The following is a 72,089-nucleotide window of genomic DNA, read 5'->3' as shown; positions in this document are numbered from 1 at the left end:
AGGCTTGTACCAAAGTCGACCCGAGTGGGGCAAACTTTCGGTCTCGGACCCATCTTCCAGGGCTTCTTCAGGTGGGAGTCTCCTCTACGGCATGGACTTCTTGGGCTTGGGATGTGTTGCCCCTGTTGTAGGTATTGCTTTTGTATGCGGGTTTACTTTGTATTGTTTTTGCGAGGTCATCCTCGATCTTTATTCCCACATCATAAACTCTTTTGAAAGTGTCAAGTCCCAGGTACCTAAGGTGCTGTCTGTAGGCCGGGTCCAAGTTGTCAATGAATTTTTGGACCAATTCTGTTTCGGGAGGCCTATTGATTAGCTGGGCCGCTTGATCCCTCCATCTAGCAAAGTAGATTGTGAAACCCTCATTTTTCTTTTGGAAGAGAACTTCCAGCTCGCGCATGGTGACTTGAAAATCCATGTTCGACGAGTATTGCTTGATGAAGACATTGACAAAGTCTTCCCAAGTGGGGAAGAGCTTAGGGTCCTGGTGATAGTACCATTTGAGCGGCACAGGTTCCAAGGACAAAGGAAAGGCAGGTAAATACATGGACTTGTCCACGCCTTTCAAGTTCATGGCATTCACAAAGCTCAATAGATGATCATGGGGATTATCCGTGACTTTAAACTTTGGTAAGTCAGATGAACTAAACTTTTCTGGTAGTTTGCCAGGAAAAGGTTCAGGATCGAGGGAGAAGTACTTGCTCCCCATGGTTTGCTGTAGGACCATTTTTCCAATCCTCTTCTCGTTATCGAGGTTGTTTTTGGCTTGCGCAGCCGCTAAGGCTTCGTTTTCCATTTTCAGTTGGCCCATGAGTTGGGTCATTTGAGCCATCTGCTCTTGCAATTCTTCGATGGACATGTTTGAGGGTGCGAATCGAGGTTGGGGAAGCGAAGATCCTTGAAATGAGGGGATGACGGACGGAGCTTGGAGTCACTAAACATGGTGTTGGCGATGTATCTTCGAGGCGCACTAACCGTTGATTTCCTGATCGGCACCAAGTGGCAGGACCAGTCCTATGCATAAGATAAGCTAAAGTTTAGGTCCCAAAGTTTCAAGTATTACTTAGTCTAGACTTCGACTCTCTCTATTGGTTTTTTCACTCTTTCTTTTGTTGGTACACTTTTTAGTTCATTCTTTTGGTCATTCTTTGGATTTTCGAAACACTTGCCCGTGTAACATTCATAATTATTAGCATGTTCGGTTTTTAGTGCCGAGCATTGTCGTCGTAGGAGGCCTAACAACGACGCAAAGAGTTATTTATTTTTTACGAGTCGCTTTTGAAATCGAGTGCTTTTCTTACGCCCTCGTAGCAATTCTTTTTACGAACGTTTTTTTTGTGCTACGTATTTTCCTTTTGCGTGGGCACCGAGGCTGTTGCGCCTGACCAGAAGGCCAAGCAGCAACTTCAGCGCCCAGCGTAGGGCGTGAAAAATTCTGGCGCCCAGCCAGGGGCGTTGAAAATGCGTCCCTGGCTGGTTCTCGTTTTCTGTTTGCGGCTTCGATTTTGCGTGCTTGCCTAATAACGTCCTTTACGCGTTGTGCAGCGTTTGTGGGATTCGTTACAGGCCATCCCGAGCGTCGCTTATTTTTGTGGCGATCGTTCGGGTTTGCGGAACACGTGTTTCGGTATAACTCTTTGGCAAATTGGTTTATGAATGTTTGGGCAGTTTTTAAGGTTGTTGGTTTTTCTAGGATATTTTGTCACACATAATCATATATTTCGCTACACATAACTAACATTCCATCATGAGGCAATAATAACATGTCATGTAGTTTATGATAGGCTTCTAAGGGTAGTTATTTGCGTCTGGCTTGGTACCGCTTCTATCGTAGATCCAACACATGCCCCGGTCGAGGTAGTGTCTTCAGCAGACGAATTTCGCTCAAGAGGCCAACCCGCAAGTTCAAGCCAAGGGGGCATGCAGGCGAGAGGGACCTAATGGGCGAGCGATTGGGTTTGGGACGGGTGTACTACTAGCGAAAGTGTCGAGTGGACAACATTCGAAGCGTATGCACCCCCCGGTTGGCGATGGGTATCCTTAGTCCCAACTCCCAAGATGAAACACCAAGGGAGCCAAGATTCGTTATGCGGTTCTGTCCGTTCACGTTAATATGCTGATTTTCAGGTCGTCCCAACTTGATTGGGAAATAAACGCGGGGTAGGATCGTTTCACCCTTCGGCTATTTTGATTACCTACAAGCACGAGAATTTCCTTCACTATCCCCAGTGGGGTCGCCACTGTGAGGGGGTCGAAAAAGCATGAGGCTAATGCGTGACCTCGTCCCTTGTGGGTGTGACGCTTCTTTTTGTCAAATCAAGTGTAATTGGATTTCCTGTGAGTTTACACCCAATTGACTAGTAATATAGGAGTCGCCATTCAGTTTTTAACGACAATGAGAAAAACTGACAAAACCCGGTTATCGTGACATAAAGGGAGTGCAATTATGTTTGACCACGACGGCCGTAGGTTCCCTTGTGATCCCTGGTGGTGGGGATCGCTCAACGTACACCCATAGGGTAGAGATTGAGGGTTCGGGGGACTGTAACTACCGAGAGGAGTACTCGCTCTTCGATAACTCCAGAGGCAGGATATCCTTACTAGCTCAGCATAAATAATTGAAGGGACATGCGTTAACTATTAAACTAATCTGAGTTGATTTTAATAATATGCAACATATAGTACTAGATCGAACGCGATTATGTGATTTAGATTGTTTTAAGGGACCTAGCATGATAATCCAATTTCCCAAAAATATCATATTTATTAAGCGTGATCGAACAATCAGATTTTAGTTAGTTTAACAGTTCATAAAAGGGCGAGGAAAGTAATTAAACCATGGAAAAGGGACACATTACGACGCACCCTTTGTTAGGTTATGATACATATGACATTACATAGATCATGCGGAAACAACCATTAACCCAGGACAACATATTATTTACACATAATCATATAGCATAATTTAGATGCATACTCTTTGTTGCGTGCCCTCCCTAGCTGCGCCCGAACCGAACAAGAACAAGTCTTTAGGACTCCAAGTGTCGTCCCTCCGTAGATAGTCCACAGCACGTCCGGATTCGCCTTAAGATTGACCAACTAGAATCGCCCTTAAGGTACTAGAAAATTTCGGCACTTTATGAGCAAGATGTGTGTTTTAATTTTCTCTCAAAAAAACTCACTTTTGAATACTTTGAAACTTATGTATAAATTATGACCCCTAGGCCTTTATTTATAGAGTTATGGAAAAGGAATCGTAATCCTAGTAGGATACGAATTAATTGAAATTAGAATCCTACATGAATTCTATTTAATTAATTTATCCAATTAGGAATAGTAATTTAATCATACACTGACTCTTGCAGATTCAGGAATCACGCATGAGCACAAACTCACACACACACGGCAGCCACAAGGGCTGCCCATGCGCGTGTGAGCAGCAGCCCACGCAGCACGGCCCACGCATCCGTGGCCCTTGGCGCGCGCTGGGCTTGTGGCGTGCGTGCTTGCTGGGCGATGGCCCGGCTTCGTGCTGGGCCTTCGTCCGGCAGGCCTCGTCCGATGCTTATTCGTACGATACGCTTCCGATTAAATTTCCATTTCCGGAATCTATTTCCGATAAGAACAATATTTAATATTTCCGATTCCGGAATTAATTTCCGTTTCGAACAAATATTTAATATTTCCGTTTCCGGAATTATTTTCCGATTCCGGTAATATTTCCGATTCTGACAATATTTCCGTTTCCGGCAATATTTCCGATTCTGGTAATATTTCCATTTCCAATAATATTTTCCGATACGTACCATGTTTCCGTTTCCGGCAACATCTACGACTTGGATAATTTTCATATTTCCGATACGATCCATATTTCCGTTTCCGGTAATATCATCGTTTCCGGAGTATTCATTTCTTGCCTGTGACGATCTTAGCTCCCACTGAAACCAAGATCCGTCGGTTCCGAATATTCATAGATGGAGTATTTAATGCCATTAAATACTTGATCCGTTTACGTACTATTTGTGTGACCCTACGGGTTCAGTCAAGAGTAAGCTGTGGATTAATATCATTAATTCCACTTGAACTGAAGCGGCCTCTAGCTAGGCATTCAGCTCACTTGATCTCACTGAATTATTAACTTGTTAATTAATACTGAACCGCATTTATTAGACTTAACATAGAATGCATTCTTGGACCAAGGGCATTATTTCCTTCAATCTCCCACTTGTCCTTAGGGACAAGTGTGCATTTCCTAATTCCTTTGTCGCTCGATGCTTGCTCTTGAACATAAGGTAAGAGTTGTCATCCTTATTATGTCCAGAGGTGTTCCTCGGTTTCAGAGTTCAACTGATCAAATATAACAGATAATCATAGCCTATGATTCATCCGAGCACGGCCATGCATTTCACAGTTTCTAGCTCTCCGAGTGGCCTTGTACAACTTTTAAGCATCTCATCCCGATTTATGGGAGGACAATCCCAATCTTGCGATCTTGAGATTAGACTTCGTTTGATAGGTGATTACCTGAGCGTTGCCTTTATAGCCTCCTTTTACGGTGCGACGGTTGGTCAACGTCAAAGCAACCAGTTCTCAAACAAGTAATCTCAAATCACTCAGGTATTGAGGATTTAGTGTCTAATAATTTAATGAAATTTACTTATGACAGACTTTCATCTCTTACAGTAAAGTTTCATAGGTCTTGTCCGATACTAGTCTTCCCAAAGTAAGTATCTATGCAAATGATTATGACATTGCCATGTCCACATAGTTCAAGAAACAGAACTACTAGTCATCTTGCACTCTAATCGTCTAACGTTTTCTATGCGTCCAATTTTATAGAAAACTCCAATTAGGGACCATTTTCAACCTTTGACATTCAAGTTCACTTGATAGACATTTCTTAGTCACAGGACTGGTCCTGACAGTCTATCTTGAATATATCGTCAAATTGAAGGGACTCATCATTTAATAAACCACAAATTAAATGGAAAAATGAATTTCTTTCATTTATTGTGAATGATTAACCAATAATGTTTTACAAAGATTTAAACTCTAAAACTTTAAAACATTAAACAGAGACATCAAAGCCATTCTCCAATATGCTTGATTCCCATAGCTGCAGTGTGCGAGTTGTGCTTCGCTTGCGGCAGAGGTTTAGTTAATGGATCTGATATGTTGTCATCAGTTCCAATTTTGCTTATCTCGACTTCTTTTCTTTCAACGAACTCTCGTAGAAGGTGAAATCTACGAAGTACATGCTTGACTCTCTGGTGGTGTCTAGGCTCTTTTGCCTGTGCAATAGCTCCGTTATTATCACAATACAGGGCTATTGGTCCTTTAATGGAGGGGACTACACCAAGTTCTCCTATGAACTTCCTTAGCCATATAGCTTCCTTTGCTGCTTCATGTGCAGCAATGTACTCCGCTTCAGTTGTAGAATCCGCAATGGTGCTTTGCTTAGCACTTTTCCAGCTTACTGCTCCTCCGTTGAGGCAGAAGACAAACCCAGACTGTGATCTGAAATCATCTTTGTCGGTTTGGAAACTTGCGTCCGTATAGCCTTTAACAATTAATTCATCATCTCCACCATAGACCAGGAAGTCATCTTTGTGCCTCTTCAGGTACTTCAGAATATTCTTGGCAGCAGTCCAATGCGCCTCTCCTGGGTCTGACTGGTATCTGCTCGTAGCACTGAGTGCGTACGCAACATCCGGGCGTGTACATATCATAGCATACATTATTGAACCAATCAATGATGCATATGGAATCCCATTCATTCGTCTACGCTCATCAAGTGTTTTTGGGCACTGAGTCTTGCTTAGAGTCATTCCATGAGACATGGGTAGGTAGCCTCGCTTGGAGTCCGCCATCTTGAACCTATCAAGCACCTTATTGATATAAGTGCTTTGACTAAGTCCAATCATCTTTTTAGATCTATCTCTGTAAATCTTGATGCCCAATATGTACTGTGCTTCTCCTAGATCCTTCATCGAAAAACATTTCCCAAGCCAAATCTTGACAGAGTTCAACATAGGAATGTCATTTCCGATAAGCAATATGTCGTCGACATATAATACTAGGAAAGCAATTTTGCTCCCACTGACCTTCTTGTATACACAAGATTCGTCTGCGTTCTTGATGAAACCAAAGTCACTGACTGCTTCATCAAAACGTATATTCCAGCTCCTGGATGCCTGCTTCAATCCGTAGATTGACTTCTTTAGCTTGCATACCTTTTTAGCATTCTTTGGATCCTCAAAACCTTCAGGCTGTGTCATAAACACAGTTTCTGTTAAAACGCCGTTTAAGAAAGCAGTTTTGACATCCATCTGCCATATTTCGTAATCGTAATATGCAGCGATTGCTAACATTATTCGAATAGACTTTAGCATTGCAACTGGTGAAAAGGTTTCATCGTAATCCACACCGTGGACTTGCCTGTAACCTTTTGCAACCAATCTAGCTTTGAAAACTTCAAGTTTCCCATCCTTGTCCTTTTTCAGTTTGAAAACCCATTTGCTTCCAATGGCTTGGTAGCCATCTGGCAAATCGACCAAATCCCATACTTGGTTTTCAGACATGGAGTCTAATTCAGATTGCATGGCTTCTTGCCACTGCTTGGAGCTAGGGCTCGTCATAGCTTGCTTGTAAGTCGCAGGTTCATCACTTTCAAGTAATAGAACGTCATAGCTCTCGTTCGTCAAAATACCTAAGTACCTTTCCGGTTGAGATCTATATCTTTGCGATCTACGCGGGGTAACATTTCTAGATTGACCATGATTCTCACCAGATTCTTCTAAAGATCTCTGAGTTTCATCCTGAATGTCATCTTGAGCATTCTCTAGAGTTTGTTGTTCGACTCGAATTTCTTCGAGGTCTACTTTTCTCCCACTTGTCATTTTGGAAATGTGATCCTTCTCCAAAAAGACACCATCTCGAGCAACAAACACTTTGTTCTCAGATGTATTGTAGAAGTAATACCCCTTTGTTTCCTTTGGATAGCCCACAAGGATACATTTGTCAGATTTTGGATGAAGTTTGTCTGAAATTAATCGTTTGACGTATACTTCACATCCCCAAATCTTAAGAAAAGACACATTTGGAGGCTTTCCAAACCATAATTCGTATGGAGTCTTTTCGACAGCTTTAGACGGAGCTCTATTTATAGTGAGTGCAGCTGTATTTAGTGCATGTCCCCAAAATTCTAATGGAAGTTCGGCCTGACCCATCATTGACCTGACCATGTCTAGCAAGGTTCTGTTCCTCCGTTCTGACACACCGTTCCATTGTGGTGTTCCAGGAGGAGTCAATTCTGATAGAATTCCACATTCTTTCAGATGGTCATCAAATTCATAGCTCAGATATTCACCGCCTCTATCAGACCGCAGTGCCTTAATCTTCTTGCCTAATTGATTCTCTACTTCACTCTGAAATTCCTTGAATTTGTCAAAGGATTCAGACTTATGTTTCATTAGGTAGACATAACCATACCTACTGAAGTCATCAGTGAAAGTGATAAAGTAGCTGAAACCACCTCTAGCATTTGTACTCATTGGTCCACATACATCTGTATGGATTAAACCCAATAGTTCATTTGCTCTTTCTCCAACTTTAGAGAAAGGTTGCTTTGTCATTTTGCCAAGTAAACATGATTCGCATTTACCATAATCCTCTAAGTCAAATGGTTCTAGAATTCCTTCCCTTTGAAGTCTTTCTAAGCGTTTCAAGTTTATATGGCCTAATCGACAATGCCACAGATAGGTGAGATCTGAATCATCCTTTTTGGCCTTTTTGGTATTTATGTTATATACTTGTTTGTCGTGATCTAATAAATAAAGTCCATTGACTAATCTAGCAGATCCATAAAACATCTCTTTAAAATAAAACGAACAACTATTGTCTTTTATTATAAAGGAAAATCCCTTAGCATCTAAGCAAGAAACTGAAATGATGTTTTTAGTAAGACTTGGAACATGGAAACATTCTTCCAGTTCCAAAACTAGCCCGGAGGGCAACGACAAATAGTAAGTTCCTACAGCTAATGCAGCAATCCGTGCTCCATTTCCCACTCGTAGGTCGACTTCACCCTTGCTTAACTTTCTACTTCTTCTTAGTCCCTGTGGATTGGAACATAAGTGTGAGCCACAACCTGTATCTAATACCCAAGAAGTTGAATTAGCAAGTATACAGTCTATAACGAAAATACCTGAAGATGGAACGACTGTTCCGTTCTTCTGATCTTCCTTTAGCTTCAAGCAATCTCTCTTCCAATGCCCCTTCTTCTTGCAGTAGAAGCATTCGGATTCAGAAGTGGGTTGACTGACCTTCCTCTTTGCAGATTTGGCGCCAGTTTGCTTAGTTGGGCTGGCCTTGTTGCCACCTTTCTTAGCATTCCTCTTCTTTCCAGATTTCTTGAACTTGCCCCCACGCACCATAAGCACATCTTGCTTATCACTTTTGAGCGTCTTTTCAGCGGTCTTCAGCATACCGTGAAGCTCAGTGAGCGTTTTGTCCAGACTATTCATACTGTAGTTCAGTTTGAACTGATCATACCCGCTATGAAGAGAATGGAGGATGGTGTCTATAGCCATTTCCTGAGAAAATTGCTGATCCAGCCGACTCATATTCTCAATGAGTCCAATCATTTTGAGAACATGTGGACTTACGGGCTCGCCTTTCTTAAGCTTGGTCTCAAGAATTTGCCTATGAGTCTCGAATCTTTCGACTCGAGCCAGATCTTGGAACATGTTCTTCAACTCACTGATGATTGTGAAAGCATCTGAGTTGATGAACGTTTTCTGCAGATCCGCACTCATGGTGGCGAGCATTGGACATTTCACATCCTTGTTGGCATCAATCCAACGATTGAGGGCAGCCTGAGTGACCCCGTCGCCAGGAGCTTCGGGCATCGCCTCATCTAGGACATACTCATTTTCTTCCTGCATAAGAACTATTTGCAAGTTCCTTTGCCAGTCAAGGAAGTTTTTCCCGTTCAACTTCTCCTTTTCGAGAATTGATCGAATGTTGAATGAATTGTTGTTTGCCATATTAAAAACTACAATTGAAAAGAATAAACAAATAAATAACCATTCACAGTTTCTCTTAATAAACTTAAATTCTAGCATACATGCATAATTCAATGTTTATTAAGCATTTTATTCAAGTTATGTGTTCCGGCAGGTGTGAATAAAATGATTCCAAGATCCTAAAATCATTGAAGAACTAAGCACAGTTTGTCGACTTAATCCTAGAACATCTTAGGTAAGCAAAAGCCTTTTGCTAATAGTCTAGAAACTATTCTTGGTTGATAGGTACGTCTAAGAACTTATTAGGTAAACCTATCGAATTTGCCACGACATAAAAGGACTCCTTACTTATATCGTTGAGTTTCACCAAAACTAACATGTACTCACAATTATTTGTGTACCTTGCCCCTTTAGGACCAATAAGTAACACCTCGCTGAGCGAAAACTATTACTAGATTGATGTAAAGGATATCCAAGCAAGTGTATATTTTGGCATGGCACCTTTTAACTCAATTTTTAAGTTTGGAACTTAAGGCTCTTACTATGTTGGTTAGATTTTAAGTGAACTAAAATCCTTAATCATGCAACATAATCAAGCTTTTGATCTCATGCATTTTAAGACATATTTAAAGCAATAAATAACTTAAAACATGCATAAGATATTTGTGATCTAGTATGGCCCGACTTCATCTTGAAGCTTTGACTTCAAAGTCCGTCTTGAAAATCTCCGTGGGAGGCACCATTTTCTTCAAATAGGATAAGCTATAACTAATTACAACTATTTGATGGTTCGCAGACCATATTTGAATTGAAAAATAACTTTGGTACTTTAGACCAATTACATTCAAATTAATGGTACGCAGACCATATTTTCTATCCTATTTGGGCCATACTAGTCACTTCATAACCTGCAAAACAGTACATATACAATATATACCATTCACCCATTCATTATCATGAATGGCCCACATAGCTGGTTAGTAAAACACATTATGCATCACGTAAACATTTGCAGCAATTAATCAAGGGCACCAATAATCTACCAATTATTCAGTCCTTATTAATTCTAATCGAGTTGTTTTAACCTTAAGGATTTGTAGACCTAATCAAGAGTTTATGACTAAAAAGCGCTCCCACTCAAACCAATAAATTCATATGCTTTACTAATTTTAAACATAAAATTGTATTTCTAGTCTAACCGGAAACATACAAATTTAATTAAAATTTAAAGCTCATATAAATTTATAATTGAATCCAAAAATTTAATTTAATTTCAGTCGTATTTAAATTAATTCATGATTTTAATTTTAGTAAAATAATTAGAATAAATTCCATTTATTATAATTATAATATTCAAAATTAAAATCCAAGAAATTAATTCAAATTATTAATTTTAAAATTAATTAAAATTACGTGAACTGAAATTTTCAAATTAAACATTCAAAACGATCTAATCGTAACGCAAACACCCTACGCGTTGCACGCCCATGGGCCGCACGCACACAGCCATTGCTGGCCATGTGCGCGCAGCCCATGCGCTCGTCGCATAGCTGCTGCTGTCCTATCGCAAGCCTCCGCACAGCGCCCCATCGCACGCGAGCTATCGCTCGCAGTGCGCGCGCGCGAGATCGCTCGCTGGGCGCGCTGGCTCGCTCGCTGTGCGCGCGAGCCATCGCTCCCTGGGGCGCGACATCGCTCGCTGGGCGAGCGACATCGCGCGCTGCGCGCGCGAGCCATCGCTCGCTGGGGCGCGACATCGCTCGCTGGGTGAGCGACATCGCGCGCTGCGCGCGCGAGCAGTGCTGGGCGCAGCGCTCGTGGCACGCGAGCTTGCGCTCGCTGCGCGCGAGGCTGCGCGCACTTGTGCGAGGCAGCGCGCGTTGTGGCGCAGCTCGTTTGCTGCCCACACGCCACTGCCTTGGCTCGCCCTTCGCCCATGCCCATTCGTTCATTGCTCGTGGCACACGACACAAGGCAGGGCTGCTGCCTTGTGCTCGTGCACTACGCCCTTGCTCATTGCATTCGTGCCGCACGGGCGACGAGCTCCCTTGCTCGTCGTCGCATGCCCGCATTATACAACACCCCTTAAGGGTAACACCAAGCGTCCATTGCTTCGTGCGTGCAAGTTATTTGAACGAATCGCATAAAAATTTAAAATTTATATTTAAAATTAATGACAAATTAATAAATCTTATTAATTTCATAATTTTAGGGCGAAAAATCGAAAATTTATTATCCAATTGATTTCCGATTGATATGGATTCAAGTCTAGGTCATAAAAATTTAAAATTTATCGTAAATTTACAATTTTTATGGTGGTTTTTAATCATAGGTTTCTAATTAAATTATAATTAATTATGAAAATCAAATTAATTCTAAATTATTCTAATTTTCAACAAATTAATCATAATTACAAATTAGATTGCATAATTAACAAGACTAGGCATTCAAACTTGTTAAACATATGCAGTAGGTCAATCAAAAATTCAAGATTTATCAACAGGAATCGCAAATATTTAATTTAACATCTTAAATTTACGAAATTTTGCATTCGAAAAACTAAAACCTTCGAAAAGTCATAGTTAGGCTTCGAATTTGAGAATTCTGGGTTCGGCAGAAAAATACTATTTTTGTCAAAATTTTAGAATGCCTTTTACATGCGGAATTGACACAAAAATCATCAATTCGGATGAGTAATGAAGAAACTGCCGAAAAACTGCGTACATATAATTAAATAAACGCAATTTGCAATTAATTAACAATTACGAAAATTAATCACCCCTTTTAATTCTTGCAAATTTGTAATATTTAACCATGTTCATGCAATTTAGATTATGAAAATAATAAGGGGCTCGTGATACCACTGTTAGGTTATGATACATATGACATTACATAGATCATGCGGAAACAACCATTAACCCAGGACAACATATTATTTACACATAATCATATAGCATAATTTAGATGCATACTCTTTGTTGCGTGCCCTCCCTAGCTGCGCCCGAACCGAACAAGAACAAGTCTTTAGGACTCCAAGTGTCGTCCCTCCGTAGATAGTCCACAGCACGTCCGGATTCGCCTTAAGATTGACCAACTAGAATCGCCCTTAAGGTACTAGAAAATTTCGGCACTTTATGAGCAAGATGTGTGTTTTAATTTTCTCTCAAAAAAACTCACTTTTGAATACTTTGAAACTTATGTATAAATTATGACCCCTAGGCCTTTATTTATAGAGTTATGGAAAAGGAATCGTAATCCTAGTAGGATACGAATTAATTGAAATTAGAATCCTACATGAATTCTATTTAATTAATTTATCCAATTAGGAATAGTAATTTAATCATACACTGACTCTTGCAGATTCAGGAATCACGCATGAGCACAAACTCACACACACACGGCAGCCACAAGGGCTGCCCATGCGCGTGCGAGCAGCAGCCCACGCAGCACGGCCCACGCATCCGTGGCCCTTGGCGCGCGCTGGGCTTGTGGCGTGCGTGCTTGCTGGGCGATGGCCCGGCTTCGTGCTGGGCCTTCGTCCGGCAGGCCTCGTCCGATGCTAATTCGTACGATACGCTTCCGATTAAATTTCCATTTCCGGAATCTATTTCCGATAAGAACAATATTTAATATTTCCGATTCCGGAATTAATTTCCGTTTCGAACAAATATTTAATATTTCCGTTTCCGGAATTATTTTCCGATTCCGGTAATATTTCCGATTCTGACAATATTTCCGTTTCCGGCAATATTTCCGATTCTGGTAATATTTCCATTTCCAATAATATTTTCCGATACGTACCATGTTTCCGTTTCCGGCAACATCTACGACTTGGATAATTTTCATATTTCCGATACGATCCATATTTCCGTTTCCGGTAATATCATCGTTTCCGGAGTATTCATTTCTTGCCTGTGACGATCTTAGCTCCCACTGAAACCAAGATCCGTCGGTTCCGAATATTCATAGATGGAGTATTTAATGCCATTAAATACTTGATCCGTTTACGTACTATTTGTGTGACCCTACGGGTTCAGTCAAGAGTAAGCTGTGGATTAATATCATTAATTCCACTTGAACTGAAGCGGCCTCTAGCTAGGCATTCAGCTCACTTGATCTCACTGAATTATTAACTTGTTAATTAATACTGAACCGCATTTATTAGACTTAACATAGAATGCATACTTGGACCAAGGGCATTATTTCCTTCACCCTTGAGAGGTGTGTCACGGTTCTCAGAAAACTAACCACTTTGACTTTTCTATTTCTCCTTTTATTTAACGAATCTCAAGTTATGGGAAAGGATACGTTCTGTTCGATTTATGGATCGATTGCGACAGAACGCGTGATCAGTTTTGCAGTGTGAGGCTTAGGCTTAGGCTTAGGGGTTTAGAGTCAATACTCAGAATAATAATTGTGTGTTGTTGTCCTTTCACGTCGAACTTAAGGCCCTATTTATAGAAAAGAGTTCGTGGAAAGATAGAATTGCAGAACTCTAATCCACGAGGAATTAGGAAAAAACACGTACCAGGTATTTTCAGCGCCCAGGCCTGGGCGCCGAAGATTTCGGCGCCCAGAGCCAGGCTTTGAAAATAGGATCTGGGCTGTTTTTTCAGTCAGATTCGGATTCCTAGAATCCGGAGTATTTGAGATTTAATTGAGTCTTTTAGTGCGTATTAACCTTGTGACGGGATGCGTCTGGGCCCGTTACGAACTCTAGGCTCGTTAGGATTTTAATTAATACGTGACTCTTACTTTCGAATCATATTAGGAATAGGATTCTTTCGCAATTTCTATCTCATTTAGGATTTATGTTGGAGTGCAACACCTAATTCTGACAGGTTTCTATCTTTTATGACTTGCCACTTTTAACAACTACCCATTACGGCAGTTACTATTTTTAGCAAGTTTTCATAAATAGCGGGTTTTCTATAAATAGCAGGTTTCGGGTGAAATGAAAAGGGGTAATGAGATTCGTTATTTTATAGGAGATGCGTTGTCAAGTGGAGATTTACGTTTTCATCATCGAACCTTCCCTTTCGGGAATGGGGACAAAAGTAGGTGTCTACAGGAACTTACATATAAATGAAGCATTATATATGCAAATTGAAGTCCGAAGAAGGCTACATGAGCAGCTTGAGGTACATGATCATGTCTACTTCCAATTCAAACAGAGTGGCCTTCTTTAGTTTGCTATACCTCAAATGAACCAGTTCAGTTCGAATTCTCTACTTTAGTTTGATGCATGCCTTCTGGTGGTAGAATTATATAACCAGATATATCCTTGCACCTACTCTTTCCCCCATTCCACTTTTGAAGATCTTTAACTTAAACCTGCCTTTTGGTTAACTAATTTAAAGTCATTCTTCAAGCATCACCTATAAATCCAATAGTTAGTGCCCCTCATTTCTTGATTGAAATACTTAGATTTCTTGCCTTAGTTAACTAGTTGATTAAGTGTATATATTTCATTACCTTTCGCCCTTCCTTCCTTTCTGTCTATAGTGGTTGGTTAGATGCTATTAACTCTTAAGGCTTAAATTATTTGATAATTCATGTTGAGAATACATTTACCTTTAAATATAATGCCATTTTATGTAATCTCAATCGACCACAATATTAGGTCTGATCTGTCATTGTTGTAGTTCTGTTTGTACAATGTCTATTGATGGATGCTTTGATGGTGTTGTCTTGTTGATGTGGTTGCATGGCTGTTAGCTAGTACATACCTGCTGCAATGTTGCTTCTGTTTGCTGTGTTTGTGCAGTAGTGCATCAGCTAGTTTGGTGTTGCAGTCAGTTGCTGCGAAATCGGAATGCTTCTTGCTGTGTTTTTAGTCGTTTCTAAGTGCGTATTAGATAGTTGGATAGGGGATGCCCTTTGAATCATACAATTATCATTAAATGAAATTAGTGTATGCAAGCATGTCGTTTAAATGAAAGTGTAACTTATTAATTACATTAGTTTTAATGATTCTAGTCATTTTTACAAGAATATCCGTTTTTTTATTTTTACTTCGTTCTGTTTTGACCTCTGGTAGTGGAAATTCTTCATGAAAAATTCTTCTCTAATTTGTGCAACCTTGTTCAAATATCTTTTGTAATCATCTTTTAGTTCATGACTAAATAAGCAAAAGGTATTCTAAGAAGCAGAATGTATCCTATAAAAAGAATATCACCAAGATCCATATATCATGTCTCTGCCCACCAAGATTCCAGGGGATCACTTACTTCTGTCTGGTTATTGGTTTGTTTTATCCGTTCATGAAGTTGTGAATATGCTATTATCTGGAAAACTTCCTAATCAATATGCATTGTCCATTTCCCTTTTCTTTTCCTGTCTTTGTTCTAACTACCCTGGCAGCATTGTTCTCATAAGTTAGCACATAAATTATGGTTTCTAAATGAGGCACTATATATTTAAGAGTTTCCAGAGTTGTGGTAGCATTCGACAGTTTGCAGATGAAATCAGTAAATATAATTTGAGATCTTGCTTTATCTAATTCATCCTCTGCAACAACTCTACTAGATTCACTACTACAATCCGTGTTTTTTCGACGCATTTTATCTCATTTAGCGACGCCTTAAGGCGTCGAGAATATTTTTCTCGACGCCTCCTGAAATTGTCGACAAAATGTTAGTCGAGATTTCTCGACGCCTTTTGGCATCGAAAATAACGACGCCTACCATGTCATTAAAGGCGCAATTCCCTGTCGACTCTTACGACGCGTTTTGGCGTCAGTGTTAAAAGGTAACGCTTTTAGGCGTCGCCAGCTCTTACATTTTGCTGCTCAGTTTTTTTTGCGGGGACCTGTCTTTGACAATGAAAAGCGTCAAGAGTATTAACTTCTCCTTTCTTTGCAACGAGGGGTCTATTTTTGTTATACCTAAACAAGAATTTTAAATAATAAGTAATGCAAGGTACTTTAAGTAGATAAAGGAAGCTTTAAAAAAGATAAATCATTTATTTATACAATATTGTTACAATCTACATAACCTGTATCAAATAATGTAGTACATAACTTGCATCGCTTGGTTTAATAGTGTATATTAACCACTATTGTCAGCTAAGATTACTAAGATAATTAATTGTAAATCCACATTAATTAGCTATATTATTAACATAAAAACATCTAACTAAGCTTGCATCTTCTAGCCTTCACTCTGTTAGCAAATTTGGAACCGTCAAATATCCTCCGTAGCGCTTAAACAACCTTGAAAAAAAAGGCAGGTTAAAATGAGCGAACATATATAGTATGCAATAGAATTGTTAACATGAGCCATTAAAAAAAAGACTCATTCTGCAAAAAATAGATAGCACAAATCAAGGCAATTCATGCAAAGAATGAAATACAATTCATGCAGCATGAATTGACTAGAACAAATAAGCTACTATTCCAGAGATGTCAAATGACAATAATCAATATATAGGGAAACCTTGGCATAAATGTCCAAGGTATTGAATCCACCAATCTGTTAGAATGGGTAAGGAACTTTATCACTTACTTTATCAAAGAAGATCGGAACGATCAATGTAGACTGACCGAATTCGTGTGCACTATGTGGAGCATATGGTTGCATAGAAACGAATGTATTTTTAGAGGCCAAGGGGCAGACCCCCTAGCTGTTTTGTCGTGTGTCAAAAGCTGGAGAAACAGATGGGCTGCAAGCTTACCAAGGAGAGACATTAATACAATAGTGGAGCCGATGACTGCGGCTTCAATCTCAAGGGAAGCTGACTCATGGACCAGGGGAGAGAAGAATGATGGAGAAGATACAACCTTGCTGGTAGATGGAGCATGGAAGAAGAGCAATACTAGAGACTGCACCTCGTGGATAGCTGCGGTGGGATGGGTATACACACAACAAAGGAACATTATAGCAGAGCATGGCACTAGAATTTTTGCATTGAACCCAGACCAAACAGAAGCATACGCTGTTCTGAAAGCCGTGGAAAACATGCCCTCAGGTATTGACAACTTGACCATACATACAGATTCACTGAACTTGGTCAAAGCCTTCCAAGATGAGCAGCAAGGAAACAAGGATTACAGAGGCATTGTGAAAGATATAAAAAAAGCCACCATGGGCTTGAACTTTTGTAAAATTATTAAAGTATCTAGAATAGCTGTTATTAAAGCCCATAACCTAGAAATTAAAGCTAGAAAAGGCCTGTAGTCTTCTTTGTAATTCGTTGTCAAAAAAAAAAAAAAAAAAACCTTTTGAACTCTAATCAGTCAGATGCATGCTTATTGTTCAATATCACATTTTTCGAGCCTTCTTTCCATTACTCCAAATTTCTTTTCCAGTATATAATAAGGTGCTCTATACACCAAAATAAGCATTAAAAGACTATAAAAATTCAATCTTCGAGATAAAGAGACCAAAAGAATTAGAAAAGCACTTTTAGTGGCTTAATATACATTCTAAATTCCTAATACATACCCTTGGGTTCAAACAGAAAGCAGAATATCAGATTAAATGAGCAGCAATGTGAGGTAGACTCCAACAACAATTCAAACACGTCACAAAGAATAACATCAAGCATGTCATAAAGGCCAAGAATCAAGATAACATCAAGATTGATGTCTTCACACTGAAATTATTTTCCTCTCCTAAAAGTTAGAACGGAGTGCTAGATATCAACTTTTTCCCTTACCAGTGGGTTTACATAGAAATGAGAAAACCAAAAAGTTCTAAAGACTAATTAATCCCCATTAACAAATTACACATACCCATCGATTTACTTTCTTTTCATGTACATTTATAAAAGATCTTCAAACACATTCAAGTCTTTTTTTTGATCCATCTTTAGAATCAACATAGCATCAAGCATGTTATAATGTTTGTTTGTGATTTGATTTAAGACATTCAATAGCTAGGAAGAACTAAATATCATATGATTTTTAATCCCTTTTTTTTATTTTTAAATAGCCAAGAAGAACTCTTAACATGTTAAATTAACCAAATCAAAACACATTAATTACAAATTTTATAAAATCATACACTAACCCCATGTAGAATCATAGCTTCGGTTGAAAGAATGTTACAATTCTGCTCTGTAACACACCACCCTGCCTTACAAGCCATGACTAGTGTAATTTTCAAGACATGAACACAGTGGGCCTAATAGTAAAGACTAAATAGGCATAATAAACATGATATTTAATGGATACTGGTCAGGCACTACTTAAACTTACATTACAGGTGTTCCAAACATCTAACCACTAAGACAACACATTCCAACTTAACACATAAAAGCAGAATATACCTTGAGAGCACCAAAAACTCAGTTGCGATAGGTGTCCTTATAAGGCTAGCATCAAGAAAGGCACGAAAAGGCATCCTAGTCTCAGGTGGTTTAGCAGAGTAGTCCACAGTTGTTGCCCGATAAACAAAACCATCAAAGATTGAGATGGTTTTACTTCAGAAGAAACACAAGTTTCTTTAACTACCTAAAAGTTGTTTTATGTTTCTAGTCAATCTCAGGCGGCGTCTTCAAGAACCTACTTGCAAGGAAAAATCCAATGCAGTATGCTACAAAACCAATTTAAAACACGATATATAAGCATCTGAGTAACAATGCAAGGCATTTACACGAAAATGATACGGAGTATATCACGAAGCCTAGTGAAAAAGAATATTTTCTAGCCGCATAAGGCCTACTTCAAGTCCTTAATTCTGATTGCCCAATACTTATCTTGCCACATAAAAGATAAACATAGAGCTGCTAGGTAAAAGTCAGAAGGAAACAAGCTCATTTTCAATTAAATTTGCAGATAATAAAAGAAAGGAACTGTAAAAAAGCTTTTGATGTATAATTTTCAAACAACATTCGGATATATGCACGAAATTTGAAACTCAAATGAAACTCTAAAATTAGAAAACTCATTTGCAAACCAAGCTAAGCATATTCTTGGTATAAAATTCAATACCAATGAATTCACCTAACAAATAATACTTCTTATAAAAAGTAGATCCAGTCAACTAACCCAAGAGAGCTGCGGTCAAATTCTCAAACTTAGAAACACTCAGAAAATTTACAAACAGAACCCATTTGGCACTCTCTAGACCTGATTACACCAAATCTATAGCTATACTTCCCTTTTTGGTCGGTTTAGTTACAAAATTTTTGGTTTGTTATGTTATAATTAGCTAAGCTCTAATTGCAAAAACATCTAATAGTGTACCGTATGTTTCCTAGGCAAGGAAAAAACTTATAGCTCACCCAACTTACAAATAATCGAGCAGTAACAAATATTATAGTCTAAGATGCAAGAACAGAAAAAAGATAACTAGAATCAAATTCTCTGGGATGTCAGATAATTATAGAGATATGTTATAACCGTGCATTCGCAGGTGGGCAACATTGCAAATGGATGTGTGGAATGAAGTATCTATATGAAAGAGCACTTCTGTGAACAGGACTGATGTATCTGAAATAGTAAAAACACACTAGGAAGAACAAGAGAGTATGTATTAGCATATGAAAGAGAACTTCACTAAAACAGGACAAATTACTGAACATGACATACGAAGATTCACCACAACATTTGTAGTTTACTCTTATCTTAGCTCTATTTATTCTAGTTCCATGTGCCTCTTAATGTTTAGCTCTTATACTAACATTTAGGAAACATTTAAATGAGCCTAAATTCCAGGATTTGCATCACCGTATTCAAGAACCAGTGGTCCAGAGTCTCTATGAAGTTGTTTTACAACTAGGTAATGAAAAGACAGAGATTAGAAATAAAGTTAGAGAATTTCGATCTGGAAACTACATGAATAAATTTCCAAGTAAAGCTACTAGCACGAGGTTATAAAAGACTGGGAAAAATCAATTTGTTGTGTTCCAAAACTGATAAAAACTCTTTCATATGCCTCCTTACTTCAGTATCATTAAACAAAAATTCTTATTTAAAAATTTGTACAACCTAATTTTAAGCAAACACTTAGTTTATCTGCCAACATGAAAGCTTGTGCGGAAATACTAGCATCGTTTATTAACCCACTTACCTTCACTCTGCGAGCTTAAAAAGTCCCTTTCTCTTCAATTAGACAAAAGTTTAGTACATTACATGTAGACATTGAAGCTAGGAGAATTTAGGAGCAGCTAAGCACTAGAATAACTATTTCTTATATTACCAAGGATTGAAGGATAGTAAAAGTTGTTATTCAATAAGCAAAGAGAGAGGACGTGAATGAATCCAGAGCTAACATTCCTAATTGCTTGACTACAGTCAACCATATGCATATGGTTATTGATTAATATTTTGACTTCTATTTGGATATTTGCCTTATTCAGTTCTAGTGACTCATCACGACGATAAAAATTGTGACGCCAGAAAAAAGTCAGTGCCTTGGAACAGTGCAAAGCAACATCAAATAAATTCAGTTTCGTCTTAAAAGATAAATAACAATAAAATATAGCCAAGGGTCTGTAATGTTCTAATAGATAATAACATCACCAATATTGCACAACAGTAAATTACACTGATAACATATCAATAGTAACTCATAATACTACTTTTCAGAAACTGATCAAGAACATGTATAATATATATAAAAACATGAATCAAACATCAAATTTTCTACCTGATCTTACATCACGAATTGTCCATTCTTAGGTTCTTGCTAGTGCTTTTTATTAAACTCAAAAACTTTGATCAAGAAACAAATACAAACTAGCCTTACAATAGATATGGGCTAAATTTGGCTTGTACAAGGCTAGAAAGAAAAATGATTCTTGTACTTGTAGTCATTTAAAGCTACAACAGCAGACAAACGACATAGATGCAATGGATCCAGAGGCAATCAACTCAATTATAGCTAGAATTATGCATATTTAGTACATCCTATTCTGTTAACCATCTTAAGCTTATCAGGTCCCTTAAATCCAAAACACTATAGCTTTCAGTTAGGACAGAATATCAAGCTGAAAAGAACAAATATTTCAACAGCACTCAAAAACAAACAAAAATTAGCACGAATTAGAGATAGAATCGCAAATTTCTAATCAACATAGACAAATCTAAACCCAATTTAAAGTGAACTCGGTATTACTCAGATCTGAACTAATTATATGAAAAGAACAGAAATCAAACAATATGATTCAACTGCAAAGAAATACCTAAAAACCCTAAATTAGCACGAATTAGGGATATATTCGCAAATTTCTAATCCACATAGACAAATCTAAACCCAATTTAAAGTGAACTCGGTATTAATCATATCTAAACTAATTATATGAAAAGAACAAAAATCAAACAATATGATTCAACTGCAAAGAAATACCTAAAAACCATATAAATTCAGATTTCGAAAAACAGAACGAAAATTGCAAAAAGAATAATAAACAAAAAAATTAAGTTACCTTTCACAAGACCTTAAACCCATTGATATGAAGAACAAGGTTTACATGTCATAGAAAAACAATGAAAAGGGGTGGAACAATTAGAGGAATTTTTTTTCGCTTCGAACGCTTTCTCTCTCTTTCCATGGTGTAGCGCACGATAAGGTACTCTGCTATCGTACACCCACCATTGAAAATGGCGAGGAAGAAGAAGAATCAGAAACAAGAAGTTCGTGAGATCAATGAGGAGGCCTCTGCGCTTCTTCATACTGCCTCTTTGCGCCCAATGAACCATCATCAGTTGAGAAACACCATACCCAGCAATGGAGATGAAGTCCGACTACCGCCGGTAATCAGGACGCCATTCCCGTCGCATCCTTCTGCTGGACCACCTTCACCACACACTCGGGAAGCTATTGCGGCGTACCATGTTGCCATCAACTACTCTCCTTCGTGCCAATCGGAAACCAGGGGTGTTCACTCCGAGATTGTGGGAGGTATGGAAGAAGGACAGGGGGTGGGAGATTGGGTGGCTCTGCTCTGGAAAGGGTGAAGGAAATGGTGAGAAACGTTAATGTTGTACTGGGTTTGACAAATGGTACGGAAAACCTCGCAAGCAAAGGGGATCTTGAATCCTCTGAAACAGAGCATGGTGGTACCTCTGGAGAACTTGGAGAAGACGGCACTAGACCTCCATTAGAACAGCAGCATACCAGGGTTGACCCAAAATCACCTTGGGTGAACTTATTTCGAGGATCCCAACTCACTGGCAAAGGTAACTCCCTCTCCTTTATTGCTCCCAAAATTTTGGAAGGTACTCCTGTTGCTATGCTTGACAAGGTTGATATGAGTAAAATGGCTGCTATTTGGGATTGTGCTTTGATCATGTATGTTGTTGGTGATAAACCCTCAATTGGGGCAGTAATTAGGTATATTGATAAGGAATGGGGTCATGTTGGTAAACCTAATGTGTTTCTACATGATGAGGGCTATTTTGTGGTTAAATTCTGCTCAAAAAGGGATAGAGATGAGGTACTGGTTGCTGGACCTCACACTTTCTTTGGTAGGCCTATGATCACTAAGCCATGGTCATAAGATTTTAATTTCCAAGAGGAAATTCTCAGGGTAATTCCTGTGTGGGTGAAGTTCCCTAACTTACCTCTGTGTTGTTGGGGCATGGATTCTCTCAGTAGGATTGGGAGCCTTGTTGGGGTTCCTTTATTTGCTGATGAGTGTACCTCTAAGCAATTGAGGATTTCTTTTGCTAGGCTCTTAATTGAAGTTGATGTTACTAAAAGTGTCACCAAGGTTGTTCAAATACAGGACTCTTGTGGTAGAACTTTCAATCAGAAAGTGGAGTATGAATGGCTCCCACCTTTTTGTAAGGAATGTCAAATAATTGGGCATGATTGTTCAGTTAAAAAGGGTCAAACAAGATATCAACCTGCTACTCATGTTCAACCATTGCAGAAAAAGGTGACTAAGGTCTGGAAACCAAAGAAGGTGGTGAATGCTGCTGTTTCTGTACCTGAACCTGCTGTTTCTGAAGAAATCAATCCAAGTTTGATTGCTACTACCCCTTTGAACCAGGCACAAGTGGGTGAGGTTCAAGATGATGGATGGAGAGTAGTATCCAGGAGAAGGAGAGAGTCTAAACACTATGATCACCCTTTGGGATTGGCTCAGGTTCCAAAAGTGGTTGATGTAGTGGAGGGATTTTCTATAGAGGATGAGGGTGAGGATGCAGAGGTTGAGGAAGGAGATAGGTATCCACCATGATTGTTTGCACTTGGAATGTTAGGGGTCTGAATGATCCTAATAAAGTGGTGGAGGTTAGGAGATTGCTGGAAACCAATAAGATCAGTGTTATTGCTCTGTTAGAAACTAGAGTGAGGGAAAATAAAGCTAGCAAGATTCAGAATAAGCTAGGTAGTTGCTGGAAGTGTGAAATGAACTATTCCTATTCTCCTAAGGGTAGAATCTGGATTGGGTGGAGGCATAGTGAGGTTACCTTTACTATGGGCTTAAAAACTGACCAAGTTATTCATGGTGATTTAGCTGCAAAGGATGGGAATTTTACTGCTCAGTTCACTGCTGTGTATGGCTTGCATACAATTGATCATAGGAGACCACTTTGGACCACCTTGACTCAAATTGGATCAAGGGTGATATACCCTTGGTTTGTCATGGGTGACTTCAATTCAGTGCTGCATGCAGGTGATAGAATCCATGGTAGCCAAGTTTCTGATACAGAAACAAGAGATTTTGATGCTTGTATTGATGCAACAGGGCTGATAGAGCTCAAGAGTTGTGGAAATTTCTTCTCCTGGAGCAATAAAGGGCAAGGTGATTTGAGAATACATTCCAGAATTGATTGGGCCTTTGGGTGTGGAAACTGGCATACTAGTTATCCAGATGTATGTGTGGACTATCTGAACCCAGGCTTATCAGACCACTCCCCTCTTCTGCTGGATTGTAAAGTGGTGAGACAGAGGGGAAGTAGACCATTTAAGTTCTTCAATTACATGGCTGAGCACCCTAAGTTCCATCAGATTGTGCAAGAAGGGTGGGGATCTGTTGTAAATGGAACTGCTATGTTTCAAGTGTGGCACAAATTGAAAGTCATCAAGCAGGGTCTGAAAACTTTGCATAGGAAAGAATTTGCTAGGCTGGAGGAGAGAATTGATGGTATTAGGAGGGAGCTGGATGACACTCAATCTCAGTTAGCTGCTTCCCCTAGTGATATTGACCTTCAACTGACTGAAAAAGAGTGCACTGGTAAGCTTAAAAAGTTTCTGAGTATTCATGAAGGAGCTCTCAAACAGAAATCACGAATCCAGTGGTTGAAAACTGGTGATTCAAATACAAAGTTCTTCTTCACAGCAGTAAAGGAGAGATATGCCAGGAACAGTATTAATGTTATTTATGATGCTAATGGGAGGAAGCTTACCACTGCTGCAGAGATTAAAGATGAGATCAAAGCTTTCTATCATGGTCTTCTTGGTTCTGCTGCAGACACTTTGGAGGGTATTGATGTTACAGTTGTGAGACAAGGTAAACAACTTTCTGCAGCTTCAGCTCAATCTTTAGTTCTTCCTGTTTCAACTGTTGAGATTGATATGGCACTGAAAGGGATTGACAACAATAAAGCTCCTGGTTTAGATGGGTTTAACAGTTTCTTTTTCAAAGAAGCTTGGAGCATCATTAAAGATGACATTTATGTGGCTGTTCAGGATTTCTTCTCCACAGGGAAACTTCTGAAACAAACAAACAACACTGCTGTTACTCTAATCCCAAAAATTCACAATGCTACCAGTATTAAAGACTTCAGGCCTATAGCATGTTGCTCCATTGTTTACAAGTTGATTTCAAAAATCTTAACTCACAGAATGCAGTCAATAATTGGTGAAGTGGTGAATGATTCTCAGGCTGGCTTTATTCCTGGTAGGAATATTGCTGATAATATCCTACTGGCTTCTGAGCTGGTGAAATGTTATTCAAGGAAATACATCTCCCCTAGGTGTATGATAAAAGTTGATCTCAAGAAGGCTTATAACTCTTTGGAATGGCCCTTCCTGAAGTCAATGATGCATGAATTAGGATTCCCTGACATGTTTATTAGGTGGGTTATGGAATGTTTGGGAACTGTCTCCTACTCTATTCTTGTCAATGGATTTCCTACCCTTCCTATTCCTGCAAAAAAGGGACTGAGGCAAGGGGATCCAATGTCACCCTATCTCTTTGCACTGGGTATGGAGTATTTGTCAAGATGTTTGGCTGCCATGAGTTCACAAAAGGAGTTTAACTATCATCCAAGATGTAAGAAATTGAAGATTACCCACATGATGTTTGCTGATGACCTTCTCATGTTTTCCAGGGCAGATTTGCCTTCTATCACTACTCTATTTGGAGCTTTTACCAAGTTTTCAAAGGCTTCTGGTCTCAGTGCTAATCTCCATAAGAGTGAAGTCTATACAGCTGGTGTTTCTGATGTTGTTTCTAGCCAGATTGCTACCACAATTGGCATTCAGAAAGGTGTTTTCCCCTTTAAATATTTAGGGGTACCCTTGACAACTAGGAAGTTGAGCTTCTCTGATTGTAAACCTCTTATAGAGAGAACAACTGCTAGAATTAAGAGTTGGTCTGCAAGATTCTTGTCCTATGCAGGCAGATTACAGCTGGTCAAGTCAGTTCTGTTTGGAATGCAGCTCTACTGGTGTCAAATTTTTGTAATGCCCAAGAAAGTTATGAAGACAATCCAAAGCATTTGCAGGTGCTTTTTGTGGACAGGGTCAGATATTGGCTCAAAAAAGGCCCCAATTTCTTGGGATCACTTGTGCCTTCCCAAGAGTTATGGTGGGTGGAATCTAAAGGACTTAACAATATGGAATAAAGCTGCTGTTCTCAAACACTGTTGGGCTTTATCTATGAAACAAGACAGACTGTGGGTGAAATGGATCCACACTTACTATGTGAAGCAGATGGATTTTTGGACCATGCCCATCCCATCTGGGCTAACTTGGTCATTAAGGAAGATCTGGCAGTATAGAGCAGGAGGAGTGACTCAATTTGTCCATAATGACAATTTCAAAATCAGTAAAATGTATAAGCATCTTCAGAGTGGAGCCAGTCATGTGCATTGGAAAAGAATCACTTGTAACAGCAAGGCTAGTCCTAAAGGGACCTTCATTACTTGGTTGGCTTTACAAAACAGGCTTCCTACCAAAGACAGATTGATCAGTTGGGACATAGACATTAGTGGTGAATGTGAATTTTGTCTGGTACATGAAGAGAAACTGACACATTTGTTCTTTGAGTGTCAATATTCAAAGGAGATTTGGAGTAGAGTTCTTACTCAAATGGGGATGCAGAGAACAATTCAGACCAGGGATGATGAAGTTAGATGGGCAGCTGTACAGAGCAGGAGCACCAAAGAAAGAGCCAAACTGTGTAGTATTGCCTTCATTGAGACAGTCTATGCTGTGTGGATTCAGAGGAATTCTAGTGTGTTTAAGGATCACTATGATCCTATAGAGTCAGTTGTAAGTAGAATTCTGTTTTGTGTGGCTTGTAGAGTTTAGCTTGTGCCTGTTGGCTTTGTGTTTAGTTGCTGTGTTCCCAGGTTGTTGGGAACTTAGTGTTGTTTTTTGTGACTAGGTGTTATCCTTACTTTGGTAATATAATCAACTTTATTTGCCAAAAAAAAAAAAACAATGAAAAGGTGAGAAAGAGAAATACAATCCCAAGAGAACACAAATGAAGGAGATACGTGAAGGAGAGCTTAACATTCCAATGAGAGCAGGGTAGATCTGAGATTCTTTTAGTAAGAGTTGAGAGGCGGTGAGGGGCTGAGGGCTATTCAACGAGGCGGTTTTTATTTTCCAAATAACTGAAGTTGGGGCTAACATGTAGCTAATTAGCCAGCTATCACGTGGGTTTTACGTGTACTTTCGACGCCTAAAGTGGTCGAGAGTGTTGTGGACGATAAAAGGCGTCGTGAAATAGCGGAAATTAATTTTTCCCCCAACGCTCATACCCAAGCGTCGAGCACCTTGAGTCCAGAAACCTAGGCTTTTGTAGTAGTGATTCAGCTTCTTCCTTCTCCTTACCAAGCCTGGAGATACTGGTTTCTTCCACTGCAAGAGCATTTTCCAACACTATTTTTAGCTGCATCAGCTTCAACATACAAATGTAGCTTTACCATTTTACTATTTGTATCTTATTGTGGAGGAACTTGTATTAATATCTATTTTTAGAGTTATTCATAATGTGTATTGTACTCGTATTAGTTTGGCTTCTATGCCCTATTCAAGTCTACTAGAAAAGAATACTTTGTTCTTTAACTCATTATTGTACTCCTTTAGTATTATTTTCTCATTGAGTTATTGTTGAGGTTCTTGTTTTTTATTTAGATAGTTCAATATAAAGATGAATGTAACTAGGATTATAGCTACAAGCAATTAGGAAAATAGAAAAAGGCTAGATTTGATAACAAAAAATGATATTCTCGACTCTCTTTTATATGGTCGATGGTTGTAATGGTTTGAGTATAATGGGCCACGACTCAATTTGTATTTATACTTACCCTTGTATAATTTAACGACGTATATTAAGTTCTATTACTTGTTGCAAGGCTAAAATGCAAGGGACCAAAACAATGTCATTGTTTGATTTAAATAGATATAACCAACACTGTATAGGAAAACCTTTAAGGGGCAATCTAAATTTCATTAATGTTTGAAAATACTTTTAAAGGCTTTCTAAATGTCACTAATGAAAAAAGAACATTTAGGGGCAATCTAAATTTCACTAATGCTAAAAAAAAAGTTTTAGGGGTAACCATTATTTCATTAATGCTAAAAGTAAATTTTTAGACTTAAATTTCAGTGATGCTAAAAAAGTTTTAGAGGAAACTATTATTTCATTAATGCTAAAAAGTACTTTTTAGGAGCAACTTAAGTTTCACTGATGTTAAAAAAAAGTTTTAGAGGCAACTATTATTTCATTAATGCTAAAAAGTACCTTTTTGGGGGCCACTTGAGTTTCATTGATGCTAAAAAAAGTTTTAGAGGCAACCATTATTTCATTAATACTAAAAAATACTTTGTAGGTGCAACTTAAATTTCATTGATGCTAAAAAAGAATAAAAAATCAGAGGAATGCTAAAAAGTACTCCTACCTTTTAGGGCGACTTGAGTTTCACTAATGCTAAAAAAAAGTTTTAGAGGCAAACATTATTTCATTAATGCTAAAAAATACTTTTTAGGGGCAACTTAAATTTCACTGATGCTAAAAAAGATTTTATAGGCAACTATTATTTCATTAATTCTAAAAAGTCTTTTTTTAGGGGCAACGTAAATTTTATTGATGCTAAAAACGAGTTCAGAGGCAACCATTATTTCATTAATGCCAAAAAGTATTTTTTTAGAGGCAACTTAAATTATATCGCTGTTAAAAAAAGGTTTTAGAGGCAACCATTATTTTATTAATGCTAAAACGTACTTTTAGGGGCAACCTAAAATTCACCGATGTTAAAGATATATTTTAGAGGCTACCATCATTAACTAATTCTAAAAAACACTTTTAGAGGCATAAAAAATTTATTGCCCCAAGGAGTTGCCTCTATATGTAAATTTTCTTGTAGTGCGACACGTAGTTTAATCAAGGTGAGTTGATTGATTAAAGAATGAAAAAAAGTGGGATAAGTGTGGATTAGATAATTGAAATAAAACATTAACAAAAGGTCTTGCGCGCACAAGGTGTACAATAAATTTATTGTACACCAAGATAACTTTAACCCTTTTTTTTTATAACTTTAACCTAATTTTGATTAACTTTTATATTAGTAAAAAAAAAGTTGATAGATAAACATTTTAATGGGTTAAATGATTAATGTTATATATTATTAGTGATTTTGAAGAAATAAGTTTTACTAAAATGAAAAAATTTATCACTAAAAAATAGATAAATTTTACATATATAAGCTTAACTTTTAAGCGTTTTGAGTTAACTTTTACTCTGGTGTACAATATTTATTGTACACCCATTGTAAATAAGAATTTGTGAAACCACAAATTCTTATTTACAAAGGGTATACAATAAATATCGTACACCGGAGTAAAAGTTAACACAAAATGTTTAAAAGTTAAGCTTATATATATAAAAGTTATCTATTTTTTAGTGATAAATTTTTTCATTTCAGTAAAAATATATTTCTTCAAAACCACTAATAATGTATAAAATTAATCATTTAATCAACTTTTTTTTACTAATATAAAAATTAATCAAAACTAGATTAAAGTTACGAAAATATGGGTAAAAGTTATCTTCGCGCAAGAGATAAATGTCCAAAAATAGAAAAACCAATTATGCAAGCTGTGGGGTTCGAACCCACGCGTACTTATGTACAGAAGATCTTAAGTCTTCCCCCTTAACCACTCGGGCAAACTTGCTGAAGTGTTGAGAGAATGAAATTAACATTACTTATTATAATTTTAATGCGTTTAACTCTGACAACAACCCCTACTCCGTATAACATAAACCCAAAAATCGTCGTCAGACCCAAACCCTTACCGAAAACTTCAGAGGAGAGAGAAAGTAAGGGCAACGCAACAATGGCGGAACATCTTGCATCGATATTCGGGACTGAGAAGGATAGAGTGAACTGCCCATTCTACTTCAAGATCGGAGCTTGCAGGCATGGAGATCGTTGCTCAAGGCTTCATACGAAGCCAAGTATTAGCCCTACGTTGCTGCTCGCTAACATGTATCAGCGTCCTGATATGATTACTCCTGGTGTTGATCCTCAGGGCCAGCCTCTCGATCCTACAAAAATTCAACAACATTTTGAGGTTATTTTTGTATTTAATTCTAATTTTAGGTTTTGGTTCACAATTTGATGTTTAGGGTTTTCAATTTTTTTGGAGATTTGTTCTTGGTTGATGTTCTGGTATATTTGGGTTCAATTTGTATTATTAATTTAGGGTTTTGGTTTATAATTTGTTGTTTTAGGTTTTCAATCTTTTGGAGATTCGTTTGTGGCTGATATTTGGTGTGTTAGGGTTTCATTCAATTTGATTTTCAAGTTTGAGGGTTTCAAATTTTGTTGTTTGAACCGCAATTAAATTTTATTTTGTTTAAAGAATTACCGAAGTTTATGTTTAGGTACTAAGAATGCTAATTGTGATGTCATGTTATCTGATGGTTACACTTTTAAGTTAATGTGTTCCATTAGAGACTTCTCCTGGGATTCAATTTGGGGCGTTGTGGGTTGGAAGTCTTGGAACTTCATTTTATGGATGTTATCGTTACATTCTCGTGTTCATTTTAGTAGGATTATTGTTTTTTTTATTGTGGAGTACATCATATGAACCATGTTTATGCTTTTTCATGTATGACAACTTTTTGCAACTTTCGTTTGATGTTGAAGTCCTTGTGCAAAATTTGTTCTTGTATTGACTTTGAAGTGTATAATCAGCTAGGTGCTTTTTTTTCTGATGACTGGTGACAGATAGACTGTTAGCTTGATGCTTGAAAAATAAATGCAGGATTTTTATGAAGATTTATTTGAGGAGCTAAACAAGTATGGGGAGATTGAGAGTCTCAACATTTGTGACAATTTAGCTGATCACATGGTATTTTTTCAATTACTATATCCTTGATTTGGTTTAAAAGTCTAAATCATCATATTCAATCTCTTACTTGTTCTCTTTTTTTTGGGAGAGCAGGTGGGGAATGTTTATGTGCAGTTTCGGGAGGAAGAACATGCTGCCGAGGCAGTTCGAAACTTGAGTGGAAGATTTTATGCTGGTTTGTGATCTTAACATCTGGAAGAAACCCGTGCATCATGTTTGTGTTGTAATGGTTTTTGTTTATAGTTGTAATTATATATCCATCCCCCTCTTGCCTTTTTTCGTTTCAAGTTCCTACTTAATATGTTTGCTATTCCATTCATATTGTTTTACGTTTCACAATGCTTAATGAATGACCATGATTCGGTAAAGCACAGTGGTATATATAGTCAGTGCGAAGAAAGTAGCGATATTTATCTCTTATATTATGATGATATTGTGATTAGCCCCTCCAGAAGTTTTTGTCTAATTCTTCTTGGATAGTAACACAAATTGTCTTTGTTTCTACACTGCTCTTATTATTAGTCAGCTCTCGTATTTTACTTTTAAACCTCTGATGCCATAGTGTATGTAATGTTGTAGGCCGTCCAATTATTGTTGACTTCTCTCCTGTAACGGACTTCAGAGAGGCAACGTGCAGGCAGTATGAAGAGAATGTGTGCAACCGTGGAGGCTACTGTAACTTTATGCATTTGAAAAAAATTAGCAGGTATTAATCTTTTTATTATCCCCCTATTTATCTGGTTGGATGGCTAGTTCATAGTAACATACTTGTTTTGGTTGTTTACATAAATTTCAGGGAGCTCAGACGACAGTTGTTTGGAAGGTACCGGAGGAGGCGAAGCCGTAGTAGAAGTCATAGTCCGCAACGACATCGGGGTCATGGAGACCGTCCCCAAGGTGGTCCCCATGGAGGCCGTGGCTATGGTGGTAGAAGAGAATCGAGAGATGATGATAGAAATCAGCGCTACAATGACAAGGGTAGAAGGCCTAGGAGCCGTAGCCCTGGGCATAGAGGACGAAGCCCTGTTGGCAGGAGGGATAGGAGTCCAGTGAGGGACAGGGAGAATAGTGAGGAAAGAAGAGCAAAGATTGAGCAGTGGAACAGGGAAAGAGACCAGCCTGATACTGTCAATAATGATGATGTAAGTCGTGATGCCAATGACAACCATGCAAATGGTGTGGACAATGGGGATGATTACTATGACAACCCTCAGCAGTAACTGGATGAAGTGGAATAGCAGGCAATATTCACTACTTTTGGTATGCAATATCTACCCCATTTTGAATGAAAAATGTATGTCTTAGGATAAGAGAGCTTATTCTACCCTTTTTAAACAGCCCCATAGAAGATTATAGCTTACCACCCATTTTCCACTGTGCAGGTGGAGTACAGGTTCATTGCTTAATGATAATGAAAGTAAAATCTTTTTTCCAACTTTTAAAATGGTATTGAAAAGATGTCATTAAAAGAAAAATTAAAGCAAGATCTGCGGTCCGATCTTTAACTGTTCATTTTTAAATTTTCTTTTCAATTTATGCATGGTAACATCTTTCCCTTCCAAGCCCAATGTCTTCATTTAAATATGATAAGTTGGCAGTGGTTGATGCTTGGACGGGCTGGGGGTGACCATGTGATAGGTCGTGCTTGTGCCGGGCTTGCTGCTGTTGAGTGTGTGCGTATATTTTAAGTTACTTTAACATACTAAAATATATGAAATTGAACACAATGGACAACAAAAAAATATGAAAATTTTGCTAATGAACATACACAGTAGTTAAGAAAATTGTATTCGACATATATGTTTTTAATTTTCCTACTGAATTTAATATTTTTACCTTATTTATTGGTTAAGAGTAAATTGATTACTAACTAGTTTAAAAGAGAATGTAATCCAATAGCAGTATGTGATGAAGTAAAAGGTTATAAGTAAAAGTTAAGTACACAAGGAAGAAAGAATTTATTTTTTCTTTCGAATTCATTTCACTAATTAAAGCAGTCACTGCAACAGCTTTCCAAAAACAACTAATTTTGCTAATTGATAATATACAAAATCTGTTCTGATATAATTGTCCAGAGGTATAATTAAGTAGTTGTATGGCATCCACTTTAAATCACCGGAGTATCATAGTCAGTAAATTATACTTCGTACATCACTAATTATTTACTACTTGGGGAATGCAATCAATTCATGGTGATTTCTATTTGGTCCGTCTTAGAAGGGAGTTAGATGCTGCAAAGTCCTTGACGTGTAACTGATAAGTATTGCTTATGTGGTTCTGGGGTTCACTTTCAGTCTCTGCTTCATGAATTAGTGTCAGATAGAGCCTCAAATCTTTATATTTTATAAGAACACGACTATTGATTGGCTTTGAGAGTGGTTATCATTTGTAGTTAATGCTGTTTGTGGAGTTTATACATGCATTAGGCTAACTTGGCATGAAGAATTGTCTGTGGAAGGATTAAGGGTGTTGGGTAGTGCCATAGATTTATGTTTCAGATGTCATCATTACCGTGTTGAATGCCTTGGCTTGGCTTTTTTTTCTTATGATAAATTTTGGGAATTGGGAGTTAAAAACTTCTAGGCGCAATAGAATATGTGCATTTCATCGAGTACAATTGAGTAATTCATTTCTCTTTACATATACCCTGTTTATATAGTTTTCAGAGACTGCTGGATAAATGTTGCCAGCTGGTTAGAGGTTTTAGCCTAACTTATCATATTGCACCTTTTAAAGTTATGCTGCAGCATTTAGTTGCAATTGCTTTAATCTTGTTATTTCCCAGAACATGATATATTGGCTCATAAGTCATGAGCAATATGGAGAACGAAATATGCCCCCCCCCCCACCCCCCTCCGACCGGATATCAGTTTGGCTTCATGCTTTGGTGGGAACTATTCTAGTATGTTTATTTTTTCGGTAAATCTTACGTAGTTTGTCAAGGTGTGCAGGTCCAGGTTTTCCTGCAAGAGGGAAGAGACCTCGTCTTTTATAGCAGCTTATTGTGATATTTCTATACAGGTTGGCTGTTATCAGAGTCGGTTCGTTTGCAGAATCTTTTCAAAGTTGAAGTGGTGGAATGATTGAAGAATTAACGCTGTAATGAGAAGCCTGAATTCAGCTCAAGGGGTGTTTCTCGGAGACCAGTCTGTTTAAATTTTCTCAATTGGCGTGTTTAAACAGTTTCTTTGTTATTGTTTAGTGTTAGATTGTAAGACTGTTGAACGCATGTTTGTGAAGACGATGTTGCAACTTTCAAGTGTAGACTATTTGAAATGGTTACTTGAAATTTATGAAGTACCTAGAAATGTTTTGGGTTTTGAGTTGCTCAATTCAATGCTACGACTGGCACCTGTATGCAAGGTGTAGATGGGGTGTGTGAGCAATGTGCTAATGCGCACTGGGACAGAAAACAGAACCTAAATAAACTCGAAGAAGCAGGGATATCAGCAACTTTTGTGTCAGATCCCTAACCAAAACGTTGGAGAAAGACTGTTGGCACCTGTATGCATCGTGCAGATGGTGCAGGTGTGTGAGCAGTGCACAGAACTAGGGCTGTGCAAAAAATCCGAAAAATCGAAATCGAAAAACCCGAACTAAAAAAGCGGGTAACGGAACCGAAATTATAGGGTTAGGGTCGGCTTTTTTGCATTTAAATAAAACCCGAACCGAATATGCGGGTAACCGACCCTAAAATAGGTAACCGAACCGACCGAAATTGCCCAATTCAACAATAGAATTAAGTGTTTTTACATTTCATTTTTTCCTCAAAACGTAAAGAGAGAGAAAGTAACTCTAAGCGCCCAACCACACTAGCCTCTGCGGCTCCGCCGACCTCCCAGTTCATCAATTCTGTTTGGGAAGATCGTTTCTCGTATGTATGTTGTTCGTTGGTATACTAATGGCTTGGTTTGTTCTTGTAGTTAATGTTGTTGTTGGGAAAAATTAATGTTATATTTGATGTTGGATCATGCGCCATGGTTATGTATTCATGTTGGATTATTTGGATAATAATGCAATATGCTTTATGTTGAATATTAATGATGTTTAATTTTGGATATTTTGATGCAGTTGGTACTCTGTTCGGTGATGTTTTCTTTTGTTCTTCTGATGTTTTTTTTTTTTTTTTTTTAAATTTGGTGGTTTTTCCCTTTCAACTAAATGATCACAGTAGCCATAAGAAATATTTACAAATTAATGTGAACTATTTCTTGGCCGAACCGACCGAAAAAAACCCGATATCCAAAAAAGCGGGTAACGGTAGTTGTGGATACGGTTCAGGGTCGGCATTCTTGCAACCCGAAACTAACGGGTAACCGAAATAAATTACTAACGGGTAACCGAACCCGCATTTACACACCCCTAACCGGAACATGAGAATTCTAAGGTGGTCCTTCTAAAAGTGACCACCTTACATTTAATCCTAGCCCTCCAACTTTTTTTTTTTTTGGCTTTGAATATCTTTTCTTAAGTCCGGATCCTCTAGAGTTTTAATAAAATTCTACAAGGTAGAGTTGTATCTAAACCATACATTTTAAAATCAATGGCTCATATTGATTAGAAAAAATAGGGGGAATTTTGGAAAGATAACATATAACCATTGATTTTTCAATCAATGGTTGATATGTTCAAACTCTACCTTGTAGAGTTATTTTAGAACTCTAGAGGATCCAAAACCCTTTTCTTTTATCCTTTTTATTGATTTACTTAAAACATCAAATTTATTATTTTAGAAATTTGTTTTAAAAAACTTTCTACTAAAAATTAAAATCAAATTTCTTTCTCAATGGTTAATTCTTTTAACGGTTTTTTCATGAAATGCCCCTGAGGTTTGCAATAATGCACCAAATACCCCTGCGCGTTTCAAAATTCATAGAATACCCCTATTTTTTCCAAACTGTTAACCAAATACCCCTATTATGACTTTCCGTTAGTACTCCGTTAAGTCATGTTTATAATTCATAAAATGCACCTACATATAAAGTTATTGCATAATATACACCTATTTATAAAGTTCTTTGCATCAAATACCCAAAATTCCTTTAAAACTGCAGAATTTGAATCCAACGGCTAGGTTGAATTTCTAATTTTCCTAGCAATGAAGTAGTGCAGTTTGTAACAAATTTCCAGCAATAAATAGGAATTATATTCCATAAAAAGCCGATTAATTTGCAGAGTAGCTTTACAAAAACTCTGATTATATTGCCATTGCCATATACATTTGAAAGTCTATAAAAGCTCTTGAAAATTCAAAGTAAGCCGATAATAATACCCTTGCAATGAACATTTACAATCACTCTTGTACTACAATGCATCACATTCTTGGTTACCTTGCTTGAGCCATTTCCACCCTTAAGAAAGAACTACACCAGTAGAACGCAAATTAGTTTTGCAGTCCCAATTCCAACAGCAAACCAAAGTAATAACTTCAAATATTCCGCCTTTAACCTTCATCTGATAATCTCTTTGCAGCTGAATCGTGTTTATGTCACCAGCTTTATAATAGAGCTTTAACTGATGACTGATCTTCAGAGTGCTGTTCAGAGACATGATATAATGATGTTCAGGAACTTGAGATGCAGTGTGCCATAAAAATAAGGTTCTTGTAGCATAATTGGGTTAGAAACAAAGTCAACAATGCCTGCCCTGTATTATTGTTTTCACGCTTTCCCAGTCCATTTGTGGAACCCCCGCTAATTCTGAATATTCACCTAAACCCTTGCCTTCAGATCTCGTACTTCACAGTCTTAGATCTCTAATGTTCAAAACTTGATAGTTCCATACTTGATACTTAATTTGTTGTTTTAGAATTTAGATAACTATCAATTCTTCCCATTATTTCAATACCTTTCAACCCAAATGTAGTTACTCCATCATCACACAGTACACTTCACAAAAATTGAGTGGCTTTCAAGCAAATTTCTCTCTCCTCCCACCTCCCACCTCCCATGGCTTCCGATTCTCTCCCCTCCCCTGAAAATGGCGCCCATACCCCCAAGAAACCCAAGCTCAATCTATCAATCACCTCCCCCTCCACCAACAACAACCACAAGAAGATCGAACAAGATCAAATCGCTCTCAAAATCCTAATTTCTCCCACCGAAATCGCCGCCGAATTCACCCACCATGACCACGCCAACAACAAACGTTTCTGGTGTTGTCCCTCCTCCGTCATCTCCACCCAACGATGGTGGAAGCTCCTCTTCCGCCGCCAACCCGATTTTTTCTAATTCTCTCTCCTCCGCTCCGGGATCAACTCCTCCCGCTGTCTTCTCCTCCTCTTAATCAACGCCTCTCACCTTGATGAAATCTCACTCGTCGACAACGCCAATGGAGGAGATAAAGAGTTGACCGGGTCACCGATGCCATCGACGGTGCAACAGAGAAAGTCAAATCCTGGCCGAGGTTGGCGACGGTAGCGGGGGCTAAGATGGTGACGGGGTGAGGAGTGGTGTTGGTTCAGTGGGAGAAGAGAGAAAGTTTGGGTGAGTTGAGTGGGAGAGAGAAAGTATGCAGATGAATGGGATTTAAGCCACATAAGGGTAAAAACGTAAATTCCTACTAACGGAGGAATAACGGACGTTAAGTCCAAGTGTATTTTATGAACAGTTGGAAAAAATAGGGGTATTCTATGAATTTTGAAACGCGCAGGGGTATTTGGTGCATTATTGCAAACCTCAGGGGCATTTCATGAAAAAACCGTTCTTTTAATCATTTTGCTCAAAAAAATAATTAAATTCTGAAAAAAAAAATTATCATCTTTTAATTGAATTAAATTATGGAAAATTTTCAAAAGTTCTTACAACAAGATTCTGGGAAATTATCAAAAATTATCCTTTATTTCTCTTAAAGATTAACTGAACCTATTGTTATTGGATTCAAGATTAATAGAAAATTAATTGAACAATAATTGCCAACAAAAAATTGAAGTTTATTCAATTCCAATCGAGAAGGAAGAGTGATGAAGGAGGCTGAGAGGGAGTGATTGCCTGAGGTGACAGTGGTATTAGGCGACGTCGGGGTGGGTGCGCAACGAGGAAGAGTAGATCGTGAGATCTAGTTGGTGACTGAGAAGGAGAGAGTTGCGTGATTGATGATGGTGGTGGGCAGCGAGAAGAGTTGCGTCTGGGGAGGGGAGAGAGGAAGGTGGCGGGAAGTTGCGTCTGAGAGGGGGAGAGAAGAGGGCGGTGGGAAGGGTTAAGTCGAGGGGGGAGAGGAGGGCGGCGGGCGGCGGAAGACAGTTTAGCAGGGGGAAGAGGAGAGCGGAGGTTAACTTTGTGAGTTGATGGTGGTGGAAGGCTGTGACTGGTAGAGGAAATCCAGAAGGTTTGTTGTGCATTTTGGAGAGATGAGGGTGGAGTGTGGTGTAGTTTAATTGGGTTTGTTGAAGTTTAAGTTGTGTAGCGATGAGCAACGAAATAAACACACAAATTCGAGGTCTTTGCTCATAAAACCGAATAATAAAAAAGACTAAATAAAATGAGAAATGGAGATTAAAAACACCAAAAAATCTATTAAAAAGACCTTAATCGTTGATCGAAAATGAATAAAAGTTGAACTTAAATAAATAAATTTTGAACGTAGATGAATAAAAGTTTAGCTTCAGTGAAAAAAACTAGTATAGCACCCCGTGCGATGCACGGTTTACTAATTAAATACGAAGTACTTGTACTAAATTTTAAAAAATAAAAATTTAATTTAATTTAATTAGAAGTAGTAGACACGGTACGTTAATAAATTAATCATTTATCTGCTATAGATTATATATTGTTGGTTACGGAAAACAAACTATCTAAAGGATTTATTTGTTACTCCGTATAAGTTAACTCTTGAGAAAAATTGCGTCCAGTCCGTCCACCTAAAATATCCTTCTTTTTTTTTGAGGAGAAAATGTCCTTACTTTTATTATTACTGTTTTCAATTTAAGATTTTCATGTAAGTCGAAGTATATTATAAATTATTTTACAGGTTATTGAATTTTGAAACACGCATACCTTACATTTAAGTACAATGTCTATTACATCAAACATGGTTCTAGACAGTATTTTATGTCGTTTGCTTTCTTCAATTTTACCCCTTTATATTGAATAGGATGTTAAGCTACCCATGAAGAGAATACAAATCAACATAATCACCTTAATTTTATATGTTAGGATGGTTATCTAATAAAATCTAAGAAACTTGCAATTTATCCAAGAATTACTCTTGATCGACTCCATTTCGTGTTCTTATTATCTCAGTCCAAAATGTATTACAATTTCCTTACTTTTATTATTACTGTTTTCAATTTAACATTTTCATGTAAGTCGAAGTATATTATAAATTATTTTACAGGTTATTGAATTTTGAAACACGCATACCTTACATTTAAGTACAATGTCTATTACATCAAACATGGTTCTAGACAGTATTTTATGTCGTTTGCTTTCTTCAATTTTACCCCTTTATATTGAATAGGATGTTAAGCTACCCATGAAGAGAATAAAAATCAACATAATCGCCTTAATTTTATATGTTAGGATGGTTATCTAATAAAATCTAAGAAACTTGCAATTTATCCAAGAATTACTCTTGATCGACTCCATTTCGTGTTCTTATTATCTCAGTCCAAAATGTATTACAATTTCGCATTCTTTGAGCTCTTAAGATAACTTTGAGCCATATTTTCTTGTCAAACGCCTGATAAATTATCAAGATGAATTAATAAGTATTTTTTTATGTTCAACATTGTGTCTTTTAAATCTACAATTTGATATTCCTTTTAAGTAAACTAAAATGTTAATAAATTGTGAAAGTAAAGTAAAAATATGTAATCTCATCTCGCCCTTTATCCATGTGCGTGTATAAATACAAAATTGTTACCGACTCACCACCCACTTAGATATTTATACTCCGATCTGAAAAAATGGAACTCAAATAACCACTAAATTTCCGCCTTACCCGTCCCACCGCCCATCTTAACCACAATTTAAATTTCAATTAATTATCTATTTCATGTTTACCTTTTAATTTATCCTTCCAATTCAGAATAAAATAATACTTTTTTGGTAAAATTAAGAAGATCGAAAAAATAAAAATGGACTATAAGTCATAGTATTGGGTGAGGCAAAAAAATTATAACCTCGACACCAAAATTTGCATATCACCATGAAATACATAATTTGACACGAATATGATAAAATTACATTTTGAAAGTACTTATAATGTTTTTTCGAGATTGTCGTTAATTATGTTTATTGGCACTTATTTTTATATATCACTGATAATAACTTATTTTAGAGAACGTCCATTCTTACTCCTTAAGTTCTATACCACCCTCTTTGCCATAATTTGTATAATTTTATCCCTAGCTATATAATCACTCCACCCATCACCAATAATTCACCATACATATCTCAGTATTATTATGCCAATTGCCAAGTCTCCCTCCTACCAGACTCAATTCAAACCATCAGATGATGATAAAGGTCGCAATGTTGTCGCAATTTTATGTGTCAGAATTTAATCTGTACATACAGGCGCCACGTAGGCTATGAGTCATCATAATATTTTTACTATCAATGCAATATTTTTACTATAAAAATATATAAATAAGGTAGTCGACATAAAGAAGGAAACAAATTAGAATATTAAGATTTTTCTACGTTTTTTTGAAACATGTATAATATTATATATAAGTCAAAAAATTTAGTTTCCAATTTAAATCATGACACATAAGCATGCCATGTCATCATTGTGATACGGCTTAAAGGTTGCATGTTGCGACCTTTATCATTTTCGCAAACCATTATTCAACAGTTTCATGCATCCCCGGACAACTAATGCACATCAAATCTCTTAGATAAATTCTTACAAGATTAGTTAGATAAAGCCAAACGCATATAATACATCCGTTCCTGAAAGTTCTTTATGCTTTTTGTTTTAGACTATTTATGAAAATGTTTATACTCTACTTGATTCTAGTTTTGACATATTAATTTTAAATTTGTACTCTCATTTATCCCACCACAACATGCAACTTGCAATATTTTAGCATGAGATTCCATTCGACCTTACTCACTCACAATACCTTAATAATAATGCATTCACTTACATATATTTCTAACATTTTATAGCCTCTAATTTCTCCACTTGTTACCCCCACCATCACATGCTGACATGCTCATCAAAATTACTTTATTATGCAAATAGTAAGAGTAAACATCTTTCCGCAATGGAGGTAGTACGATGTTTCATTCATGTATTTCTTTTATAACCTTGCTTACCTACTCTAAGAAAAAATCGAGTTACTAACCTTAATAGCGGGGTAAGTTGATTTAGCAATATATGTATATTAGAAGATAAATTTTATCAGTCTTGCATCAATTTGCTTGTGTTATACTCCGTACTACCTTCCTTTTAAATGATATTTACATTTTTCTTTTTAGTCCATTTCATAATTTTATTTATATTGTTTTAAAATAATATTAAAAAATACGGAGTATTTATTTTAAAAAAATATTTTAATATTAGGTAGTCCCTTTTAAATGTTATTTATATATATATTTTTTAACTATTTTTGGGCATGCACGCTTACTACCTTACCCCTCTTACCCCAAAACATTTACAATTTTCCACTCACTTGCTCTCTTTTTTTTCTTCGCTCATACACCCTTTTATATATCTCTCTTATTTTATCCATATTTTATTACATGCACCCACATTTTCCTATACTCTACATTATTTTTAAAATATTTATGCAAAATGTAATTGAAAATATCATTATGAAATGAAGGTAGTAGTAAATAGATGGATAATTACATAAAATATTTGTCCTTCTCTTTAATTAAATATGCATAATTATGTTCTTTAATTTAAATAGTTGAAGATAGAATTATTTATTTAATACTCCGTATAAGATATTAGATATGAGATTATGTTACATTAGTATGGTAAAGTTGCGTTAATAATATTGTTGCTAAAAACCTAGTGATGTTCTAAGATTGCTAAATATCTTTATTATGCATTATATTAATAGGGTAAAATAGTATTGTATATTGCCATACTTCGTATTATTTAAATAGTAATACAACTTGCTGACAAAATAAGGTACATTAGAATTCAAATTTTCCTTTCCATAATATTGTTATTAAACGTTCCATGATCGGTAAATATTCTAATTAGGCGTTAGATTAGTATGGTTAATTTTATAAATTATATTATTTATTTTATATGAAAACAAGGCGAATGATAGAGTGAAATTTGTCACCACCATATTAATTTCCTCTATTTTAGTATATTATACGATAGATAGAAAATCCTGATATTATGACTTTATCAAATCAATTGACTAAAGTGACGTATCCTATATACGACAATGTTAAGTAATTAGGTTGTTAATTTTATTTGTTTCCTTATGCAAACATATTAGTACTTATTTTTAAGCAATGACATAATAAATAAGATAGCCTTATTTCCATACATTAAATAATTACATAAGTTAATTCGAATAAATATGGAAGGGCAAAATAGCGATTTCTTTTTAATGAGAGTGTGACATGTGTCAGATGTGGTTCCGGGTTATTTATTGATAGATATATAGATAGTTATAAAGCGTGTCGTAAATGTCTTGTATAGATAGTTATGATGTGTGTCGTAGATATCTTATACATGACGGACTATTGGTTTATTTGGTAAAAAAATTGTAAAAACTTATGTCAATTATATTCACATGCAAGACTGTGTTACATTTTCATTGACATATATACAAGAATTATTTTAAGCATCCCAAATTACGTACGTACTATACATATATCAATTTATTCAACAAAATATTGGCCAAACTACTAATAATATTTTGAAATTATACATGCAATTGACTTTAAGTTAAGTTGTCGTTAATACATTATTTATATGCCTATCGCCTAATTCTACTCATAAATAAATAAAATAAATATCTTAAAATAATAGTTGACCAATTGTCGTTAATACACATTCACCAATTGCGTGGATATCTTACTTTTTTTTTATGACCATCGTTTTATTTATGCTATTATTAAATTGCTTAATTTAAAGCTCTAAATTTTTACCGTGCTAATATTAAATGAAATATTCACACGCATATAATCTTTTGGTTTGGAAAATATATGCACATGTAATAAAAATTATTAAATTAACTAAGTAATTCAGTTCATTTATTTAGGGGAAGAAAAAAGAGCGGGAAAAATATCAATGTGAGAGCGCCATGTGTCAGTTTTGCTTTTAGGCCACTCTTTTAGTATAGTTATATAGATATCAGATCTAAATTGAAATACAGCAATGTATATATAGAATAAAATACAATTAAAAAAAATAGTTATGTATTATGCAAAATGTAAAGATATTCATGTTATATATAAATAAAATCAATAGTATATTTAGTTAATCCGTATATGCATAGTTTCCTTAATTTCACTTAGAAAATCTAATATTAGGAAGTCCATAAAAGATTTTTATTTAATAGAGATAGTTAGAAAAATATTTATTTTAATTATTTATATTAAAAGAGAGGCAAATCAATGAGTGACACTTGTCATCACCACATTGATTTCCTCTCTTTTAGTATAATATATAGATTGATTTTAAAGGAATACAAATTAGGCATAAATGAATAAAAGTTAAGCTTAAATGAATAAAAGTTGTTCTTAAATGAATAAAATTTGAGCTTAAATGAATAAAAGTTGAGCTTAAAGATCGAAAGTTTGGTAATTCCCAAATTCCTTTGGTTATTACCAGAACCCAAAAATACAGTTTGCATCTAGCCAACTATGCCATTGATCATTACTACATATTGTTTAACATGTTATCAAAATAAATCAATTAAACTAGTAACATAAGAATTAAAATGAAAAAATACACTATAATTAACAATTTAAAGTATAAATAATAAAACAAGATTAAAGAATGATAAATAATTAATTCAAGCACCAAAAATTAACTAAATGACTTTAATTACTATCTATTTGAGTTATGTCACTCATTAGTGGTCAAGGGAAGTGGTGCATTGGATCGACGATATGGTGGCATAGGTGGTGGTGGTGGTGGCCGGAAGCAATAACATACATGTGGGGTTGGGGGGGGGGGGGGGGGGCAACAATAGATATTTATTTTTTAATTTTACATTATAATAGAAGTGAGTTAAAAGACTGAAGGTTTGGTAATTCATAAATTACCATTGATCATTACCAGAAAATAAAAATACAGTTTGCATCTAACCAACTACGTCATTGCTCATTACCACATATTGTTTAACATGTTATCAAAAAAAAAATCAATAAAACTAGTAAAATAAGAATTAAAATGTATAGAAACACTACAATTAACAATTTAAAGTATAAATAATAAAAAATTGAGGAAAAATTCACTAAAAGTACTAAAAACCTATTAAAGGACTTTAGTTACTATATTATTTGAGTTATGTCACTCATTAGTGGTCAAGGGAGGTGGTGGCGTTGGATCAACGATGGCATGGGTGGTGGTGGTGTTGGCTGGAAGCAATGAGAGACATGTGTAGTTGTGGGGGTTCGACTGTAAATGTATATATTTTTTAATTTGATAATTATAATTGAAGTAAGCTTGAAGGTTTGGTAATTCCTAAGTTACAGTTGGTCATTAACAGAACACAGAAATACAATTTGCATCTAGCCAACTACGTCATTGATCATTACCACATATTGTATAACATGTTATTAAAAAACACAAAATAAATTTATTAATCTAGTAAAATCATAATTAAAACGCATAAAAACACTATAATTAACAATTTAAAGTATAAAAAAAAGACTGAAGGTTTGGTAATTCATAAATTACCTTTGATCATTACCAGAACATAAAAATACAGTTTGCATCTAACCAACTACGCCATTGCTCATTACCACATATTGTTTAACATGTTATCAAAAAAAAAGTTCAATAAAACTAGTAAAATAAGAATTAAAATGCATAGAAACACTACAATTAACAATTTAAAGTATAAATAATAAAAAAATGAGGAAAAATTGATTAAAAGTACTAAAAACCTATTAAAGGACTTTAGTTACTATATATTTGAGTTATGTCACTCATTAGTGGTCAAGGGAGGTGGTGGCGTTGGATCAACGATATGGTGGGATGGTTGGTGGTGGTGTTGGCTGGAAGCAATGAGAGACATGTGTAGTTGTGGAGGTTCGATTGTAAATGTATATATTTTTAATTTGATAATTATAATTGAAGTAAGCTTGAAGGTTTGTAATTCCTAAGTTACAGTTGGTCATTAACAGAACACAAAAATACAATTTGCATTTAGCCAACTACGCCATTGATCATTACCACATTGTTTAACATGTTATAAAGAAACACAAAATAAATTTATTAATCTAGTAAAATAATAATTAAAATGCATAAAAACACTATAATTAACAATTTAAAGTATAAAAAAAAGTATTAAAATGAGAAAAAAAAATTAATTTATTTAAGATTATATTATCATTTTCATAATTAAAGTGGTGAGAAATGAGAAAAAAAGAAAAAAAATGAAATAAGTGAACTAAATGAATACAAATTAAAATGTATTAAACTTGAAATGAATAAACGGTGAGCATCAATGAATAAAAGTTGAGTTTTTAAATATATAAAAGTGAAGCTTCAATGATTAAACGTGAAAATTAAATGAATAAAAGTGGAGCTTAAATGAATAATAGTTGATCTTAAATGAATAAATGTGGCGCTTAAATGAATAAATGTTGTGCTTAAATGAATACGGACTACAAGTTAAGAAACAATTAAAAGTCATCTTAAATGAACACAAGTTATGCTTATATGAATACAAGTTGAGCTTAAATGAATTAAAGTTGAGCTTAAATGAATTAAAGTTGAGCTTAAGTTACGTAAAGTTGAGCTTAAATGAATACAAGTTAAGCTTAAAAGTCGTCGAATTTCTCATTAGAATGCAAAAGAACGGTTTGCATATGACCAACTACGACTTTAGTCATTACCCTCATATTGTTTAATGTTGTTACAAAAAGAAGACAAAAAATCTACTTAAACTCTCATATGTGACCCGAATAGTGGTTATCTTCCCTATACCGTATAAGGTTGTGCAAAATATGATACTATTTTTTACTAAAAAGCTTTAACTATATATTCTTAATTGTTACACTTCATTTAATTCCGAGAGTTATGGTCATGGTTATTTCTTGTAAAAATATTTATTTTTAAAAAAACACAACTTAAACATTAACATATGACTCGTATGATTTGAAATCTTTTTTTTTTAAAGTTGATTATTATAATTGAAGAAAGCTAAAAGATCGAAAGTTTGGTAATTCTCACATTACCTTTGGTCATGACCTGAACACAAAAAACAATTTGCATCTAGCCAACAACGCCATTGATCATTAACATATACTTCGTATTGTTTAACATCTTATAGAAAAAACATATTGTTTAATATTAACATTTCTAAATCAATTGCAACATTAATATTTTTGTTTTTATTCAAACTAAACTTAAACACTAACTTATGACTCATATATATGCTTTGAAATATCTATTACATTGTATTACAGTTTATTGTTTTTTTTGGTGTACCACCCGGTTCACCCTTAGGCTAATCCGGGTTCGGGGCGAGTTCTGAGTGGATAGGTTCTAGTCCCCTCCCAATTGTTGTTGCGGGGGATCGAACATGGGTCCTCCCTGCCAAGTTCAGCATCAATCACCACTAAACCAACATGCAATTGGTGTATTATAGTTTATTGTAGGAATATATTTTATCTTATTTTAAGTTTCAAACCATAATTACTATTCTTAGTGGAAAATGGCAAATGTCCAACATACATGTTAGTTTTTTAATTTGATTATTATAATGGAAGAAATCTAAAAGATAGAAAGTTTGGTAATTCCCAAATTGCCTTTGGTTATTACCTGAACACAAATGCAGTTTGCATTCTAGCCAACTACGTCATTGATCATTACCACATATTGTTTATCATGTTATCAAAAAAACAAAAGAAATAAATGATGGCAAGGCCTCTTACTAACCTCCTTCAAAAGGAGTTTGAATTTCACTTTGATGATGTTTTCCATAATGCTTTCAACAAGCTCAAACATGCCTTGGTCTCTACTCCTATTGTCCAAGCTCCAGATTGGTCACTTCCCTTTGGGCTCAAGTATAATGCAAGTGACTACTCCGTTGGAGGTGTTTTGGGCAAAGAAAGGACAAGGAGCTTCATGTCTACTATTACATGTCCAAAACCCTCAATCAAGCTTAATCTAACTACACCACCACGGAGAAGGGGTTCCTTTCCATTGTTCTTGCCTTTGAGAAGTTTCTCATCTAGTTGGTTGTTTCCAAAACCATTTTCTACACTGATCATGCGGCTATCCGCTATCTTATGGAAAAAAGAGGCCAAGGCTACGCGTATTCGATGAGTCCATTTTCTCCAAGAGTTCGACATTGAGATTTGAGGCAAAAAAGGTGCTGAAAAATGTTATTGCCGATCATCTTTCTCGCCTTGAGCTTTGTTACGGGGCCATGGATGTTATGCCAATTGAGGATGGCTTGCGTGATGATTCTTTGTACATGGTTGAGATATCTTCTTTGCCTTCGTTCTCCGACCTAGTGAACTACATGGATTTTGGGGAGATCCCCGAGGATTTCTCCACTCAACAAAGGTCGAAGTTGAGGCACGATGCAAAAAAGTATATATGGGATGATCATATTTTGTTCAAGAGAGGCGCGGATGGGTTATTGAGGAAATATTTTCCAAATAATGAGGTCGGTAGTGTCCTTCACATGTGCCACTTCTTTCTTTGTGGAGGGCACATGGGTGGGATAAGACCGCCTCAAAGGTGTTGCAAAGTATGCTTTGGTGGTCCACTCTTTTCCGTGATGCTTGGGCTTTTGTTAAGTCTTGTCATCGTTGTCAAAGGACAAGAAATATATCTAAGAGGCATGAGATTCCTCAAACTACTATCTTAGATTTGGAGGTGTTTGATGTTTAGGTCATTGATTTCATGGGACCATTTCCCTCTTCTTATCGCAATAACTATATTCTTGTGGAGGTTGACTATGTTTCAAAATGGGCTGAATCCGTTGCCTCACCTACCAATGATCACAAGGTGGTTCTCAATCTTTTCAAGAAGATTATTTTTCTGCGTTCTGGAGTTCCTGGGGCTTTGATAAGTGATGGAGGATCCCACTTTTCTCATGGGAATTTCAAAGCTCTCTTGCGGAAATACGATGTTCATCACAAGGTTGGCTTGGCCTATCATCCTCAAAAGAGTGGCCCAGTAAAGGTCATTAATTGTGAGCTAAAGTCAATCCTTGAGAAGACGGTTGCTAAAAACCGGAAAGTTGGGCAATCAATCTTGACGATGCCTTGTGGGCATAAAGAACGGCTTTCAAGACTACAATTGGGATAACTCCGTACAAGCTTGTTTATGGCAAAAATTTCCACTTTCCAGTCGTGCTCGAACATAAGCCTACGTGGCCATTAATACTTTGAACTTTGAGCTCACTAGTGCGGGTGAGCAACGCCTACTTGATCTTCATGAGCTTGAGGAGCTTCGCATTACCGCCTACGACTCAACTAGTATTTACAAGGCTCGTACCATGATGCCCCGCTTGAGAAACTAGACTTCAAGGAAGGGGACAAGGTGCTCCTCTACAATTCTAGACTCAAGCTATTCCCGGGTAAGCTCAAGTCAAAGAGGAGTGGCTCGTTTGTGGTCTTGAAGGTATTTTCTCATGGTGCCGTTGAGATTTGGAGTGAGGACTTCGGAAATGTCAAGGTCAAAGGGCACAAGCTTAAGCAATATTTTAATCATGACTCTCGCGGCATATTTGCCGTCATGGATCTATTGGACCCCCCATGAATTCGGGCGGAAACGTCAAGTTAGCGACGTCAAAGAAGCGAATCTAGGAGGCAATCCGAGTATGGTGATTCGATCTTCTTCTCCCCCCCCCCCATGAATTTTGGGGGAGTCGTCAAGCTAGTGACGTTAAAGAAGAGCTTTTCGGGAGGCAACCCGTGATTTCTAACTCTTCCTTTATTTTGATTTTATTGTATTTTTTTGAGCTATTGATTTTTTTGTAGTTTGTTTTTTTGTTAAGGAGGAGTTTACAGGAAATTAGGAGTTCTAGGCATGTGCGCCCGCACCAACTTTGTTGCGCTCGCCCCTCACCGAAAAGGCATCAAAAAGTGAAACTGATTCTAGCAAAATTATCAGCAATCTAGTGCTGTGCGCCCGCAAAGAATCTTGTGCGCTTGCACAACAATGGAATAGTCTTTTGGGGGTATTTTGTTAGCAAGTGAGAAATGGCGTTTCTGCTTGTGTGCGCCCAGACCCAGTTTTGAGCGCCCGCACCTTTACGGTAATCGCCTGTAAAAAAAACATTCTGATTGTCCGATTTTTGGCATTTCTAGGAGGGTGCGTCCGCACGGCTTTTTTGTGCGCCCGCACCAAAACCCTGATAGTGCGCCCGAACGGGTTAGTTTTCCAGATTATTTTTTCGAGCTCCTCCCCGATTTTTTCATTCTTCTATTTTCTACTCTTTCACTCACGCATATCCTCTCCCACAAAACCCCATTTTTGCACCTCCTGTTCTCTCTCAAATCCTCATTTCTTCACCATTTTTCCTCAAATCACTCACCAAATTCATTATTTCTTCTACTCAAACACACAATTTCATCAACTCCTTTCACAAAAACCACCAAAACACTCTTTTTCTGATTTTCCAAAGTTAAGGTTTCAACCCCATATTTCGCAATTTCACAAATTTGGAGATTTCAGAGCACTTTGAACTTGAAGGTTTCCTTTTAATCATCACTTTGAAACTCTTGGGTGATATTTTTCTTCTCCTTTACTTACTTTTTGCTTCTTGTTATTGAAATTTCAATTTTTTTGATTTGGCGATTGAATTTTTTGGTGAGTTGTTGGTTGTTGTTGAACTTTTGTGGTACTTTTGGTGATTTGGGTTTGGTTGTTGATCTTGTTTGTGTTGTTGATGTTTGATTTATTTTGGTGGAAGTACTATTGTTGTGGATTTTGGATTGTTGGAGTTGTAGGTGCTTGTTGGTTGGGTGATTGTGGAATTGTTGGGAGTTGTTCTTGAGTGGTTATTTTAGTGGTCATTGTTAGGTTATGATACATATAAACGAATATAAATCATGCGGAAAAACCATAAACGCCAGGATTCCAAATTAATTTCCACATAACAATTAGCATAATTAGGATGCATACTCTTTGTAGCGTGCCCTCCCTTGCTGCGCCCGAATCGAACAAGAACAATTCTTTAGGACTCCAAGTGTCGTCCCTCCGTAGAAAGTCCACAACACGTCCGGATCCGCCTTAAGATTGACCAACTAGAATCGCCCTTAAGGTACTAAAATATTCGGCTATATGGGCAAGGTGTTTGACTGAATTTTTGGCTCAAATTCTTACCTTTGAATACTTCAAACTCGTTATAAATTATGAGCCTTGATCTCATATTTATAGGCTATGGAATAAGCAATCGAATCCTACTAGGATACGAATTAATTAAATTAGAATCCTAGCAGAACTCTTATTTAATTAATTTATCTTTTAGGATTAGGAATTTAATCATCAAACGAATCCTATACGCTTTAGGTTTCGTATGTGAACACAAACACACACGCACGCACAGCAGCCCACGAGGGGAGCCATGCGCGCGCGCGCAGAGCCCGAGCAGCGACGCAGCCCACGCGGCCACGAAGCTCATGCGAGCTACCGCAGCCTTGGGCGCGCGCTGGGCCTGCCTTGTGGTGGGCCTGGCGCAGCCTTGGGCTGTGTGTGGCGCGCTATTGCTTGCTGGACGCGGGCCTGGCTTCGTGCTGGGCCTTCGTCTAGCAAGCTCGTCCGATGCTAATTCGTGCGACGCGCTTCCGATTAATTTCCCGATTCCGGAATTCATTTCCGATATGAACAATATTTAACATTTCCGATTCCGGAATTAATTTCCGTTTCGAACAAATATTTAATATTTCCGTTTCCGGAATTATTTTCCGATTCCGATAATATTTCCGATTCCGACAATATTTCCGTTTCCGGCAATATTTCAGATTCCGGCAATATTTCCATTTCCGATAATATTTTCCGATACGTACTATGTTTTCACTTCCGACAACATCTACGACTTGGATAATATTTATATTTCCGATACGATCCATATTTTCGTGTCCGGCAATATCATCGTTTCCGGAGTATTTATTTATTTGCCTTTGACGATCTCAGCTCCCACTGAAACCAAGATCCGTCGATTCCGAATATCCATTAGATAGAGTATTTAATGCCATTAAATACTTGATCTGTTTACGTACTATTTGTGTGACCCTACGGGTTCAGTCAAGAGTAAGCTGTGGATTAATATCATTAATCCACTTGAACTGAAGCGGCCTCTAGCTAGGCATACAGTTCACTTGATCTCACTGAATTATTGTATAATTATTACTGAACCGCATTTATTAGACTTACCATTAAATGCATACTTGGACCAAGGGCATTATTTCCTTGAGTCTCCCACTTGTCCTTAGGGACAAGTGTGCATTTCCTAATTCCTTTGTCACTCGATGCTTGCTCTTGAAGATAAGGTAAGAGTTATCATCCTTATTATGTCCAGAGGTGTTTCTCGGTTTCAGAGTTCAACTGATCAAATAAACAGAAATCATAGCCTATGATTCATCTGAGCACGGCCATGCGTTTTACAGTTCCTAGCTCTCCGAGTGGCCTTATACAACTTTCAGCATCTCATCCCGATTTATGGGAGGACAATCCCAATCTTGCGGTCTTGAGATTAGACTTCGTTTGATAGGTGATTACCTGAGCGTTGCCTTTATAGCCTCCTTTTACGGTGCGACGGTTGACAACGTCAAAGTAAGCAGTTCTCAAACAAGTAATCTCAAATCACTCAGGTATTGAGGATTAGTGTCTAATAATTTTAATGAAATTTACTTATGACAGATTTTCATCTCTTACAGTAAAGTTTCATAGGTCTGTCCGATACTAGTCTTCCCAAATTAAGTATCTATGCAAATGATTACGACATTGCCATGTCCACATAGTTCAAGAAACAGAACTACTAGTCATCTTGCATTCTAGTCGTCTAACTTTTTCTGTGCGTCCATCTTTATAGAAAACTCCGACCAGGGACCATTTTCAACTTTTGATATTCAAGTTAACTTGATAGACATTTCTTAGTCACAGGACTGGTCCTGACAGTCTATCTTGAATATATCGTCAAATTGAAGGGACTCATCATTTAATACTAAACACAGATTAAATGGAATATGAAAATACATTTCATATATGATAAATGTTCAACCCTAATGTTTTACAACCATGGGCCTCAAACCCATCTTTAAAACAGTTCATGGAATTCAAAGCTATGCTTGATTTCCAGTGCTACCATGTGAGTGTTGCTTGTCACTTGTTGCATAGGTTATGTTATCATGCTTTGCCAATCTTAATATCCTTTTCATCGAATGTTCTTCGAGATATATATGATGATAAGATCTTTTGAGTATGTTTATTTTGTGATCTAGTCTTTCTTGTTACAATAGTGGTTCTACGCATTTTGCAATGAAGAACCATCAAGCCAACAGACATGTGATCTACCCAAGTTCAGTGAAGAACTCTTTAACATAAACAACCCTGTTTTATTGCTTCTTAGGCAATAATTACTTTTACTTCAACTGTATAGGTTGCTAGTGATGCTCTGTTTGGATTTACTTATCCAAGCAGTCCATAGATATGTGGAAGACTTTCCATCTGTATCTCAGAACATAGAAATTCATATTTTAATTTCCCACGCAACAACTCATGGTCTCCAATCCATGTTGCCATTTCAAAACACGATGCTCTTTAGCTTGTCCTTGTCAATGGTTAACTCCAAAGGAATCTTGCTTGATCCTTTGCCAGTGTTTATGCGTGTAGCATCAATATTTAGCATATCTTTCTTTCCTTGAATCAAGAACTACTCTTATGTACCTTTCAAGTACCATAAGTTTTTCTTGATCTCAAACTAGTTGATCTTCACTTAGATCAATAGAGATTGGTATATGTTCGTTATGCCTAAAGTCATACGACACGTTTTTGGCGATCCTTATATTATATCATACATGATAAATTCCTTTGCAGAATAAATCCCAATTGAATTCTATCCATGTAACTTTAGCTCATCTAGTTTCAGTAGATACTAAATCCAGCTAAATTCTTTGACATATAATATAGGTTAAGAATCTCACTTAGATCCTTTGATGTTTAACTTAGTAAATGCTTATACATAGTTCAAACATTCTTTACTTAGATTTATTCACATGGGTCGAATATCTCCAATGGAGTCTTTCGTGTTTGATTTAGTAAATGCCATTACTTAATCTAAAACAATATTATAAGATCTTTGTAAATAGATCTTAATACCCAGTATGTACTAAGTTTCGCCATGGTCCATCATTGATGAATAATTTCAAATCTAAGTCATTTAGCATTTGAATGTTATTTCACAATAGAGAGATATGTGTGTGATACACATAGGACCAATTAAGTTTTACGTACTCCCACTAAACTTCTTATATATCTATAAGAATCATGTACATTTTATGAAATTCAAATACTTATTAGTTTCACTAAAATACAATTCCAATTCCCAATTGCTTGCTTAAATATGTACTTAGATTTCATAAGCTAGCTTTCTTTTCAAGCATTTATTTGGATCCACAAATCCTATAACATGCCATGTACATAGTTTCTTCCAACATTTCATTGAGGAATACGTTTTGTCATCCAATTGCCATATGTATCAATATGCAATCATTGCTTGATTTATAGACTTGAGCATTAAGATTATGCATGAGGCTTCAACACAATCCACGCCATGAATTTGCTTGTAACCTTTAGCAACTAATCTAGCTTTGTGTGTGAACACAATTCCATGTTTGATGGTTTTTTTAAATCCTTAAAACCAATTTGCAACCAATAAATGTAAATCATTCTTGCAAATCAACAAAATTTCATTTTTGTCATCAGAACATTGAGTATGTTTTTATGGCCTTTAACCAATTAAACATTAAGTCTATATATGGCCTCTAACCATTTTAGGGAATCTATATTTCGTCATAGCTTTCTTACAAGTTCAAAAACTCATTAATCTATATGATAATAGTTTGACTGTAAGTTGTAGGTTTCTTCACTATCTAATAAAAGAATTGCATAGATTCAGTGACCTGAACTCCATGCCTACTAGGGTATAGAACATCAAACAATAGAATATCAATAGCCACTTGTTAGTCTTTTGAATATTCTGTTCTCCTTGAAGCACTTGTAAAGTCTTCTAAGAGACGTCTTTTCTTTAAAGACACTTCTAAAGTCCTTAAAGAATAAGTGTTCGGATTTTCTGAAGAACTTCGAAAAGCCTCCGGAATGTCCGTTTATGTTTGTTGTTCGCCTCGAAGACCTTTCGAGGTCTATTTTCTCCCACTTGTCATTTTGGAAAAGAATCTCCAAAAGGACATTATCTCGAGCAAACAAACATTATGTTCTCAAAAATTCGTGGTAGAAACAATACCTTTGTGTCTCATTTGAATAAATAACAATGAAACATATATCTATACTTGGGCCTTAGTTTGTCGAATAACAAACACTAAGCTCCCACTGAGTTTTGCAACTCTTTAGATATATATATATATATATATATATATATATATATATATATATATATATATATATATATATATATATATATATATATATATATATATATATATATATATGTATATATTGTTGAAAAGATATTCGAAATTACTTTTCAAATAGCTTTGACGAATTTGGTTTAGTTTGGTGGTAGTTGAGAATTTTGTTTTAGAAATTATAGGAAAAATCTTTATGATTCATCATTGATCGAATCAAGTACTAATTGACTTCGATCATTCCAACGTAGATATGCCATATCTTATGGAGCTAGATCGTGAGATTACAACACACAATCATTGATGATCATTTTTGGTCTCAAGTAATCATCAACATGATCTAACCTAGATCTTTACGATTTCTTGCCAAGTGGATTTTATACTTCTGAATCTTTGAACTAGCCAAACAGATTCAAACTTATATCACATAGAGTAAATAAACCAATATTCACTCAAGTCCCTGTGAAATAATAAAGTCATAAAATCTTTCTTTAGCTTTGAGCTCTATTGTCTAGGCGTTCTAACAATAGTTCATATTCTTTGTTGCTTTCAACAAGTAAGACTATCTTGTCTTAAATCGATCTAGAAATCAATCAACTTTCAAAAGTCCATCAAAATAGAGCTTTTGAATGTTAACTTGTTGATATGGTCTAAGTAATAATGCCAAAGATTAGTGGAACTCAAATCAAGAGATTGATTTGAACCTAGTAAAGTTTTTATTGTTAAAGAGTTGTTTGTTTTAATCAAGCATATTGACTCAACCCGTAAATGACCATTTCATTCAAATAAACAAACAAACAAGCATTGTTTTCGTTCTTCTGAATGTGAGTCTTTCTGTGTTTGAAGCAGAAATTTAGGTATGCTGATTATGGAACAAAATAGCCATTAAGTTCCAGCCTTTGAAAGGACTTAAAACAAACTAGATGACCCTACAACTAATGTAGCATTGCCATGCTTCATTTCCCACTTGTAGGTCATTAGTGTATCCTAGATTCCATTGTTTGAGTTATTACCGAAGTAAGAAACTCAAGCGGTATATGATACCAAAGAATTTTGATTGCTAGGTCACTTCTCTTTAAACATAAACTTATAGGTAGAAACGAAATTGTAAAATTTCTTTCATTTGTTCCTTGTTTTCCTATTTCTTGTACCCTTTCTTATAGTCTTAAGAATTGAATTCTTTAGTGTTGACTTTTATACATTGTTTAGACATGTCCAAGGTCACTCCAACAAAGTTCTTACCATTTTATTTATGTTGAATATTTTGCTTCAACTAGATGACCTTACCAGAAGCTTCTAAAGTTCTCTAAGCATCGATCTATTCGAATGTCTAGGGACTAGACTCATTCGAGAATTAAATGGAAAAAGATATTAGGTTGTTAACCATTGGTAAAGTTGAGCGTTTAAAGTCAATGCTTTATGATCTCAAAACTACATTGTATTTTGAATTCACAAGCACCAATCGGTTTGCCATTCGACTTTGATACTCGAAAACAACCATAAAAATCTCTATAAGAAACGTACATTTTAAATTGCTCATTTTCTCTCATTTCCATGAATCGTTCTTGGATTCATTACCAATCGAGGAAATTTACTGTTACCTTTCTAAAAGGATTTACTGCAGTGCAAGATATTTAATTATAAACAATAATTAAAACATACATTGAAGCATGCAAAGTCTAAACATTTATCATGAGTAATAACTTGAAAATTAAAGCAATCATGCAATTTAAACAAGTTATTGACATTTTATTCGAATTTATTGTTCCGGCAGGTGTGAATAAAATGATTCCAAGATCCTTAAATCATTGAAGAATTAAGTACATTATGTATTTAGACTCAATTCTAAAATATTTTAGGTAAGCAAAGCCTTTGCTAATAGTCTAGAAACTACTCTTGGTTGATAGGTACGTCTAAGAACTTATTAGGTAAACCTATCGCATTTGGCACGACATAAAAGGGCTCCTTACTTATATCGTTGAGTTTCACCAAAACTAACATGTAATCACAATTATTTGTGTACCTTACCCCTTTAGAATCAATAAGTAACACCTCGCTATGGCGGAAAACTATTACTAAGATTGATGTAAAGGTTATCCAAGTAAGTGTTATTTTGGCATGGCACCTTTTAACTCAATTTTAAAGTTTGGAACTTAAGGCTCTTACTATGTTGGTTAGATTTTAAGTGAACTAAAATCCTTAATCATGCAACATAATCAAGCCACAATCTCATGCATAATTAAGACATATTTAAAGCAATAAATAACTTAAAACATGCATAAGATATAAATGTGATCTAGTATGGCCCGACTTCATCTTGAAGCTTCAACTTCAAATTTCGTCTTGAAAATGGATTGGAAACTCCGTCTTTAATTTCACCATGGGAGGCGCCATTTTCTTCAAATAGGATAAGCTATAATTAAAGTAATTACAACTATTTGATGGTACGCATACCATATTTAAAAGCAATAAAATTTGGTACTTTAGACCAATATTACATTCAAATTAATGGTACTCAGACCATATTTTCTATCCTATTTGGGCCATACTAGTCACTTTCAATAACCTGCAAAACAGTACATATACAATATATACCATTCACCCATTCATTATCATGAATGACCCAAATAGCTGGTTAGTAAAACATGTTATGCATCACATAAATATTTGCAGCAATTAATCAAGGGCACCAATAATCTACCAATTATTCATTCCTTATTAATTCTAATCAAGTTGTTTAACCTTAAAGGAATGTAGACCTAATCAAGAGTTTATGACTAAAATTCTCCCACTTAAACTAATAAATTTACATGCTTTACTTATTTTAAACATAAAAATGTATTTCCTAGTCTAACCGGAAACATACAAATTTAATTAAAATTTAAAGCTCATATAAATTTATAATTGAATCCATTTAATTTATTTTCAGTTGAATTAAATGAATTTAAATTAATTCAAGGTTTTAATTTTAGTAAAATAATTAGTATAAATAAAATTTATAATAATTAGATTATTCAAAATTAAATTCCGAGAAAACAATTTAAATTACGAATTTTAAAATTAATTAAAATCGTTTCCGAACTGAAAATTTAAAATTAAAATCAAAACACGTCAATCGTAACAAGACGAGGCACTTGGGCTTACGCCCAAGCCCCGTCGAGTGCATGAGGCATGCGCGCCCCATCGAATGATCGTATGGCATCACGCGAGCAGGCCACACGCAACGCAACAAGCCCAGGCCATGCTGCGCGCAGCCTGCCTCACTCGACGCATCTGGTATGCTTCGCTGGGCGCGGCAGCGCGCGCTGTGGCGCAGCACGCTCACTGGCCATACGCGACTGCTCGCCTGGCTTACGCCAATGCCCATCGCCCATCGCCCACTCGCCCACGTTGCAACCAACCAACACTCGACACAAGGGCAGCGTGCTGCCTTGTGCTAGTGTGCCATGGCCCTTGCTCGATGCATTGTACCGCATGGGCGACGAGCTCCCTTGCTCGTCGTCGCATGCCCGCACTATACAACACCCCTTAAGGGTAACACGTAGCGTCCATTGCTTTGTGCGTGCAAGTTTTATGAGCGAATTTCATAAAAATTAAAACTTTTATTTCAAAATTAATAAATCATATTAATTTCATAATTTTAGGGCGAAAAATCGAAAATTTATTAATCAATTAATTTCCGATTATCATGGATTCAAATCTAGGTCATAAAAATTTAAAATTTATCATAAATTAACAATTTTTATGGTGGTTTTTAATCATGGATACCTAATTAAATCGTTAATTAATTATGAAAATCAAATAAATTCTAAATTATTCGAATTTCAACAAATTAATTACAATTACAAATTAGGTTGTATAATTAACAAGCTTAGGCATTCAAATTTGTTAAACATATACAGTAGGTCAATAAAAAATTCAAGATTTAACAACAAGAATCGCAAATATTCAATTTAACATCTTAAAATTACAAACTTTTGCCCGTTCGAAAAACTAAAACCACCGAAAAGTCATAGTTAGGCTTCGAATTTGGGAATTATGGGTTCGGCCGAAAAATAGTACTTTTGTCAAAATTTTAGAATGCCTTTTTCATGCGGAATTGACAAAAAAATCGATCGATTTCGTTGAGTAACGAAGAAACTGCCGAAAAACTGCGTACATATAATTAAATAAACGCAATTTGCAATTAATTAACAATTACGAAAATTAATCACCCCTTTTAATTCTTTGCAAATTTGTAAAATTTAACCATGTTAAGCAATTATTATGGAATTAATTAGAGGCTCGTGATACCACTGTTAGGTTATGATACATATAAACGAATATAAATCATGCGGAAAAACCATAAACGCCAGAATTGATTTTTGTTTTACGTTTTTGGAAATTGCGATGTAAAGCTTTAACGTTTATGCAAATTACAATTTATGTAAAGTTTGTGTTTTGAGCAGTACTTGTGGGAAATATATTTTTTTGGTAATGTATGGATTATGGAATTGTTCTCGAATTATTACAAATTATGTATTATAGCAGGTGTAATATGTATGTTAATTCTGAATTGGCGCAGTTGACCTGAATTCTGCTATTATCGATTTTTTTTTTAAATAAAAAGGTTGCAAAGAGACCCGTCAGGTGCAATAAAGGCTCTCTAGTTATAATAATAAAAAATTCAAAGAGACCTCATATCTAAGATACTAGCTCTTAGTTTGTTAAAAAAAAAAAAAAATAACAAAGAGACCCCCTATCTATATATGAGGTCTTAACTGCTTTAATAATAAAAAAAAAAATATTCAAAGAGACCTCCTATCCTACTTATGGGGTCTGAACAATTTAAAAAACAAATCTCCCATCTCTAATAAGGGGTCTCTTTCCCTTCTAAATTATTTTCACCAGCTTTTACATAAGAGACCTTCTTTCTTACGTGGGAGGTCTCTAGATTTAACAAACAGACCCCCTCTCGACGAGGGGGTCTCTTTATCAAAGAGACCTGTGAGATAGAGACCCCCTTGAAAGGAGATCTCTTAAGCCATTTTGGAAGGGTCTCTTTGCCCTTTTTTGTAGTAGTGGGGGCGCCATGCGCGTGCGCGCAGAGCCCGGACAGCGACGCAACCCACGCGGCCACGAAGCCCATGCGAGCTACCGCAGCCTTGGGCGCGCGCTGGGCCTGCCTTGCGGTGGGCCAGGCGCAGCCTTGGGCTGTGTGTGGCGCGCTATAGCTTGCTGGACGTGGGCCTGGCTTCGTGCTGGGCCTTCGTCTAGCAAGCTCGTCCGATGCTAATTCGTACGACGCGCTTCCGATTAATTTCCCGATTCCGGAATTCATTTCCGATATGAACAATAGTTAACATTTCCGATTCCGGAATTAATTTCCGTTTCGAACAAATATTTAATATTTCCGTTTCCGGAATTATTTTCCAATTCCGATAATATTTCGGATTCTGAAAATATTTCCGTTTCCGGCAATATTTCCGCTTCCGGCAATATTTCCATTTCCGATAATATTTTCCGATACGTACCATGTTTCCGTTTCCGGCAACATCTACGACTTGGATAATATTTATATTTCCGATACGATCCATATTTTCGTTTCCGGCAATATCATCGTTTCCGGAGTATTCATTTATTTGCCTTTGACGATCTCAGCTCCCACTGAAACCAAGATCCGTCGATTCCGAATATCCATTAGATAGAGTATTTAATGCCATTAAATACTTGATCCGTTTACGTACTATTTGTGTGACCCTACGGGTTCAGTCAAGAGTAAGTTGTGGATTAATATCATTAATCCACTTGAACTGAAGCGGCCTCTAGCTAGGCATACAGTTCACTTGATCTCACTGAATTATTAACTTGTATAATTAATACTGAACCGCATTTATTAGACTTACCATTAAATGCATACTTGGACCAAGGGAATTATTTCCTTCAGTCATCTTGTCATTACATCATTTCTAGTCGAAAGAAGTCGAATTCTAGTGCACCCTCCGGTTTAAAGAAGAAAGGGGTGCGACCACCCGGGTTGAAACCATGGGCATCGAGTTTGATGACCGATCCTCTTAGGATTACTTCATGGGCTCTACCACCGGACTATTCGCCCCACCAAGTTTTATTGCTAGGAGGAGGTAACCAAATTGGGGATTCGGACCGAGGTCGAGTATTTGATGAAAATTCTTGGTTGGGGGCACTTTATAACCCAACGTGCCGATACATACCGGAGGCTCACCTTGGAGTTCATTGCATTGGCCCGGATGAATGTCATTGATGATGCATATCTGGACTTCCAAGTATTTAATCAACCTCATTCTTTATCGGTTGTTAAGATCAGTGCAATATTTCAATTCCGTACCTCGGGTGTCTATGCTCATCACTTGGAACCTTTTGGTGATCGTCCGAAGTATGATGAGCAAACTTGGTGGAGGTCTCTCATGGGGGAGCCTTCATTTTCTTCCAAATCCTCCAAGGCTTCTTCATATATACACCCGACGATGAGATATGTCTCCTGCCTCCTTTTCTATTGTGCTTTCTCCAAGCATAGTGCCGGGCACTCTCTAGATTAGAGTTGGGGCCTTGTAGTTGGCCCATAACGATGGTAGAAAGGACTCTCAGCTCTCAACTTTGGGTCGTTGCTTATGCAACACATCGTAGACACCCGGAGTGGGGTCACTCTTTGAGGTGACATCCTCCTTGGTGGGGATGCTCACCTTGATTGTGCAAGGGCTTAGGATTGATGCCTACAAGGAAGAAATGATGGGTTTAACCCCCATGGGCGACCAAATCCTTTCCGTTGGCGAGCTCTAGACTTTCAAGTTGCTGCAAAAGGCAAGCGACCCAAATTTGTTCATATGGTATGTTGGGCCAAGGGAGGAGGAGTGGTGCCTTCTTCCAAATCCCGCCACCACTAAGGTGAATCTTGATGGGATTTACAGTCAATCAAATTAACAATAGCGGAAAAATCCAAATTCCAGAATCCATGTATAAAATATAGTTTAAGCAATACATACATTTGTACCGTGTGCTCCCATATCGTCTACGAACACGAACAAGAACTCCAATCGTAGTTCCACTACTAAGTCCACCGGCACGTGAAGATCCGCCTTGAGTATTGATAACTTAGATCTCAATCAAGGTTTTTCACTTTTAGGGAAGAACACATTTTGGAGGCACATAGAGAATTAGGGTTCTCAGAGGATGCCTAGGGTTTGTGTATGAATGACAGATTGGAAAAAAACAGGAAGATAGGAGGACAATTTAATCTCATAATCTATGAATACTTACTTTGATTCACAATAAACTTGAATACTACTTTTATAGTCTCCTTTACGGTGCGACGTTTAGCGAGCATCAAAGCGAACTAATCTTGAAACAAGCAATAATAAATACTCATGTTTTGAGGAATGGTTCTAATCACCATTAATTAGAACGACTTATGACATAACTTCAATCTCTTAAATTTTTCTCATGGTCAATCCGATACGAATTCCAATAAGTGTCTATGAAAAAGATTTCCGACATTCAAGTCTCATTTAGTTCTAGAAACTGAATTATAAAACTACTTGAAATCGAATCTTCATTAGTCATTGTTCATCCAACCTTTCAATGACCTGGATTAGGGATCCTTTGTGACTTCAACATTAAAGTGCACTTATGGGTGTTTCTTTATCAAAGAATCCATCCTTGACATCCCATTTGAATGTTTTGAATCACTTGGACTTTTATCATTTAATACTAAACCAAAATTAAATGAATATGAAACATAAAAATTTCATATATATGAAATTGTTAAACCAATTGTTTTAAGTACAGATCCAACAAATGTTCTAAAATAAAACATAAGAAAATCAAATCCATTCTCCAATATGCATGATTCCCATGGTTGCTACGTGTGCGTTGTGCTTCACTTGTGGCAACGGTTTAGTCAATAGATCGCGATGTTGTCGTCAGTTTTAACCTTGAAAATCTCGATTTCTTTCCGTTCAAATATTTCTCAAAGTATGTGAAACGTCGCAATACGTGTTTGACCTTCTGGTGGCTCCTAGGCTCCTTTGCCTTGGCAATGGCTCCACTATTATCACAATATAAAGCCATTGGTCCCTTTATGGAGGGGACAACCTCAAGTTCTTCAATGAACTTTCGAATCCAAACATCTTCCTTTGCTGCTTCTGAGGCAGCAATGTAATCGACTTCAGTTGTATAATCTACAATAGTGTTTTTCTTAGCACTTTTCCAGCTTACTGCTCCGTCATTGAGGCAGAAAACAAAACCCGAATGTGATAAGAAGTTATCTCTGTCGTTTTGGAAGCTTAATTGCGTCCATAGAGCCCTTAACAATCAACTCATCAGTACCACCATAGACTAGAAATTGATCATTTGTCCTTTTCAGGTACTTTAGGATATTCTTGGCAGTAGTCCAATGCGCCTCTCCTGGGTTTAATCGTTGCCTGCTCGTTGCAGTGAGTGCGAACGAAACATCCGGCCTAGTATAAATCATAATATACATGATAGATCCAATAGCCGAAGCATATGGAATCGTACGCATCTTTCTACGCTCATCAGATGTCTTAAGACACTGAGTCTTGTTTAGAAATATGCCATGTGACATGGGTAGATGGCCTCTCTTGGCTTCCATCATATTGAACCGAGCTAGAACTCTGTCAATGTAAGTGCTTTGGCTTAGTCCATTCATCCTCTTAGATATATTCCTATAGATCTTGATTCCCAATATGTATTGAGCCTCTCCTAAGTCTTTCATTGAGAAACACTTTCCAAGCCAAGTCTTTACAGACTCTGGCATAGGAATGTGGTTTCCAATAAGGAATATGTCATCAACATACAAGACTAGGAATGAAATTTTAACCCCCATGGACTTTCTTGTATACACAAGATTCATCAAGATTCTCGATGAAGCAAAATTCACTTACTGCTTCATCAAATCGTATGTTCCAACTCCTGGATGCTTGCTTCATTCAATAAATGGATTTCTTAAGCTTGCATATCTTTCCTTGATTCTTGGATCAACAAAACCCTGCAAATGTGTCATGAACACAATCTCTTTAAGAACACCATTCAAGAAGGCAGTTTTGACATCCATTTTCCATATTTCATAGTCATGAAATACGACAATTGCAAGGATTATCCGAATAGACTTAAGCATTGGAACTGGAGAAAAGGTTTCACCGTAGTCAACGTTGTGAACTTGTCTGTAACCTTTGGCTATCAATTTATCTTTATATACATATAAAATTACATCTTTGTATTTCTTCAATTTCAAGACCCATTTGCTTCCGATAGGTGTAAACCCATCCAGCAAATCGACCAAATCCCATACGCGATTTTCAGACATGGATCCTATTTCTGATTTCATGGTCTCTAACCATTTTGATGAGCTTGGGCTCGTCATAGCTTGCTTATAGGACATAGGTTCATCACTATACAATATGAGAACTTCTAAGTTTTTAGTCAAGAGGACGCTTGTCCATCTGTCCGACTGAACCTTAGTTCTATGTGATCTACGAGGGGCAACAAAGTCTTGAGGAACTACTCTCACTGGCTCTTCCAAAGGCCTTGGAGGTTCTTCATCTTGAACTGCTACAAAAAAGTTCTCGATTTTGTTGTTCGTCTCGAATCTCTTTGAGGTCTATTATTCTCCCACTTGTCAATTTGGAAACGTGGTTTCTTTATAAAAAGACACCGTCACGAGCAACAAATACTTTATTCTCTGACTTATTGTAGAATTAATACCCCTTAGTTTCTTTGGATACCCAACAAAGACAAATTTGTTAGATTTTGTTGCTAGCTTGTCCAAAATTAATCGCTTGACATATGCTTCGCAATTCCAAATCTTGAGAAAAAACAATTGTACCATAAAACATTCCATTCAAAGAAAAAGAGCGACTATTGTCTTTAAATTTAAAACTAAAACCTTTAGAATCCAAACTTGAAACGAAAATAATGTTTTTGGTGATACTATGAACATCGTAACAGTTTTATAGTTCCAAAAAAAAACCACTTGGCAAAGACATAAAATACGATCCTACGGTTAATGCAACAATCCGTGTTCCATTTCCCACGGATAGATCCATATCGCCTTTATCAAGACTTCTACTTCTCTTTAGTCCCTGTGAATTGGAACATAAGTGTGAGCTAAAACCAGTATCTAATACCCAAGAAGTAGAATTAGAAAGATTACAATATATAACATACATACCTGAATTAGAAGCAACATTCCCGTTCTTCTTATCTTCCTTTCTCTTCAAGCAATCCCTCTTCCAATGCCGCTTCTTCTTGCAATAACAGCATTCAGAGACGTCGGGAGAACGAGTAACCTTCTTGTGTTTACTAGAATTGGTGTCGTTGGACTTAGGTGTGGGCGTATCCTTGCCCTTACCCTTCTTTCCCTTTCCCTTTCCAGATTTCTTGAAACCTTTGTCCTTACGCACCATAAGCATTTCTTGCTTATTGTCTTGCTTGAGCGTCTTTTCAGCGGTCTTCAGCATACCGTGAAGCTTAGTAAGACTTTTCTCCATACTGTTCATGTTGTAATTCAAGTTGAACTGATCATATCCAATATGAAGTGAATGGAAAATGATGTCAATGGCCAACTCATTAGAGATATCATAATGTAGAGCCCTCATGTTCTTAAATAATCCAATCATCTTAAGAACATGTGCGCTCACTGGTTCTCCTTTATTGATCTTCGTCTGAAGGATCAACCTCTGAGTTTCAAATCTTTTGATTTTGGCCTGGTCCTGAAACATGTTCTTCAACTCCGAGATGATCTGATAGGCATCCAAGTTGATGAACGTTTTATGAAGTTTAGGAGTTATCGATGTAAGCATCACACATTTGACATCCATGCTGGCCCAGATCCAACGATTAAGGGCAGCTTGAGTTACCTCCGACCCAACCGTTTCTGGTAACTCTTCCTCAAGGACATATTTCTTTTCCTAATGCATTAGAACTATTAGCAAGTTCCTATGCCAGATGAGGAAGTTATTTCCATTCAACTTCTCTTTGTTGAGAATTGAACGCAAATTGAAAGAGTTGTTATTGTTGGTTGCCATTGATTACTACAATTGAAAAGAATTTGCAATAAAATAACCATTCATAAACTTTAATACTTTGAAATAAAAGCAAACATACGATGATAAAAGCTATTAAAAATTTCATTCATGCAAATAAAACATGGTCTATAAATGGATGAAATGAATCCAAGACCCTAAAAGTCTCTAAGTATTAAGCATGCTTTGGCTTGTCTTAATTATTTTAAGATTTCAGGTAAGCAAAAACCAATTGCTAGTAATATCCAAACTACTCTTGGTTAATAAATTATGCCATAATTTATTCCATTTCCACAACATATGCAATTATTGTTTGAGTTAAAACCACAATCAATGTGTTCCTTTGAGATACCTTACAATGTAGGAATACTAAAATAACACCTCTCTTTGGCGGAAACCTAATATCTTAAGTTCGAAAATTTTGCAAGTGCTTGATTTAAAAGGAAATTTTAAACTCCATATTCTAAGGACCTAGTTGTTTCTATGTTGGTTTGATTATTTAGTGAACTAAATCCTTAATCAAACATAAAAACAACATACACATGCATAATATAGAAATACCAAAATATAAAAGCATATGCAAAATTTTGGTGAACTAGTATGCCCCCAATGTCTTGGTCTTGAAGCATCCAATATTCTCTTCACCTTGTTAGCTTGGCACCCTTGAAAACCATTCAAAAGGATAACTTATAATTTTTAAATAAACTACCTAAAAGTACTTGAATTAATAATGTAATTATTGCAACAAACTTCATGGTACGCAGACCATATTTAAAAAAAAACTTTTACATTCAAAGATAAAATGGTACTGTAGACACCTAAATCGTGTCTCCCCTATGGGATGATGACGATACTATTATCCTTGTTAGGTGGTTGGTACAACTCCATGCGGAAGTCCCGATTGCTAAAATACATTCCAAAGTCCAAGATCCAAAGTCTAATTCCCGGGACCGTTCCCATTACGGAACTCGGTATAAAATTCAATTTCCAAAAATCAATTTCAAAATCCAAACACAATCTCACCCAATTGACCTCTCCATTGGCTTTACAAGGTCTTTTCCAATCAAAATGACACTAAGAAATCCAAATTCGGGCGCCGACTCACAAAACCGAGCAAGCCGGGCCTCGTCCCGTAAAATCGAATTCAAAAACCCGAAAACGGCTAGTTTTTAGTCGCAAAATCAAATCCTTAATCATTAATCAAATGCTACGTGCCAAAGTTCGTACATTTCGTACAATGGAACATTCACAAAAGACAAATGCAAGGACGGCATCATCGTCCTTGTGTTGGCGTTTCCTGTGCCATGTCAGCGGCGCTAGACGCCAGCCCCTGCGTTGGGCGCCGCTGGCACTTGGCGTTTAGCCATCCAATTTTCTATTTAAACCCTGATTTCCAAGAATTTTAGGGCACGAAAATCAGAATCAGAACGTCGTAATTCTGAAATTCAATCTCAAAATCAAAATACAAAAATTAACTTTCAATCTTCAAATTCCTATACAATTTCAAGTGTTCTAGCAATTGGGAGCTCTAAAAGGAATTCCAACCTAACCCTAACTAGGTAATTCTGAATCCCTACTCAAATCTACAATACTTTCTATTCTTCTACCTTTCTAATACAATTCCGAACTCTTTACTCACCTTTTTTCAAGGTGATGTGGTTTTGTACGCACTTTCAATAATTCATTTACTTATTGTGATGTTGCTTTACTTGTTTATTGCTTTCATCACCTCACATGCTAAATCCAACAAAATACAAAGTTACACCACGCTTAATAAAGATAATTTCTTGGACAAACCGGCCTTAGGTTCCCTCAAATTAACTTTAAAGCGAAGTGGTCACAATACAAGTAGAAATTCTATGTGCTAAAGTTCAAAGTTCAAATCCACATAGTGTCATGACTAGGGTCATTCGAAAAGGCTATTTGCCATGTACTCGAATACAATTTTTAAAGCTCGCGGAATAAGCATCTCGTTCCCTTTCCCGGATATCACCCATCCGTTTCTAAGATTCAATGCCTTATCCACTAAAGAGTCAACTTTGGTCTTTCCAAACGGGACCCTTAAAATTGTTTGGTGGCGACTCCTTCCAAATCCAAAAACATACAAAGCCCTCCGTAGGGGAAAATACAAAAAAGAATGTTACGAAAAAAACCCCTACAGGTACGCAGACCGTATTTAACTATCCTAGATGGGCCATACTAGTCACCTACATATCATACAACACATAAAAATATACTATGTATTCAACAATTCGTATCCTAAAATGAATGGCCCAAGTAAGCTTTACACCTAATTACAAGATTAAAAAAAATCACGTTCATGTATACGCGCTCTAAAATATTAATCAATTACAAATTATTAATCTTTAATATTATTCTAATCAAATATCTAATTTAATTAAAATTAATGTCATACGAAAAATCATTTAAATAATTAATTTAAATAATTTCATTTAAACGACTCCCACTTAAACCAATATCGTTTGGACTTTTAGTTTTAAATAATTAAACTCACTGCCACACCAAAGTCAAATAAAAAAAATATTCAAAAAGTCCAATGTTAGTGCAAAAATAAGCCCAAAGCCCAAAAATTGGGCCTTGAAATAAAACGAAGCATACATGCACAATTTGATGCAATGTGGGCCAGGCAAGCGCCCTGCCCAATGATGCGTTGTGCATCGTATCCATCGCACAAGACGCAGACCAAAAGGCCCACACCTCACGCAACAGGGCAGTAGCTCACATGGCACGTTGGCGCGCCCCTGTGCACGAGCGCAAGCGCTTGTCGCTGCCTTTAATTCGCCCAGTAGCGCTCGTGCTGGCCGCCGAGCTTGGCATGTCGCGTCGTTGCTTGGAAGTTGTGCTAAGCTCCTTGCCAGGCGCTGCTCGCAAGCATGGCGCGCATCAACAAGACAACATCCATAAGCGTTCCCACGTGTTGCCCTGCCTGCTCCTTCGTCTCGCTGCACACACCTGCACGCAGCCATGGCTCAACGCCATGACGCGCACACCGCATAGCACACGGACATCAGCCATCAATGGCTTGCTCGTCCATTGAGCATCAAACCTAATTTTGATGATACGAAATAAAACTGCACGATTTAAAAAATTTCATAATACCAACAATTCCAATCGTTTTAAATTAGTAAAAATACTTAAAGTGGGTGATTTAAGAAAATTCCAAACAATCCAATTTACAAAATTTATAAATCTAGGCTAACGATTATTCAAATTTAACAAACGATTATCATCAACAAAAATTTGAATATTTTAGATAAAACAATCAAAATATTTAAATCGTTCTAAACATTTAAATTTTATACTTTTATCAAATTTGGTTTAAGCAAACTATTAAAATTAACGAATCCAATCAAAATTTTAATCCTTGGATTTTAAATGAGCCATTTAAACTTGAAATCATATTCCCCTACTTGCCTTAACAAATTTTCAGATCTAACCAATTAACTTTATTAATTTTCGAACATAAAGATCATTAATTTAGGGTTATCGGAATTAGGGTTTATGTTTTGGACAAATTCTACTTAGAGTCGAACTTGTCTTGAGGAACGTGCTAATAATCGATTGGGCTAGATAATGTGAGGTAACAAGAGAAATTCGCAAGAGCATAAGAGTGTTTGTTATTAGCAAGTTAACTCCTCTCTACAAAGGAGCCGTCTAGGCCATTTTATAGGCTTCATACAAGAGTGTAACGTACACAATTAATGTACATAATTAGGCTTAATGAGGACGGTTAATGCTGCGCTCCTAAACTTAAGTTCACATACTTAATCATCCATTTGTAACCGTTGCCATCATACTCAACCGTTGGGATCAAGTCGTCCAACCATTACTCATGCCTTGCTGGCTGACACGTATGCATCACGATGGCACACTCGGGACACGTCACCAGGAGGGTATTTTCCCCCCTAACAATTGTCCCCAAACCCATTTTGAATTTCTTCCGGGAAGTCCAAAGGAAAAATGGGTTTCCTTGTTTTCGAAAAAAAGGGAGGAAATAACCTCTTGCTTCCCCAATGACTGACGGTGTTTCGTAATGATGATTCCTTGAGAAACCAACCGCCCATCTCTTCAATAAATATGCCACTTCCTTCACCCACTTCTTCACGCTTCTTCTTTCTTTCTCTTCTTAACTGCAAAGAACCCGGTAGTTTTCTCGTCCCAAAATCCAGGTAACCACCCTCTCTTCTTCTCTTCTTTTAGTCTTCCATCCCCCATGTCACAAAGAATGGGAACCAAATCGGCCCGCGCGAAGAACAAGAGAGCCACGGTTGAGTGCGATCTGGAAGAAGGACATATGTTCAGTCCAAGCAACATACTGGACAAAAAGAATGCTCGAGCGGGCACCTGGGAAACCAGGACGTGGCGGCGCTCAAGGCTGACTGCGGTTTTCCACTGTCGACAGTAATTCGTTTGTCGCAGCCCAATGAGCGGGGCGATTGGGTATCGGTCGGTTGGGTTTGCTTCTACGAATACCCTTTCAAAATTGGGTATACTTACACTTTTTCACCACTGGTAAGGGGTGTTCTGAAATCCCCAATGGTGCCCCCGGCGCAATTGATGCCACAGGTCTGGCGGATCATGCACCTCGCCGACCACCTGGCCGATAAACTGGGGATGGATTTCCAGGTGGAAGACTTGGTGTACACCTACAAGGTTTGGAACTATGGAGCCGGCCGATATTTGCTGCATGTGAAGGATGACAGAGAAGATTTGCTGGATTCAGATCAATCAAACGACGGAGGGTGGATGAGTCGTTTTTTCTTTGTGGAGTTGGCTAGTTTGGGGCTCGACACCGACTTCTTGACTGGGGAATGGATGGCTAGAGGTATATTTTTTTATTTTGTATTTTTGGGATACTTGTTGATTGACTTTTTCTCACTTTTTTGTTTTTGCAGGGGCATCCGTCGACACAGTTGGGGTCGGCGCTGAAGCGGTTGAGAAAACTGTTGTCCTTTTGGGGGTACTGATGAGTGACATTTATGTCACTCATAGGGTAGTAATTTAAGCATAATTTGAGTCATTTTATTCTATTTTTAATGTTTTTAATCTTTATTTTCCTTAATTTCTTATTTTTGATTATTTATAGTTTAGTTTAGCATTTTTAGCTAATTTTGCTAGTTATTAGATCTTAACTCCGTAATTTATTTATTTTATTTGTTTTATGATTTTATTGTTTAGTTATATTAGCTTTCATTATTTATTTTCGTTTATTTCTATTTATTATTATTATTATTATTTATTATTATTATTATTATTATTATTATTATTATTATTATTATTATTATTATTATTATTATTATTATTATTATTATTATTTTCTATTTATCCCTCTTATTTATTTTTAATCGTGTAGGTGAACGGCGTGGAGTATCGAGCGCGAATTTCAACGGTCGAGTCAAGTATTAGCTTGGTCAAGAAAAGTCAAACGCTTTCAATTGAGATTTCAAGGGTCAAATATCAATATTGACCAAAGAAATCAACTACTCCCCATCTCCTAGCCTACACCCCACATAACCTCTATCCTACACCACTATCAGAGTTGCTGCACCAACAACATCACAACACCAATACAACACCAATACAACTCCAACACGCTGCTCAGCCGCTGCTCCTCCAACACCAATCTCCATCGTACCTTCATCGCAACCTACCACGCATCACCAAGCAACACCATTACACCAACAATACTGTCAACACCAAACACAATAATTGAGGCCAAAATCGCACATCAAACAGCAGTCCAAAGACAGAGAAAACAGAGAAATTCGGGTTCGACCGAACCCGTAATGGAGTTCGACCGAACCGAAAATTTAGAGTTCCTGATTGTTAGAGGTTCGCTCGAACGTGAACAGAGTTTGCCCAAACAGCAATGGAGTTCGCCCGGACCTTTGTCAGGTTCGACCGAACATTTGAGCGCGAATTTCTTGTACGGAATTAATGAATTCCAATGGCTGAGATTTGATGACGATTGAGCTGCGAATTGGGACGTTCGATTGAAGGGAGCAATAATGATAATACACGATGATGATGATGATGATGATGATGATGATGATGATGATGATGATGATGATGATCGAATGGACGGTGATGCTCGATTGATGATTGATTAATGATCGTTGATGGACGATGGGTGATAATCGAAGATGATGAGGAATGATGCTCGATGTTGAATTCGACGATGATGGATAATCGGCCACGATGAGGATTGATAATGATGAACGGTGAGGGAGGGGAAGCAGAACAAAAGACTAGAGGGAGAAAAAAACCCAATTAATTTTGGGCGAAATAAACAAAAGAAGAGAACGGGGGTCTGGAAGTTTTGAGGGGGTTTCCTCCTTTTCTTTCTTTATTTCTTTTTCTCTTATCCCTTTTCTTTTCCTTATTTTTTCTTTTTCATTTTCTTTTCTTCCTTTTTCATTTTCTTATTTCTTTTAATTAATTTCAGTTTTTTTTTTCATTTTCATTTTTTTCTTTTCTCTTTTATTTTGTTTTTAGGCTTAGAGTATAAATAGTAATTTTTAGAAACCAAGTAAGGGGGAACAATGTACATAATTAGTTTTAGTTTCTAATTTTCTAGGGTTTTAGTTAGTTTTTGGAGAGAGAAAGTGAGAGAAACAATGGGTTGAAGATGGATTTTGATGATTCAAAGATGGGAATTAATGATTTGGAGATCTCCATCAATTAATCAATGAGAATTTCTTACTTTTCTCTCTTCATTCATTGTCTTATTTATTGTTTTATATGTTTCTTGATTAGATTAGTTTCATGTTTAGTTTTATAATTAAATCTTTAAATTAGTTGTTG

General features: G+C 36.7%; 2 protein-coding genes and 1 non-coding gene across 6 annotated transcripts; 2 read left to right on the top strand and 1 right to left on the bottom strand.

Moving 5' to 3' along the window:
- The first annotated feature begins 22,553 nt into the window (after nucleotides 1-22,553).
- LOC110796480 (uncharacterized) lies at nucleotides 22,554-23,156 on the top strand. Its single transcript, XM_022001542.2, has one exon. The coding sequence runs from the start codon at nucleotides 22,554-22,556 to the stop codon at nucleotides 23,154-23,156; it is 603 nt and encodes a 200-aa protein (XP_021857234.2).
- Nucleotides 23,157-29,246: 6,090 nt separating this feature from the next.
- On the bottom strand, nucleotides 29,247-29,329 carry TRNAL-UAA (transfer RNA leucine (anticodon UAA)). The gene has a single exon. It is a non-coding gene; the product is annotated as a tRNA-Leu (tRNA).
- A 15-nt stretch (nucleotides 29,330-29,344) lies between these two features.
- Nucleotides 29,345-33,834, top strand: LOC110796474 (splicing factor U2af small subunit B-like). 4 transcript variants are annotated; one of them, XR_002535595.2, is made up of 7 exons: nucleotides 29,345-29,728; nucleotides 30,425-30,511; nucleotides 30,605-30,686; nucleotides 31,091-31,217; nucleotides 31,308-31,771; nucleotides 31,894-31,928; nucleotides 33,533-33,834. XR_002535595.2 is itself a non-coding variant. In XM_056827980.1 (6 exons), the coding sequence occupies exons 1-5, from the start codon at nucleotides 29,492-29,494 to the stop codon at nucleotides 31,729-31,731; spliced, it is 957 nt and encodes a 318-aa protein (XP_056683958.1). In that variant the 5' UTR covers nucleotides 29,409-29,491; the 3' UTR covers nucleotides 31,732-31,771; nucleotides 33,463-33,834. The 4 variants fall into 4 exon arrangements, 2 of the variants coding, with proteins under 2 accessions (XP_056683958.1, XP_021857229.1); XR_002535596.2 differs by having other exon boundaries at nucleotides 31,894-31,957; XM_056827980.1 differs by lacking the exon at nucleotides 31,894-31,928 and having other exon boundaries at nucleotides 29,409-29,728; nucleotides 33,463-33,834.
- The last annotated feature ends 38,255 nt before the right edge of the window (nucleotides 33,835-72,089 follow it).

Source organism: Spinacia oleracea, chromosome 5 (assembly GCF_020520425.1).
Source record: "Spinacia oleracea cultivar Varoflay chromosome 5, BTI_SOV_V1, whole genome shotgun sequence".
Classification (NCBI taxonomy): Eukaryota; Viridiplantae; Streptophyta; class Magnoliopsida; order Caryophyllales; family Amaranthaceae; genus Spinacia; species Spinacia oleracea.
This window is presented reverse-complemented; position numbering and strand designations above follow the sequence as displayed.

Coding starts and splice junctions, on each gene's coding strand:
- LOC110796480 (XM_022001542.2), top strand. CDS start 22,554: ATGGATTCTCTCAGTAGGATTGGGAGCCTTGTTGGGGTTCCTTTATTT.
- LOC110796474 (XM_056827980.1), top strand. CDS start 29,492: ATGGCGGAACATCTTGCATCGATATTCGGGACTGAGAAGGATAGAGTG. Junction 29,729..30,424: donor AAATTCAACAACATTTTGAG/GTTATTTTTGTA, acceptor AAATAAATGCAG/GATTTTTATGAAGATTTATT. Junction 30,512..30,604: donor ACAATTTAGCTGATCACATG/GTATTTTTTCAA, acceptor TTGGGAGAGCAG/GTGGGGAATGTTTATGTGCA.